General features: G+C 40.5%; 1 protein-coding gene across 2 annotated transcripts; it reads right to left on the reverse strand.

Annotated features, from left to right (window-relative positions):
• Positions 1–5557: 5557 nt before the first annotated feature.
• Positions 5558–56643, reverse strand: LOC122639879 (protein SEEDLING PLASTID DEVELOPMENT 1-like). Of its 2 annotated transcripts, XM_043832896.1 has the most exons (9): positions 56120–56643; positions 54301–54515; positions 52383–52533; positions 16158–16349; positions 8819–8981; positions 8466–8710; positions 7013–7189; positions 6803–6925; positions 5558–5986 (listed from the first exon to the last, which is right to left on the reverse strand). In XM_043832896.1, the coding sequence occupies exons 1-9, from the start codon at positions 56555–56557 to the stop codon at positions 5678–5680; spliced, it is 2013 nt and encodes a 670-aa protein (XP_043688831.1). In that variant the 5' UTR covers positions 56558–56643; the 3' UTR covers positions 5558–5677. The 2 variants fall into 2 exon arrangements, with proteins under 2 accessions (XP_043688831.1, XP_043688832.1); XM_043832897.1 differs by lacking the exons at positions 6803–6925; positions 7013–7189.
• Positions 56644–63941: the final 7298 nt, after the last annotated feature.

The following is a 63941-nucleotide window of genomic DNA, read 5'->3' on the forward strand; positions in this document are numbered from 1 at the left end:
TATAAATTCATTGACATATATATTTTTTCGAATACACATAAAATGATACTATTACCCTTGTAAGAAAAAAATTTATGTCATCAAAAAAAAATAAAAGCCAAAACAGTGTCAATAAAAATATCCCAATTATAATAGAGTATTGCACTAATCACCACATCATTGTCATCTTGACCAGTCAGAAGAACTATATAAAGCCCCCACCTTGACTAGTCAGAACTATACGAAGGATAACTATTACAGGTCTGATATAGTTGATAACACGGAGGAAAAGAAAAAAATTACTGCTTTAGATGCTTTAGAATTGAATAAGAAAAAAAGTTAATTGGCTTTGAACCTCATTATCAGATACCGACCACTCTTATCTACTATTTGAATATTGCATTTAATGGATTTGGTTACGTCGACCTGATCTCATAAAGGATCAACCAAAGCTATAAAAGTCAAGTTGCCAGATAAGCATAGCGTTGCCGCTATGTAACAATTGTACTATCCATCATTACCATTATTAACTATTGTCAACCTAAACAATCATTACGAATGGCCCTCTTTCTCTCTCTCTCTCTCTCTTTCACTATTCTGATAAGGTTCTCACTCACACTCACACTACCGGTTTCACTGTTCTGATAGGCGCAGTTATAGATTGGCATCTTTAGCAGGAGAAGGAGAAGCTTTCAAATTAAGTTTAAAAGAAATCCTGAGAAAGATTCATATATATCTATCTTGAAGATCTCTGAATGTGATTATCGTTGTATGTCATAGTCAGTAGTAGTAAGTTTTCCCTTTTCGCCGCAACCACAATAATCTTTATTCTTTAAAATAAATAATATAGGTAAAAGTCCAGTACCGCAAGTAATGCTAAAAGCTAACTGCCTATAACTGCAACGCTGCCAATTTCAAAGTAATAAATTAAATCAGAATCAGGAAGAAAAAACCAAAGATTTTATAAAAATAATATTTAAAATTTGAAGAAAAAATTTTCAATGGTGAAATGTACCTTTTACGTCTAACATGGTTTTGATATCGATACTTGGCCAATATCGTATCAGTGGAATGGTATGAACAAGAGGTAAAATAGTTAAGAAAATACCAACAATTGTCTAGTGCAGTTGGTAAGTTGTAGTGCAGTTCATGCTCATGCTCATGCTCACCAAGAGGTCTCGAGTTCGAGTCTCTTGGCTGGTACCTTCCCCCCCCTCTCTATTTCCCCCTTAAAAAAATAAGATATATATATATATATATAAAAGCTCCCAATTCCCAAAAAAAATAGTTAAGAAAATCCATTTTTAAGGAAACCTAAGGGTAAACTTATCTGATAAAAGTGATCCATGTCGATACCATATCAGTATCATATCAGTTCTGAAGATGACCAATACCTGATCCAATAACCGCTCCCACCCCAATGAAAGGCAAAAATCTCGCTCCCCATGATGTCAACGACCACGCTCCCTACAGAGAATGCCAACCTTTAAAATTACTATTTTTTTTGGTAGAAAAAGGATAATTATGGATGAATATTCAAAAAAGTAGATAAGGTACGGTCGGGAAAAAGCGAGAAAGGTTTAGAAATAAAGGATAACTGAAATAAGGGTTGGCCAATTTTAAATTTCAATCAAATATGTTAAACCATACTTCCATGTTACTAAACCGGTAGGTTAACTGTTTCTTGTCCAATAAGAATTTTTAAATGGGCGCTAGCACAAGCAACTAGGGGTGGAAATATTAGGCCGACCAAGCAGACCACCCAAACCTTTTTATTCTTCTGCGTTTCACCTTTTATTTTTTTCTTTGGGGGGACAACTGTCAGTTTGGGTTGTTGTGTCTCAAATTTAATAAATAATCAAAGTGGGTTTGGTTTCAATCCTAGAATTATCACCAACCCTTGGCATGGTTTTAGGTATAGGTATCCGTATCGGTATCGGGATCGATATTCGAATGATACATATCGCTATTGGTATTGAATGTTGATACCAAATGATATGTGCATTGATATTGGTATCGGTTCATATCTGTATCGACCGTACAAACGGTTTTGGCCTCAAAGATATTGATATTGTATTGTATTTTGACAATTATACCCTCTATCTGTATCATGTCTATACGATTCAATGCTCTAGTATCGGTTAGGTATCGGTGTCGACCAATAACGATACGAATCAATACCTAAAACCCTGCCCTTTAGGGCTTAGACCTCTTACATGGATTTGGATCCTTTCTAGTGTACGTGGGGTGGTTGTGGATCTCCCAATGAGGTCTTTCCATCTGACTGGTGTCCTAGAGAGGACTCTCTCTCTCTCTCTCTCTCTCTCTCTCTCTCTCTCTCTCTCTCTTGTATCTGCAAAAAATCGATATCGATAGAGGATCGTGCCATATTGCTATGATAACCACATCACATCACTGATCACGTCTTGTTGCGGGATCATGATATGGTGTGATCTGCGACATGGTACAATACACAATATGACATGATCAATATAGCGATATCGTGTATGGTATAGTATCAATATTGATACGATATGGATCGGTCTCGTATTGAATCAATAATGAGTGATCTCAAATCGATATTAAAATTAGATTCGGTTGCACGAAGAGGAAGAAAAGAATGGGTGACAAAATATCAATATCACAGTGAGATCACACCATATTGCAATCAGTTTATGCCATATCATGGGATTGCATTATATCACGATCCCATGCACGATGTGACATGATCATCATAGCGATATATAACGTATGGTATCATCAATATTGATACACTATGAATCGGTCTTGTATCGGATTGATATACGAAAAGGAAGAAAATAATAGAAGTTTGAATGAAACTTAAAAAAAAAAAAACAAAAAAAAAGGAAAAAGACTGAGAATATAAAAAGAGAATAAAATTGATAGCTTTTGAATAAAAAATAGAATGAAGATAGAAAGGGAGAAAGAGAGAAAATGGGAGAGCACATGGGAGGATCCAAATCCCTCTTACTTTTTTTTTTGATAACCAAAAAAATCCCTCTTACGTAAGACTCTCCTCTAGTACTAAAGTCAGTCTTCTTCCATGATTTTCAACAGAGGAGATGATGAAGACTCTTGTAAGATTTTTATCCATTTATCCATAACGGTGACATTGGATCCACTAAGAGGGCAGCCTAGCTATGCCCCATTGAACCATTATCCTCTGTCTAATTTCTGTTTATGCCATTAATGAAACTTGTTTATCTTAAGTAGTTAGTGCCTTCGACCTTGGAATTAACTAGGTAAGCATTATCACAAAGATCTTTGGTCCGCTTAGTGGGAAAACGGCATGAATTCATGGGGAAATGAAAAAATAATAAAGCAAACATTAATGGGTTTTAGGACTTTTACTTTGAATCAATCTTTTCAGCCTTGGCGTGAAATATTGTGGTCCATAAATGGCCTTTCACACTAATTTGTTCTTCAATAATGAAAATCTTATTTTATTTATGATGGCTTTGTTGTCTATCTCTTTTACCAATGTTAAGTTTTTTAAGTGTTTTGAAATTAAAGGCTGATTCAGATTGAATCAGGATCATCAGCATATCATATAATTAGATTCTTGAACAAAAACATCAAAACTTTGATTCACCTACCTAGCTCCCATTGTTTGGCTCTCCCATTAATCTTTGAGGAAACACAAAACGTCCACTTCCACTTATGAATCAAAGAAATTGAACTAAAAGTTTTGACCAAAATCATTGTTTGGACTGTACAGTTAGGAAAGAATTCAGTGAGGTGTGGAACATTAGTATCAAGAGCCTAACATACTTTGAACTTCCCTCTTTGTTTCTTCCAATATTTCCCTCAGATGAAGTATGGGTTCAATCTATATAGCAAGTTAACTTGGAATCCTTGATCCATGTGGAATTGCAAAATTTGGGGAATTAGACTATTGGTTAATTAGAGGGAGGATCTCGACGAATGTTAAGCTAGGTTGCTCCATTGGGATCTGGTGGTCACAGGTTTGAGTTAAGAAACAGTCTCTCCGTGAAGTGGGGTAAGGGTACGTACAGTTTGACCCTCGCTAGATCCCGCAGTGGTATGAGTCTTGTTCACTGGGTATATCCTTTTTAGACTATTGATTAATTAGAGGGTGGACCTCGGTGCAATGATAAGGTTGCTCCATTGCAACCTTAGTGACTATAGGTTTGTGTTGGAAAACAGCCTTTCTACAAAGCAGGAGAAAGGTTGTGTACATTATGACCTTTACCTTTTTCTTTCCAAGTGCATGATTAGAGGTAAGGCTGTGTACATTATAACCTTCCATAGACTCCATAGTGGCAGAAGTCCCGTGCACTTTTTTGATTTTTTTTATGAAAAAAGTTTATAACCCCGTACACTCTGGGTATGCCTTTTTCAGACTATTGGTTAATTACAGTATCAACTGGATTATCCTTACTTTTTTTTTTCGGGTACAGGATTATCCTCTCCAGGTTCCACAGTTCTTGACAATATTTGATTCTTTAGAATTTGAAAGAGGGAAATCAAAAAAATAAAGTACAAAAATATAAAAAATGGAAAAGAAAGGAATCAAGTGACTAGGCTTCTACTTCGATAGCACGGAAAGGAGAGAATTTTTTGTTTAAAGGTTGACCTTTCCAGCTTTGCCAATAGATAGAATTAAATTAAAAAGTTGACCTCTTTTTGTGGCCCAACCAACTTTCATTGATCTGCCATTGTGGTTAGCATCTTTCCATTTTGAAACGAATAACGTACAGACAGTTTTTGTGGCACTTCGTGAAAATTTTTTATATTCAACAATTTCCGGTCCAACCAAACGTAGGCTTTGTGATTATCGTACCATTGTACAACATTCTCCAGCTCGTCCAAAGTTAAATGGATTTCATATAGTTTTGAATTTTGAAACCCTTTCTGCCAACTCTTTACGTACTCTCCCAAGCTTAAATTTATACCAAAAAGAAGAAACCTTATCTTGATCCTCGACATGGTTTCATATTAACTGGCTTTAGCATAAACTAATGCAATGGACCCATTATGTTCCTAATGGAACTAGATCTAGTGTATGAATGGAAGATTGGACCAATTTAGTATAAAATAAGTTAAAGGGTTTGATTTAACAGGTTTCATCAGTTTTGAAGCTTTTGACGTATCGATCTAGTACCTAACATTTGGTATTAGAGTCGAGTACCACATCACGGGTTCAAGTCACGAAAAAAAACAACCTTGGAAAGGACTACCGGCTATCAAGTAGAAACCCTAGATTGGGTCACCCTAGTATAGGATAGGTTAAATGCAACAATAAAAAGATTCAAAAACCAACTTTGAGGTATTTGATGTTTTAGCCCTTCAAAGCAACCCATCTATCGAGTATTTTTATCTGCTTTATTTCCTGCCCGCACCCTTTCCCCAAGTTCCTCTAATAGAGGGAGATGGACCCCACCTGGGTAATGTGTTTGGGCAGGGGTAGGGTGGTCTTTTCTACCCCCTCTATTAGAGGAAATTGGGGAAATGGATCTGCCTAGGAAATGGAGCAGATAAAGGTTCATCTGTCGAACCCCATTGTACAAATCATCATCAAACATAATATTTCCTGTTTTCCATAATATCCATTTCTATCAAATTCATCAATGCTTGTCTCAATATATGTATGTACATATGCACACCAATGTATTGATTTACATAGAAAAAATCATTTTATTATTTGTGCCTTGGGTTAATCAGGGAGGAGAGGTAATCTGTCTACACTGTAGAAAGAACCGTTCATTTCACCGACTCTGCTGCTACAATCACCATCTTCATCTTCTGTCTCAATCTTGTCATGAACATGCATACTCTCGTCCATCTTAATCTGAAACGGAAGGATTCTCAGTCGTACATCTGGCTCCTTGCCGACTTTCTCCAATTGTAACTGGTACTTTTGAATGAGATCCATCTGAAGGGACATAATGTGGGATGACCTTGCCAGTAGCTCTACAGGTTCCCCTTTTGGGATTACAACTTGCTCGATGGCTAACCGAGCCTCCTGCCAATGAAAGATAAAACTCTTATCAGGCTAAATGGATGCAAATTATAAGATTGTATTTAACCATGTTACAGAAGTATGTTTACAAAAAAAAAAAACCAAAGTGCCAGATGCAGCAGTAAGGGTTATCATCTGTGTTGGCAAATGTGAAAGAACAGCATCATTAATGCAACAAAGTAACATTTTTGGGTAAGAAAATGACCCTTATCTACCTATCTACTAACCATGCCCTTGATGCATCTTAATAAAATATTGAGGATGCTTGAGATATGGTGCATAGGCACTAGCGGGGAAAAATAAATGTCGAGACAATGAACCAAAGGTACTACAAGCAAAAACTCAACAGTTAGGGTTAAATTACAACCAAGAAGAATAGGATAACTAGACAGCTTCCGGTCAGGGAAAGGAAAGGAGTGACTGTTCTCCCTCCCTTACCATTGGCATGTCTTTCCATTTGCTGTCCAAATCATGACATCGTGGACCATCTTCCATCAGATGGAAAAAGTTTCAAGGAAGATCTCTCTGCAATCACTGATTGCCAGAAGTGATCAAAGAGCAGAAAGCCTCATTCTTATTCCCACTTATTGATTTCATTTATATGCCATTACTCAGGATCAAATGGCTATCAAGAGGAAAGCAAGGAGTTGTAGCTTCCGTATCTGTAGCATAGGGAAAAAAAGGATCTCTCTTCCAAGTGTCATGATTTGACACAGGAAGATTGAAAATTTCATTCTCTCATGCAATGCCATATAATGACTTAATCTGCTGCCCAAATGCTATTTAATCCAAATATTGTTAAAAAGTTATCTAATTCACCTCTAGTGCGTCAATCTTATCAGATGAACCCATCTTTTCATCAGCTTTTAAACCCTTTAACCCAACTGCATGTTCATTCAGGAATGCTTGCATTGCCTTCATTATCTGCACCATCGAGGTTGTCTACAACAGAAAAAAAAAAAAACTTGGTATTCAGATTAAGATATTCAATTCGTATTTGACAGTAGAAAACCAAGTGAGGACAATTACCTTTGTCACATAAATGGGAATGCCATGGGATCTAACAGCAGCTTGAATTCGTGAGTTCTTCTTTAACTTGGACTGCAAGGCAAGCAGGGCATCTGCTGCACTGATATTATTGGTTAATCCAATCACATGATCCACTTTCATCTGTTTGATCCCTTGTATAACGCTTGTCTCTGGGATCTGAATAACTGCTCAGCCTATAAGTTCCAAACTGACAGTTTTCCTTTTATATTATGCATCAACTACAGCAAGAATTAAGTAGGAAAATTACTTTTTACTGGAATTATGGTCAAGAACCTATGTTTACTCAATCAGTGCAGGTGTGTAGCACACAGTTGGGTATAACCGTATAAATCCAACAAGACCAGGGATTTGTGTCTGAAATCAGTAGAGATTTACCCATTAGATAATCATGATTGTCAGAACCAGCCTTCCAAGCAGCTAGGCAAGCATTAGAAAAAAATGTCCATATTAGTCCGACTCCAAAGTCCAGACAGCCATTACAAGACCTTTTCTCATATGCACCGGCACATCAATCAATCAACAACCACAGAAGCTTATCGGAACTTTTAGATGGTGCATATACTGTCCCTCCATGCAACTCTATCAATATTAATATCTGTAATGCAATACCATGAGCCTGACACAACAATTTGGATCTCATGTCTAAATGGTGTGGACAGTGCAGCAGACCATTTTGTATGTGTGCATATAGAGCAAAATGTCTTTTTCAGTTCACGGCCACCATTTTGAGCCACATGGATATCTAAGTTGGCCAAACTAACCATTGAATGTGTAGCATATCCAATGGATTAGCCACACATCAAGTTTCAGGTCCACCTCAACCATCTGGCCCAGCATGTATTAAACTTCTACCATTGTATTTTAAGCCAGTGAACCAAAATTGCAAATGTTTACTTTTCTAACCGTTTCTCAAAGATTTTCAGTTCCATTTGGGAAAAACATATTTGAGCCAAAACTTACCAGATGGACGGATGGAGACACGGACATGTTCACAAAACTTAAGTATGAATTAAGCAGTTGCGACGAGGCAGATATTTAGGAGTTTTTAAGAAACGTCACCTTAAAACCCAAAAAAAAACAGCATCAACTTAACGAGCCATGACGGAAAGATTAGTGATTATCCCAGTACACAACTCTCAGTTACACATTGCACAATTAGTCAGTTTAAAGATGCAGTTAATAGGGGCACAATCATAAATGCAGGAAGTAATAAACAGACATTAGGATTGTCCAAAGTAGCATGAATTTTAGATGCATCCGGCTATTAAGAGCTTTATTTATGCCAAGTAAGAAAAGCATTATAGAGTAGTAAGCCTTTCAGATTAAAATTAGCAAAAGATTTAGGCCATGGTTCACAAAGTTTGGAGGACAAAGACAAGCTTAATTGAATAATATCCATTTTATCAAGATATTTCAAGGTCATATATCTTACCCCATAGACATATAAATGACGGGGCAAATCATCGTTGTAAGAACTCTCATCCATGTTTGCTGGAAACTCATTAGTGAACTCATTGTTGCTACTTTTTTCTTCATTCATCTCTGGAATGTCATTGATCATGACTTCATTATGCTCCAGGGAGGAAACGTCAATGAGTTGTTCCTTCTGAACAGTTAGTGTTCCATGTTCCAATTCCTTGGAATTTATTTTGCGAACTTCAAAATTTGGAGACCAACCTTCATTGAATCATCAAAAGAACAATAACATATCTCAGAATATAGAAACAACCAATGAATTCAAGTTATTTTATAGAAGAAGACGACATTAGAGGAGTAAAAAAATGCCTGAAAGGATAGCATCCACAGTTGCTTCAAGACTACGGTGAACTCGCAACTCAGATTTGGACATAATCTCTACACCACAAGTAAATGTTGAAGGTCCTTTCCGCTCCAGCACAGTCTTTTGGACGCCCCTCCTGCTAGCCTCTTCATCACCTAGTGTCACACTCTTGAATACATGCACAAAATTAGCAGAACGAGGTGAAAGAAATCTATTGTTTTACCTAAATCCACTTCATTCAATTAAAAAATAGAATCACTTACTATAATCGGAGGAAAGAATCTACATATCTCAAAAATATTTTCCAAGTGACAGAAGAATGGACAAACTTTGGTGGGGTGGCACTAAAGATTTCCTGTTAGCCACACCATCTCCAGAGTTATTATGAAGGGATTTGGAGGTTAGCTTCCTTAAAAATTATAGGGTAAATTACACGTCACCCCCTGGTTTTCAAACGAAAGTCAAATCACCCCCTGGTTTTTGAAAATACTCATCCGTCCCCCTCTACAGTAATGGTGTTAGTCTGCTGTTAGTTATTGGTGTGAAAGGACTCTTACCCTTGTACTAAAACATTAGAATTAAATTTACAATACTACCCTTCAAAATCTATGTTTGGATGTCAAGGGTGGTTTAAGGATTTAAATTTATTTAACTGGCTGACATCATCACTTAACAGCATAAAACTAAAGGTAGGGACTAATTTTTCATATTGGGGTCTAATACAGGGGGTGATTTGAGTATTTTCAAAAACCAGGGGGTGACGTGTAATTTACTCAAAATTAAATTTATAAAGTCATGAATGCCCTATTTAATTTAATTAAAAAGGGGTGAAAATAGAAATGCTGGTGGAAAATATGTTTAGCACGCATTTGTATAGCTCTATATTATGATTAATAAAAACTGAAAATTTCATAATGGGGACCCACTATTTTACACCAAGATACAATGTTATATTCTCAAATCAGGAATAAAATGATTCTGCTGGAAAATTTAGCTCTTTACAGGTTTGTGAAAGAGATTCGCTGACTGACTAATTTCTGACCACTATCTACAAGTCTGGTAACAGTACACACTGAATCTCTGACTGATCAGCATGGTCCATACCACAGTTTCCAATAGTCCAGATTCCACAGTCTCTCAGTTTCCAACAATCCAGATTACACAGTCCAACTCTTCTGGCAACAGCAGCATGTGCTCTCTGATCAAGCTTAGCATGTGAAAGCACTCTCGCTTGAAGGATTCAAAAAGGTCTAGTATCTTCATAGAATCAACCTCTGACCAAGGTTAAGCAGATGATATCACTCTCACTTGGAAGATTCAGAGAGGTCTCCTTCCTTCGTTGGGTCAAACTGTTTGTCTCAGGATCTTCCTTCTCAATCTACTTTCTAATTTTCTTGGATAAGTTAGATGATGGAAGTTGAAACCGCCAGTTCAAGATTGTCAATTAATGATTTAAGATGAGGCTTAACATGAGATGCTCAATTGAACTTCCATCACCTAAGGGAATTATCATGCCTCATTAGAATTCCAACTCCATACCTGTAGATGGAGCTCTGAACTCCTATTGATCATGGGAATTAAATCAGCAAGATAACACAACAAATTCCCATGATTCCCAATTTACACCACCTGATCCAATGTTGTTCAGGTCTGGACGGCAGTTAGGATTCTCAAAGAACTATAAAGACACTTCTTTTCCATCTGATTCCAATATCTGTAGTCGCATCTATTCTCAAAATTCCACTTTTTAAAATAAAGGATGCTCTTGATCTGGATTTGGCAGTGTTTTAGTTAGAACGATTTTTTTTTTCTTTCAAGTAATGCAGTCTAACCACTTTCCCTCTTTTTTCGTTCTATTATGAAGATATAAATTTCAGGGTTTCCAATATAATTGCAACCTAAAAGCTTTAAACTGACAAATTTTCAGTCCAAGAGGAACTCCACATTCCTTCATTGGGATAACAGAGAGCTTTTGTTCCAACAGCATATCAAAAATTTTCACATGGAAAATTTAGATACAAATAAACATATGCAGATTTTTCAGTCCCTTTTTTATGGTATTCCAACAGACTATGTGAATTTTTAGGTAGTAAAACTTTGCAAAACTTCTATTGGGAATTTTGCACTCTTTATTTACCAAGAAACAAACACAGGGCCAAAGTGAGAAGTATAAGAAAAGGAAGTAAACATAAATATAACAAAGTCAAAAGAGACAGAAATATTTGAAGCTATTTTCTTTGTAATAATGAAATCAACAGTAAGTCACCATCCACACTGTCTGGTTGCATTTAATAATTAAATGGGACTCTAATTAATGAGTTGGTTACAAGCAATGTTAGGAGGACAATGGAGATACTTCCACTTAATTGGGAAAGCTGGATCTTTATGTTCAGAAAAAGAATTCTTTATTTTGTATGGAAGATGCGATCAGCTAAATCACTAGTGGATGAGCTGCCCAAGTTAGGGGTCACTAGGGAGTCACTGGATCTGGACCCCTAACCCGTTGTGTGGTCCCCCTTGTGTGATCTCAGCCCTATAGGGCTGTTGGTGGTGGTGTTGTATTATAGCATATTATTTGTCTTACTTCATCTTCAATAAAATTCTATTTATCTATTAAAAAAACGTAAAGTATATAAGAAGCCTGCTTAGTTATTCAGCCCCATACTCCCCCAAACCCTCCCCCAAGCCCGAAAAAGAAATCACTTACTTTAATTGTTGACTTTTTACCAAGTGTTGGTCCCAATGCATCACTGAGAGGAGGGTAAATCAGTGACCCTCAAAAATTCAATATCCACTCGATCGTCAGCATCACAATTACTCAACCACAGAGGCACATATACTTATTCACACACACACAATCGTGGGACACACCTTGCCTCTCAACCGCAGGCACATACACAAACATGTGGCAAAGTCTACCCAGTGTGCACACTCATCCTACAGACAAGGCACTCCAATATATCCATTCACCCACATAACACCAGATGTAACGTGGTTCAACAGTGTGCCTACGTCCATAGAGCAATGCCCAAAACAGGGCTTCATATTTTTCTCAATTACTCTACTAAAATTTAAATCGCCATAACGATCCAGGAGCACCACCCCTGCTTCCATTCTTGCTACAACAAAGGCTAGGTCTACAATCCAATTTACACAGCCACAATTGTGAAGGTGCTACAACACCTCTCTGTCCAGCCCCCACTAGACACCCAAAAAACAAAGAACAATGGGCTTATAATGTTTCCCTAATTACGAGCTCAATCAAATTCAAATCCCACCCAAATACATCAATAGTATTCACACAGGTATTTTCACAAACATCTAGCCTACTATGAAATACAATAAAATATGGATTTGCCAAATTGGTTACCTATGTTACTGTGTACCCTCCGGAGATGCAGTAGTCAGTACTCAGTAGATCGTACGCCTCCAATCACCGTTGCACTCCTCTCCTTTCTTCCTTTTCTTTACAAATCATTGTGCTGCCTCTTCAAGGCGTTTCACCAAAGCTTCACAAGAAAGCATGAAGCCATTGAAGGAACATGAAGTGGAACATCAAGGTTTCCACCTCTTGAATCTCTCTCCTCCTCGTTTCTCCTCTCCTCTCCTTGAGGTGGCTCTCTCCTCACGTTTTCTCTTTGTGCACTTGGAAGAGTTAGGGACTAAAGCCCTAATAGCATATTAAATAGTAAGAAACCGAGTTCAAAATTAGTCATTGGTTGAACCACCCAGTTCGGCCATCTCTACGCGTTAGTCGGAAAAATAGTCGTATCTCCTTCATCCGATGTCAGAATGACTTGAGACTTAAGCCAACTGAAAGAGGACTTGAAGCTCTACATCTTTATGTTTTGAGCTACTCCAGAATCTGTCATTAAGCCACCTCAAAATGCTCTTAAAATCACGCCATATTCAAAATAGGAATTTTGGAAATTCTGCTCAACAAATAATGTTCAAGTCATATCTCCCTCATACAAATTACGATTGACCTGATTTCAAAGTTCATGGAAGGAGGACTTGAAGGGCTACAATATCTGTGTGTTGAGATTCAACAGATTTGGCCTTTAACAAAAACTACACGAAGTTGATGTCAGTGCGAAAACCAGTGTTCTAAAATTGTTTTACCTACACTGTCAAGGGCCTCTAGGCCACTTAACTTTGATCTTTTCCACTCTCTAATATGCTCAGCTCTTCCACACATGTCATCTTCCAATGAACTTCCACAGCAACACCAAAACCACTCTGTGAATGTGTTGACTCTTTGACCATGTTAACAATGACAACACCAATGGCCAAAGCTCCAACACTCAGGAATAACAGCAAAGGTCATTGGTTTTCTCAAAGTTCAGGGAAATTCAATGTACAACTCCTTTCTTTCTTCTTCTTTCTTTTTTTTTTTTTCTGTTATTTATTCTGCAACTTGTAGGATTACTTTCTTCCCCTCCCTACCCCCCCAAATTTTCTGAGTACTCTCATGGGTTGTAATACATGTATTGATTTTCTGAGATATGAGCTTCGATACAATCATAGATCGAGACCTCGCGAGATCTCGGTTTTCTAAGGGGTCAAGATGAGATGGCATACGAGTTGAAAAAGTGCAACTCTCGCGAGATCTTGAGAATCTCGACCCAAAGTCCTTTATATGAGTGCCAAATCTCGAGATCTCGGTGGGAAATCTTGGTATACAGACACCTATCTATGCAAACCTTGGTATACAAACACTTATTTATGCCGAAAACCAGGGCAGACACTTATTTATGCCTAGTACCATTTAAGTAAATGTTTTTGTAATTGTATTTCATTTACTTAAGTAAATGTTTTTGTATTTGTATTTCATTTACTTAAGATATTATTCATAAATAAGCAAATACCCCCTATTTGAATCCAATAAAAATAGTTAAAAAATCAAATTCCAAAAGGAAAAAAAAAATCAACCCCCCAATTCAAGAACAAAAACTGGATTTTCAGCAGTAGGTGCAATTTTCAACTTTCTAATGCTGGGGTTTTTCTCAAAATCCAAAAATTCCATAAATCTTAATATGGTAAAACATTGCTAAAAACCAAAAGAGTTGTATAATATTCATTTGTTTTGATGTCCAAAAAACTATTTTCATTCAGAGCGATTTTGACAGCATTCGCGCACAGCAAATTAAGTTTGACTGGTACATAATTCCTTCAATATAAATCAAATTTAAGCAATCTTGGACTTGTTGGAAAGCTTTGTCAAGATAATCTAGAAAATTAAAATAAAAAAAAGAAGAGAAATAATAGGGCGAGAAAGAAAGAAAATAGGAAAAAAAAATAGAAAAATAAGGGTGGAGATAAGAAATATGGGAGAAAATAGAGGGGTTTTACTGACGAAGCTGGACGTCTAGCTTGTTGGGAGCTAGTCAGCCTCTCTCAAGATAAACTCAAGAATATTTTAAGATTTCCAAAGGTAAATATTCCATCACTTTCTTTCATTAAATAGGGATTTACAAATAACTAACTCCACAACCCACGTATTCCATTCACATAGCAAGTTAACGTAACTAATAGTAACTCCTACACACTAACCCACTAATAAGGATTAATAACTAAATAATACTAACAATCCCACGATAACTACTATTTTTTAGTTACACACGTAGCACATAACAATCTATCCCCCTTAAATTTGGTCTTGTCCTCAAGAACATTTTCTAGGAATTGAATTTTTGGAGTATCCAAATAACAAATAAAAATTACAATTATTCCACCCGGATCCCAAATCTAGGCAGAGTAATTTTCGAGGACGATCCAACACAACTTGCGGTTTTGGATGGAGAGTTTCTTCATCATCTTGCATGGTTGGAAGGTCAAGGAGAGCCTCTTCTTCATCTTACACAATTGGAAGGTCACCTTGTTGTTGCCGTTGAAGGAGTTATGTACCGGTCAAACTTAATTTGGTGTACGCGAATGCTGTCAAAATCGCTCTGAATGAAATTTTTTTTTGACATCAAAACAAATGAATATTTTACCGCACTTTGGGTTTTTAACAATGTTTTACCATATTAAGATTTATGGAATTTTTAGATTTAAGAAAAACCCCAGCATTAGAAAGTTGAAAATTACATCTACCGCCGAAAATCCAGTTTTTGTTCTTGAACTGGAAGGTTGACTTTTTTCCTTTTGGAATTTGATTTTTTAACTATTTTTATTGGATTCAAATAGGGGATATTTGCTTATTTATGAATAATATCTTAAGTAAATGAAATATAAGTACAAAAGCATTTACTTCAATGATATTAGGCTTAAATAAGTGTTTGTCCTGTGTCTGTCCTGGTTTCCCACTAAGTGAAACTCCTATTTGGGCTTTGTTTTTGCAAAATCTGATAGTGTCATTATGTTTAAATGGCCTAAAATAGGCTGAGTATCAAGTTTCAGACCCAAACTAGGTCTAAAACCCACCGAAACCGGGTTTCGAGTTGAAAAAAAAAAAATTTCACTAACTCGACTGAGATCTTGGTTTTTCCCAAGGTCGAGTTCGAGTTTTAGTACCTTGGATATAATATACATGAACTAGTATTTATAAAGTATGGGAAAAAGAACTCTGTCCGGGAGTGTGGCCTACGCCAGCACTCCCTTGAGTCTATCTCTCTCCTCCCCATTTGAAAAGATACCTCTGCCCCCTTGTTTTGAGGAGAGAGACAGACACATGGGAGTGCTGGCATATGCCACAATCCCGGACGTAAAACTGCTTCCCATAAAATATTTATCAGAGTTACAGGAAGGAAAATTGCACTACAACCCATTATACTCGAAATGTTAGAAAATAACTAGTGCATTTTGGAACCGGCAAATATTTCAGCAGCTTGGTCAAAACAGTCAGGGAAAAAAATTTTAAAAAGACAATGTAAAGCTGTCCATCAAAGCCCATTTATTTCCTTCCATGTGCTACTTTAGGCCATGGAATGATAAAAATAAGAAATTTTATCCTCCCTCCAGTCACAATATCGTCAACAAATTGCAGGAATTGGCATGCAAGACAGTAATATGTGTATTCTTTTTCCAATTCATATTTGGCCAAGAATAATCTTATTCACTGTTGTATAAATTTTGTGTCATATCATCTGTAGAATAACTCTTAAAAACTTGTGTTCAAATTCAGTTTCAACAACAGCATATTGCTGAATTCCCCCCCCCCCCCAATATAAATTGTACATCTAGGTTTACAAAGCTTTAAGAAGTCCATTTTTAACATCTGAAATTCATTTAATAATGAAACATGAAAATTGTAATAATCTACAAACATATCAATTTCATAAGTGTTCCTATCTGCAGTTGAAAGATTATATACATGCATCAAAGTTGTTATATTTGTTTTACCTGTACCCCTCCTACGAGCATCTCCAAAGAAGGATTCACAATTAGATTCTCTATTGTTACTCCATGAGCAGTGGCAACTAACTGTATCCCACGCTGTGCAATCGTGCTTGCAGCTATTGCTTCAAGTTTCGTACCAATTTCATCAATGACAATTACTTGGGGCATATGATTTTCTACCGCCTCAATCAACACCTGGATAGTAATAATATAAAAAAAATATATGTTACAAAAGTGGCTCAAAATTAGAAGACACTGTAAATTCAGAAAATTTTAAATAGGATGAATGGACATTTCATCAATACATGTTCAGGCATTGTTTGTGAGCAGGGATCCCAAAGAAAGAAAGCATATAGAGATTAGGGATCATCTATGCTGTATTTATATATTCACAGTTACCATTTAACTTTAACATCCGTGGTAAAACCAACACACTGTGTTACCAAATTAACTTATGATAAAATAACTAAAACAGAAAAGAAATTGAAGTGTCCTGATACATTAGGGGGGGAAAAAAACAGAGCATCCCAGTGCAAGAGGCTCCCGCTATTGCAGGGTCTGGGAGGGGCAAATGTACGCAGCCTTACCCCCACCTTGCGGAGAGGTTGTTTCCATGTTTCGAACCCGCAACCCAATGGTTGCAATAGCCCAACTTAACTGTTGTCCTGACACATTAGAGCAATAAAAATTTAAACTTAGCCAATCATTTCTTAAGTAAAGAAATCAAGTATTTGGACCTGGCTCCTGTCCAGCCGTGGCGGGAGCTGGACGGTCCAGCGCTCAGAAACCACCCCAAAAACAGTGGGGGTGGTCATTTCACATGTGGAGCCCACCTGTGAAATGACCACCCCACCCCTGTTTTTGCCGTTGTTTAGCGGGACTGGACACTCCAGCTCCCGCCACGGCTGGACAGAATCCTTTTCCCAAGTACTCTGCCCAAAAAAGAATGCAAGTGTGCATTAGTATTTAATATCATAATATGATCCCCTGCTTACAGTTAATCTTGCCCGTAAATTGCTCTAAGATAACAGATGGCACACTCAAATAATCTAGGGATACAAATTAGGAAAATTTCATTTTTAGGGTTAAAATGTTGGGGGTTACATGATATTTTTACTGATAGAAGAAAGCATTACAACCTAAAGTGGAGAATATGTTTTACCACAAAGAATTGCAAAAAAAAAAAAAAACAAAAACACAAACACACACATTGACAAACCTTTTACATGGTTGAAATATGTTGGTAGGTCTCACCATGTGTGGACAGTCACCCACCAATATTAACATTTCCTCTGGAATTTCATGGGCTTCGTTTTTTAAGTAGGTGACACGCTTAGTTGACATTCATGGTTACATTTATAGTGTGGCTTCGTGTTTGAATTTTGTGACACGTCCGGTTGACATTCATAGTTGCATTTATGCTGTGCCTGTGTTTTTTGGCTATTTGTGCCCTGCCGACCGAAAAAAAACACCTCATGGAACCACGTGGAGGCGACAAGACAAAGACGATACAGTGTAAAAGTAGCGCAGAAATTAATTCATATGGAAACAGGTACAAGGAGGTATGGCACAGCCATGGAAAAGTGGAAAATATGAGATACCAGAAGTCAACTTTGACGGCAAGTGGACACCTCCTAGCACCTCTTATATAAAGGGAGGGAGAGTACAGTTTAGAGAGAGTACAAACTCTTGCCCTCTCGTTTGGTTATTTCTGTGAGCAGAAATTAGAGAGACATTTTGTAAAGAGAGTAGTGAGAGTATTTATTTGGGTGTAATTGGACTTAGGGTATTTAGAGAGTAGCTACTCATTTTCTCTTCATCTCATAACTCCAACTATCGATCCTGTCATAACAAACTAACCAGAGTTTATCAGAGTTTTGGTTAGAGTTTCAAAGATATCGATGAAATACGAAATCGAGGAATTTGATGGTAAAATCAGTTTCAGTTTATGGCACATTAAGATCCGCAATCTATTGGTTCAACTGGAATTACAGAAGGCACTTAAGGGAAAGGAAAATAAGCCTGCAAATACAAAGAAAAGATTAATGAAAGGTACACAATGAGATTCACCTAAGTCTAGCCAATGAGGTGTTGTGTGAAGCCGTAGAGGAAGAAACTCACAATGGTTGAAGCTCAAAAGCCTGTACAGTATGAAGTCTTCCCACAATAGGTTGTACTTGAAATAGAGTCACTACACCCTTCAGATGAAGGCATGCCCATTAAGGAGCATATTGATGATTCAATAGAATCATTATGGATATTAGGAATATCGATGTTAGAATTGAAGATGAGGACCAAGCCCTTATTTTATTGTGTTCTTCACTCCCTTTGTATGAACATTTTGTTACTATAATGCTCAACGGAAAAGATACCATCAGTATAGAAGATGTTAAATCTTCATCAAACTCTCAGGAGTTGAGAAAAACAAAAGTGTCTAGGAATAATGGAGATGAAAAAGTGAAGATAAGGGTTTTGAAAATGAGCCAATTCAGATCTAATCACGATATTGAATGTTATTATTGTCACAAGAAGGGGGCACATTAAGTGGAATTTGTCCAAAACTTCAAAATAAGCAAAAGAATGAATCTACCAATAATTCTTCTGCTGTTGATGGAGTTGTGGAGGAAAATTCCTCACATGCCGAAAAACATCCGTTTGGTAGCCGTTGGTGATTTGCGCTCAAGTAATGAATGGATATTTGATTCAAGGCTTCTATATGGATTGAAACAGTCTCCCAGGGCCTGGTTTGGCTGATTTCACAAGGCCATGGTGTCCATTGGTGTTATAAACAAAGTAATGCAGATCACAATTTTATTAAGAAGAAGGACAGCCATATTACAATCTTGATTGTCTACGTGGACGACATCGTGTTACTGGGAGCAGCATTCATGAAATATACCATCTAAAGAATTTTCTGGGAACAGACTTTGAAATTAAAGACCTAGGAATATTGAGATACTTCCTTGGTATAGAAGTGGCTCATTCCAAGGCTCGAGAACTCGGGTCTCGGTGGCATCTCGGCCAGGCCAGAAACCGAGTTGCTGCAATTTTTTTTTTTTGGACTCAGACCCCCAACTCGGTGGGTTGTACACATATTTTGGGTCTGAAACTTGGTATCCAGTATATTTCAGGCCATTTAAACACAATGACATGCCTAGATTTGCCAAAAAAACAAGTCTAAATATGAGTTTCACTTTGGACCATAGGTTGGTAGGCGACGAGTCGTACTAAAACAACCTAATCTACATATAATTTAGTAAAACATATCAAATTAGCAATCAAAACATTCTAATTAGTACACATCAATCAAAACATTGAAATAAAATGTACATTACATCAATGTTCACTTAATTTGTTATATAAAATGAGATTGAACAAGAAATTCATCCCCATATCGATCCACATAGAATTCCCATGACATGGAATTGCTATAGTGTTGCAAATAGTGTGACACAGTTTCCATATAAGTCTTCTGATCAACATATACCAATTTCCCTATCTTAGGGTACATGGGAAGCTGTTGGTATGAGGTGTAAGATCCACTGCTACTGTCATATTGAGTTTGAGGCATGTATGGCTGGTTTGGGACTAGGAATGTGTACCCAACACCTAACGCAGAGCTTTGACTGTCATACTCAACTGCTGACGGCCCATACTGACCATAGGCACTACAATCAGAACCGGTGCTCTGCTGGCCATAGTCATAACCATGATGATGCTGAGATGATTGCCATGACTGATGCTCACTAGTAGTATCTATGCTCATGCTTCCGAAACTTGTAAGCATGGTGTTCATACTGCTGTTGTCCTCCTCCTGAGCATATGACTGATGTGAGTGTTTGCGACCCTTCTTTCTGTTGTATGTTTTAAGGTGGCCACCATGGTCTTGATCTTGAGTGGCATGCGTAAACTGAGACTCACCGGTGAAACGCATAGGGTCCTCCTGCGTTCCAACTTCTTGCTCGTACTGCTCGCGCATCCCCTCATGACGATCATCATAATAACCGCCACTCCACATGCCACTAGCAGCAGCAGCTTCACCACCACCACCACCACCACCAGCATTACCATCACCATCACCATCACCATCACCATCACTAGCATCACCAGTGTCATCACCACCACCATCATCATCATCAGCAAGACTTCCTACAGCAGGCTCAAAAGGTTTCGGTGACTCTGCATGTGCACGCCCCTCTTGCGTCGACATATATTCATCAACATCAGTGCCGGTTACAGACGCAATGGTGGGGTCGGGCCTACCCCCAGGCTGATCCATATCAGGTGTACCACGATCCCTCACCCACTAGAATAGGGGATCCTCATCGTCATCAGAGTCCTCTTGAAAAATGTTGGACAGTTCAATGGGTTCTTTATCATTGGCCTCAATTCCTTCACGTATGTGCCTCATCCTTAATCTCATATTGTAGTGCGAGATACCTGCTGCTCCAGGGTTCGCTACCCAACCTATTCCGCCTCTTTGAATGTATCAATGAGAATGTACTCCAGTTGCGCTCACATCCGGAGGATGAACAAGTTTGTGAGAGCACTCTCACTGCTACCTTCCTCAGGTTGAGTGAACTTGTACCATAAAGCACCCACCAGTCGGCTGCATTACAAATATAGAATAGTAAGACTATGTACAATCTAAAGAGATAAAATTATAATTCATAAATGTAATATCATGCCACCTACCAGTCCGACTTTTGTCTACCCTCCCTGACTAGTCGACCGAAACTTCCGAGGCCCTCTCAAGTATTTGATCTATTTTCAATTTGAGGCATTAGTATTTCCTATTTAGTAATTACATTCATAAACTAACAACCAAAGTGCCAAAGTCCCATACTCTCACCTCATCATTGCACGACTTATGTCTTTGGATGGGGCTCCAACACGAGTAACAGCTTGAACGCCTCTAACAATTCTATGTCTAGCCCAAGATCATGGGAGTAGTGATACTTTGGATTCAAATAGTATCTTTGGTAAAGTAAACACCACAAATATGATTTGTTAGTGACTTAATGGCTTTAATGCCTTTAGGGTTTTGAATATGTAAATGTAAAAAAGTTATAACATTTAAAGTATAAAGTATGTTGAACTCACCTGACCTTATGCAATGGATGACTCAAGTGCTTCTCCCACCGCTCATCAATGATGTTAGTGTAGGACTTTGCACTTCGAGGTATAGCAGCTCTAACCATTTCCTTCATTTTTTAGATGGCAGCATAAATGTGGCCCAAAGTAGGCTTCTTCTCTGTATCAACCATCCTCGATCGCCACCACTGGCTCTAATATGCCAACCACTTTCCCAAGTCCTTCCAAAATCCATCATTTGCAATGGTCTGTTATGCTACCTTTGCTTCTTCTGACTTAGAACCTTGCCAACCAAACCATTCATGACTTGCAAACATACACCTTAGACCTATCGCCTTACTCTGAAAGCTTTTCAATGCAATGTAATTGGTGGCAAATCGAGTGACACCAGGCCTCACTAAATCTCCATTGCATTTCTCCCTCATCAAGGCTAAAGCATAAGAATGGTTGTACACAAAAGTTGTCACTTGTCTTGCCCTATTTACCACACCTGCCACCAAAGTCTTTTTCCCCATGTCCTTCAGCATTAAATCAATAGAATGGGCTGCACATGGGGTCCAAAAGAGCCGGATCCTCTTACTCTTCTTATTCATCAACTTCTCTCCAGCCTTTTTATAGTTGGAACCGTTATCCGTCACAATTTGGATAACGTTCCTTGGTCCTGCCTCCTCCACCACTTACTTCAACTCCTTATACAAGTATGATGCATCCTTTATATGCTTTGATGCATCGATAGACTTCAAGAATATAGTCTTTCCATTACAACTCACCATGAAATTTATGATGGATAGCCTAGTAGGTCCAATCCAACCATCAGCCAAAAGAGTAACCCTATATGTCTCCCACATTGGCTTCAAACCATCAATGTATTCTTTTAGCTCCTCTACCTCCTGAGGCAAATATACATTGTATAATTCAAATGGTGAAGGTCCCTTCCATCCTGCACCAGCCCTCCCTGCATCATCAAGGAATACATTATAGTATGTTCCTTGTGCTACATTGGCTGAAATGCCATGAAAAAGCATGAACTTGCTGAAGGCTTTTCATGCTTCCTCTTGTTTACCACCAAATACTTGTGGGATGGTTTGCTGGTAGGCATCTTGTTGCCTAAAAGTGGTGGGATCCTGCTCAAAAATGGGTTCTGGACCTTGTACTCGTGGTCGGGTTTGGGGTCGTGGTATATTTCTTGTCCCAGTGCTTCTCCTCCTCTCATCTTCTTACACTGGTGCAGCTGAGCCAAATCCACCAGCTCCTCTTACTTGCTCATATGCTCTTATATTATCAAAATGAAAACTTTGTCTACTCTCAGCCAAAGTCTGCTGGTAAATTCTCCATTCAGCCTTTGATTGAAACTCACCAGGTGGAGGCCCAATGTCAGTATCATCTCCGCCACAGACCTCTACACCAACCCTCTCTAGTATTGCCTCATTAAACTCTTGTTGCATTCTTTCCCTCTCAGATTTTTTTAATCTTCCTCCTTTCAAATGTTGTGCCATTGCCACTTTCACTTGGATAGGAACATTTGGGCATGATGAAACATCCTTGCCTGTACCAAACAAGTGTTGCTTTAACCTGATGGCTCCTCCAGATAGCAACTTCCCACAATAATTGCATTTGGACTTCTTTTTGTCTGCGGACATGGGAACTCCATGTTGCCATGCTATATCAAACATTTTATACAAAATGTCTTATGTTTTACACTGTTACATAAAAAAGCATGTATTAATAACCATGGATCACTTAAAGTAAGGTATTCAAGACTTAAAGTATGCTATTCATAACTCTTAAACGTAATGTCAAGCTACTAGAACTATGAAATAACTATCTCTTATTTATCCCCCAACCCTAGTATTTATTTGTTAATTAAAAATAATATTTTGATTTTTTTTTAAAACTATTTATACCTTAAAGTATAAGAAAAATATAATGTAATAATGAATTTGCCACCATTTGAAGTTGAATATTATGTACATATGTTGTACATAATTTTCCATAAGCAATAAGTATTTTTCCTTAATATTATATATATTTTTTTAACTTTTATAATATATTTATTAAATCTGAAAAATAAAATAATTTTTTTAATGGGTGAAAATAAAAAATTAATCCATGGGGCTGTAGAGCATCCCAATTAGTTTAACATATATCAAAATCATTTTCAAACAATCACTATTCATTCTATTTTTTTCATTTTCTTTTTTCAAATAAATCATTTATTTTTCCAGAAATTATAATAAATAATTTATTAACTGAAAAAAAAAATCCAACTTCATCAAGTGATAGATCGGGCAAAGATGTTCAACATATATTAAAATCACATGAATCTAACAAGGATTACAAAAAAAAATTTTGGAAAAAATAGATTTGGGGAAGAAATAGAAAACACCTTTGAAATCTTGCAAATAGGTGATGATGCTCCAAATTGGCACTTGAACCTTCACTTTGGCACTTCAATCTAACTCCAAACAGTGCATTCCAGCCAACAATCGAAAGAAAGAAGAAGAAATTTGAAGGAGAGGTGTTTTTCCCCTTGGTTTAGAGCCTATCGAGTTCTGTCCCTGCTCTCTCTTATGTTGGAAATGGGTTTTTGGGTGAAAATTGGGCTGAATACAAGTAAATAGCACTTTTGGGCCCAACCGAGATATCGCCGAGATATTGGTTTTTTTGCATTGAAAATATCTTGTTTTTGAGCTTCGAGATCTCGCCGAGAAATTGCACTCCTAGGAACCAACTAGTAACTCGACTCGGTATTGCCCAAAACCGAGAAACTCGGCGAGATCTCGCGAGTTCTCGAACCTTGGCTCATTCAGCTCAAGGGATTTTCCTCTCTCAACGGAAATACACCCTTGACCTCTTAACAGATACAGGAATGTTGGGTTGTAAGCCAGCAGACACCCTTGACCTCTTTACCCAAACATTTCAGCATACGTGCTGGCAGAATGTTGACAGCGGCTCCATTATCAATCAAGAATCTTGATACCGGTTTCCCATCCATGCGGGCCTGGATATACAGTGGCTTGATGTGTTGAACCATCTCCCATGTCGGCCGCTCGAATATGGCCTCTAATCGATTTTTCGTCATTGTGCCTTGCTCATACCTGTGCAGGTCAATCGACCGAATATCCTCCACTAGATTTTCGGTTTCCTACCCGGTCCCCATTATTTCTGGATCATTTGGCTCTTCCTCTACTCCTGCATCTAACTCACAAGCCTCCTATGGTACAGCTTGAAACATCGATGGGAGCACAAATACCATATTAACTGGGGAGCTTGGCATACTTACCAGGACTAAACCAATAAGCATTTGCACATATTGGTTGAACTCAGTATCATCGGTATACTACTGTTGGGAGTAATTCGACGTCCCTTTTAATGACGAAGATGCTGATGATATTACTTTCTCAGGAGTTGTCTTGGGGGTAAGTTTCTGTTCGACCTCAAAACTTGTCTCGGACCCAACTTCTTTGCGATTGGTGCTTTCCTTATCACAACTTTCTCTCAAAACAATGCCTTTGCTTACAGCCCGTTTGGGGGCCGCTTGCGCTTTCTCCATTTCTTCTTTGGCTATGCCCTTTCCTTTCTGTTGGGCCTGCTCTTCTCTTTAACGACGGGCGGCAGCCTACTGCCTCTACCATCTCCTCTTCTATGTCTTTGTCATGGTTGCCCCGCCCCAATCAAATGGGAACTTAGGATAACGGGCTATATTCCAAAATTTCTCTCTGCGTTCAACAGACCTAGGTTGAACCATCCGGCGCCGGTCCTGCTGCCCTGATGATTCAGGAAGTCCTCTGACTAAATCCACTTCAGGGGCAACAATGACCGATCTCAATCAGCCTGAGGTAAAGACCGAAGGCCTTGCCATACAGTCCTTGACCGATGGCCTTGCTGCAGCTCTCCAGTCCTCCCTCTCGCAGGATCATAGGAATGCCTGTCTTCTCTGGCCTCGTAACATAAGCCATATCGTTCTGGCTCTCTTGGGGATACTCGTCCTGAATACCTTCTTCCTCGGTCTCGTGACCGATCCAACTTTCAGGACTGCCAATATGTATTCTCCCAGCTCTCAGAATCATGGGATTTCTTCCCCGCGCTCTTTGGCTCTGGGGATCTTTCGCACATTGAACGTTCTTCGTCTCGGTCTTCGCTCCCTCTTGTGACTGCTGACTTACGTAAAGTTTCTTGCAGTGGGGACACACATTCCCCAAAAATCGCTGGCTAGGTTCTGACGACGTCTCATCCAACGTCACCTTTCCTTCAGAATGCTGCTGCAAATGCTTGAGGGTAACCAGCGGCTCTCCCCTCTTCAGTAACCGCAACTCAAATGGATCAACGTCGACCTTATTGACCAACGGGAAAGGGTCTTTATCTACAGTCATCACGGCCTTCCCTTTGTCAGGAAATTTCAAACGGCCGTCATTGATCACCCTCTGTAGAGATACGCACAACACAACACAACTATTAGTATGATGGGTGTAAGAATTATGCCACTTACAATAACGTTTATCTTTGATCTCTTCTGCTGAGGGGATGCGATGCCCTTCGGATGGTTTGATTTGCTTATCTCTGAGCAGATGATCAAAAATTAGTTCAGCCTTGGTTGTGTCATAGGAATACTTATTCCTTGCGTCCCTATCCCGTAACGACTTAGCTGGCACACTCGCTGATTGCTCAGCCATTGGGGTCAATGCCTTGCATACATAATGTGAAAACTACTGTAAATTTGAACTTTTGGAACTTGTGTGATTTCAAGTTCCAGTTCAATGTCTATGGTTGCTTCGATGCTGTGGGCTGCATCAGTAGAAGATGCAGATCAACTCCTCGACTCACCTATGGAGGATTCCAGGGAGTCATCACAGCTTGCTATTCTTGAGTCTGAGAATCCTGCTGGTACCTTGCACCAGAGCTAATTGTGTCAGATCTACTGGCTCGAGTGTATGTAGAATCTCTCCATTTCCTAATCCAATTATAAGTTATAAACTATCCTTATGTATATATATATATAATATTGATTAATTAGTATATAGGGGCAGAATGGTAACTGTTGTCTGTGGGACCCATGTCTCCAGTGTAGAATCCAGATTCCTGTAGTTTACCCCAGTTGGATTCCCCCTGATTTCACATGACATCACTCTAATGATTAATTATAGTTAATTAAATAACTAATTTATATAAAAATCAGATTTGGAAAAATACTTCTTAAAAACTAATTCTATGATGGACTAAGGCAAACATACCTTAGTTAGCATCTAATATAAATACAGAACTTAGTTTACTATTCATTCATTATCAAAAACTATGACAAATCGATTCAACTTAGAACCTTGGAGAAAGAAGAGGAAGGAAGGAGAAAAGAGAAGAAGAAGGGAAAGGAAGACTTACCTTGGAGATTTGATCTTAGAATTGAAGACTAGCATTAGAGAGACCTTGGAGCTTATAATCAAGGCTGCCATCTTCAATACCATCAGCTGTATTAGGTAGGCAATGAATACCCTGCTGTACTCTTCTTCTTCCTCTCAATTCTCTTATCTTCAATTAGGTCTTAAACCCAATTCAGCCCCCAAACCATAGATTAGGTTAAATTAACCAAACCCTCTATTTTATCCTTGAATTTAGACCAAATATGATTCAGGTTGAGAAATGACCTGAATATTACTTCTTACCCTTCACCTATAAATGAATCTAATGATATATTAAACCCTAGAATGGTAAGTTAGGTAAAATTAACCAAATCCCCAAATTGAATTGTGAATTTGAATTTAATTACCTCAATTCTACTAACGCACTTTAAATAAGGTCTAAACCATGAAATTGGATGCTTGCATGTCAAGATCCATGGACTACAAAGAAAAACCCCAATTCTGACTTTTGGACCGGATGGAGTTCCAGGCCAGCAACCGGTCGACCGTAGGGTTTTGGCTATGACTCTGGTCCATGATTTTAACCCTATTTTAAACCTTGATGCTTGGATTTTGACCTAGGACTCTTCCTATGTCTAATTTGTGATGTTTTGTGGCTATTTAGGACTATATAATCCTGTCTTTATGTGGATTATCTGGAGTATTGGAATTCTATCGGGCTAGACTAATCAGTTATCTCAGGTAAGGAAAATTTGAACTTAATTTGGTGTGTTTGTGGACTTAATTGTTATTTGTTAAGTATGTCATACCATGCATCATCAATACAACTCAGATCATGTAGTTTGTTAGCTTTTACTTCTTTGCATTAGATGCATGTGAATTAGGATGCATTTGCATATTGCATTGTACTTGATACTGTACTTGGAACTGTAAGATTTATGATGATGTACTGGTCAACTTATTGTTACTCTTATTGATACATATGCCATCATGTTAGGTTGCATATGGTTAGGATTGACATAGCCCAGTATTACGTCTCTTACCAACAAGGTAGAGGTGTTGGATAACCCGTGGTAGGTCCGGAGGGATGATTCCAGAATGCCATTCACTGTTCCATTTCCGAAGAACATTACAAGTGTGGGAACAAACAGTAGGGTTAGTCACTGGGGGTCCGTTAGCGTCAAATGTATGATACCTGAGCTGCCGGGTCTCCACCGTAGTAGAATGGTTTCGCTCGGGTGACCGACGTCTGGTTATGCGTTTCCGGGACCGAGACTATCATTCTATTACAGTAGTACTTATACCTCATGAGACCTAGTATCCATGTTAGGACCATGTTTATTTTAGATCATTCATTATGGACTATCTGTATATGCTTGCATGTTTTTCCTTACTAGGCTCAGTGGAGCTCACCCCTGTGGATCCTCATGTTTTTTAGATGATATTGCTGCTGTTGCTGGTGTTTCTGTAGGAGTTTCTTCTGCTCAGGACACTCCTTCAGCTCATAGAGTTGATACTCCTCTTTTGGTCTCGTGTGACGACTGCGCTTTCTATTGAACTGCCTGACAGACTAGGCTGTCTCCTCCCTTTTTGTTATAAACACTTTTGTATACAAAGTCTATTATAGATATGTCTTTTGGTTTTGAGTTACTGTATGAGATTGCCCTTGTAACTCAACTTCACTTATATAAATACAACTGCTTTATTACCTAGACTTCTTTATTACTGCCTTTATCTCTATATTTAAATTGCTTCCGCTGCGTTTAAATTCTGTATTGTGATACTGCACTTGCGATCCTGGTTGATTGGTTGGATGCCAGAGACATCTAGTCACACTCGGCCCTTATGAACCGGGCCGGGGTGCAACACATAAGGTTTGCCAGAAATGATTTTGGCAATGCTAATCTCATATTCTTCATCATCCCCTTCGTAATCTATGAAGTTGGCTGTTTTAGTGCCCCTTGATCCCATAATAGCCGGCACTGGCGGCTTATAAAAGGTCCCTAAAGAGGAAGCCTTTCGGTCTTCTTCCTCTCTGAGGAGAATTTCATAGCTGGTTGCTTAGGCTACTAATTGACTAAGGTCTCCTGGCCGGTGAATCACTTTCTTAATTCAAAATGCAATCTGCCTAAGGCCATCTTTGTATCCTCATTCTCCTGCAGTGTCATCGAGCACTTATATTGTGCTATCTTGAATCGGTTTACGAATTTTTCTACCAACTCATCAGGCAATTGGCACACTCTAGCTAAGTCAGCCACTGAGACCGCGGGTTCGGTCTAATAAAACTGGGCATGGAAACGGTCTTCCATCTCTCTCCAATTATGGATTGAGTTGGCAGGTAAACTAATGTACCAAGAAAAGGCCGACCCAGTCAAGGAATTAGGGAAAAGCCTCAACTTCATCACTTCATTAGCTCCCAGGTTTCCACATTGGACCGTGAAACTGGCGATCTGTTCTATGGTCGACATGTTATCCTCTCCTGAGAATTTCGCAAACTCAGGGATTTTTTGGTTCCTGCCGAATTCCATAAGGTCCAAGTGTTCAGGGTAAGGTTCCTTGTACACCGGCCTGGTAATCGGCCTGAACAAAGGATTAATTTGTCAAGGTTTCTTGTACACCGGCCTGGTAATCGGCCTGAACAAAGGATTAATTTGTTCCTGTATTAAACAAGTTCCCCAGGATCAAGAAACACCTGATTAGCCTGGTTCGCTGGCATCATCACAGGATTCCTCTCGCATACTTTAGTCGGTACTCCTTAGGGAATGTTCTGGTCCACGTATGACCAATCCGGTTCTGGGAGATTCGGCCTAGGGATACTGAATCACTATGCCCCTCGCAAGCCCACTCCCACTGCTAGAAGCACTTGCCTTGCCGGCTAAGCTTCCTCCTGCGGCTGAACTGGAAGCACCAAGGTGCATCTGCCCCCATTGTGGCGGTTGGTTCTGAGTGACCATTGCCGACAAAATTTGTTCGAAAAGGGCCTGTTGCCCGTTATAAGCCTGAGTTATTGCGGCAGCACATTGCCGCATCTCTTCTGTTGAAGAACACGATTACTCCTTCATTGTTGTCATAAACTGTTGAGCAAGACCATTTCCTGCTTCAGGAGCGGCCAGCGTTGGCATATTCTCTGGCTGGGCACCATCTTCTGGCGCAAGGGGGTCATCACTGCTTCCTCTGTTACGATTCATTGATCTTGTGACCACTCTGCTCATTGGGAGTGTCCCACCGGGTATGCCAAAACTGTTTCCACGAAATTCTGGTCTATTGACCAAGAACCACTCAGATGCTAAAGGTAGGGATCGTCCCCACCCTTCCTCAGGCAACAGATGGGTTCTATCTCTGCCTCGATTGCTCCAAGGACTTTTAAATGCTCACAAAGGCAGGGAAAGCAACAGAATGACTCAATCTTTGGTTGAAAACCGAGTATTCTATTGAAATCGTTGTAGAGAACGATGAACAATACATCAACAACCCTTGCAATAAGGAAAAGAACTCTACTAAACTGCGCTAAGTTACTCCTACTCCTAGATAAAAATTAAATGCGAGATTTGGATAATCAGTTTAAGGTCCTTTCTATTTCTTCTCGCCTCTTATTTATAGCATTTGAACTCCCTACGTCTCCCTCAACGCAGTCAGTGACGGCTCTCTATCTTGTCATGTCTACTTCCCTAATCATGCTACCACTAGTTCCAACTGCCAACTTGTGGGTAACCGCCATAGGAGTCATGTTTGCTCTAAACTTCCTGGGCCAGTCTCTTTGTGGCCGTGACGGCTCTTCCTGGGCCAACTTGTTATTTAACTCGAACTGGTCACCTTCTGGGCTATTGGGCCCAATCTCTAGACCGAACAAATTTAGGGTGTAGACAGTTATTAGTCAGTTTATGCAAACACTAAAGAAGATTCATTGGGATGTTGCTTGCCGTGTATTACGGTATCTCAAAGGTGCTCCTAACAAAGGTCTCATTTATCGACCTAATCGAAATATTAATTTAGTTGGATGTTCTGATGCTGATTAGGCTAGTGCTGATAGTTATAGGCGCTCCATGACTGGTTATTGCACCTTTGTGGGAGGTAACTTAGTCACTTGGAAAAGCAAGAAACAGACCATTGTTGCTAGATCAAGTTTTGAAGTTGAGTATCGAGCCATGGCACATACTACTGCTGAGTTTTTTTTTTGGATGAATAATAATTTAATTGCAAAGAAAAAGGGGGGAAGGGATATACAAGCCCGAAGGCCAAGAAGCCGGAAGCTAAGTAGGGTGCAAAATAGTGGAAGGGAGACCCCAGGAGACAACAATAAGTCTGTTCCTTGGGGTATCTATCACACTAGTAAGGGGGAGGGAGTTAGCTTTAGATGAAACATCAAAGAAGATGGCCTTCCAAATCTTGTCTAAAGAGCGGGAGTTGGACGTCCATCTTCTAAGGTTTTGCTCCATCCAAATGTGGGAAATAGTAGCACAAAAGGCAAGCTTTCCAACCGTGTCACAAATCGAGTTTCCACCAAAAGTCATATGAATCCAAACCCATTCCCGAGAAAGCGGAAATGGTCTTCTACGAGCAGGCCAGCAATGGCGGAGAACCCGATTCCAGATGGAGGCAGCAAAGGGGCAAGTGAAGAAAAGATGATCTATATCCTCATGGCCATTCCAACAAAGACAGCATCTAGGAGAGACTTGCATGTGGCGGTAGATGAGGAAGGCCTGAGTTGGGAGACAGTTTGCTAGGGCTCGCCAAGCAGTGAAGCTCTGCCTAGGGATGTGGCCTTTGTACCAAACCACTTTTTGCCAAGGACTGGGGGTCCCTCTATATCTAACCATATCCTAAGCGGAGTGGGAGCTGAATGTGCCCGTGGTGGAGGGAAGCCATAAGATGGTGTCCCCTCTGCCTCTATGCCTAGGGGGAATAGGGGGGAGGGAACTCTAGAGGTCGGCAAGGGGCGGGGGAGAGGTGGGAGGGGACCAAGAGCCAGTGGTGATGATGGAGGCTACACGGGTGAGTCTGTCCAAGCCAGAATCATAGATGGCACAGGGGCTGACTATAGATGCCAGGACACCTGAAGGATGCCAATTGTCAAGCCAAAGATAGGTCTGCAGCCCATCTATCCTGCAAGAAATAGCAGCCTTGGCAATGTGCCTCACTTGAAGAATTCTGCGCCAAATCCAGGAAGAGTCAGGGCTAGAGCTGACACTCCAAATAGAGTCTCTACGAAGAGGCCCCGCATACACCCAGGAAGTCCAAATACTAGACTTGTTGGAGAGAAGCTTCCAAACCAACTTGATGGAACCAGCTAGATTGACATCTTTAATCCTTCTGAGACCCAGACCTCCTTTGGCTCTGGGAAGACAAATAGAGGACCAACTCTTGGGGTGGAGGAACCTGGCAGAGTCCACCCTTTTCCAAAGGAAAGCATGCATAATGGACTCGGCAGCCTTGATAGTGGCCTTGGGGAGGCCAAAAACACCACTCCAATAGATATAGCAAGACTGGAGAACCAATCTGATGAGCTCGAGGCGACCTGCATAGGATAAAAGCTTGGCTTACCAAAGCTGAAGTCTCTTGCGGAGAAGGTCAAGGATGGGGTTACAGTGATGGGCAGTAAGTCTGGCTGGTATGAGGGGCTGGCCAAGGTAACGGACAGGTAAGGTGGCAATGGGGAAGCAAGTGATGGAGGAGAGGGCTGCTTTGGTCAGGTCAGAAACCCTAGTAACGTTGGGATTTGAGAAGGTTAATGCGAAGACCAGAGAGATCCTGAAAAAGGTGAAGGGAGGACATAATGTGCTCGATGGAGGAGGGACTAGCCTTGGAGAAGATCATTAGGTCATCCGCAAAAGCAAGATGGGTCAAGTTGGTGGGTCTGCACTTAGGGATGGGGGAGATGAGGTGGAGGTCCGTTTTGGACTGAAGACTACGAGAGAGGACCTCCAGGGAAAGACAGAAGAGGAAGGGGGAGAGGGGGCATCCCTGGCGGATGCCAGTGGAGGAGGGGAAGAACCCGCAGGGCTGCCGTTGAGGAGAACAGAGAAACGAGGGGTGGAAATGCAGAAGTGGATCCATCTGACAAAGGAGGGGGGAAAGGACATCTTAAGAAGGACTTGGGTGATGAAGTCCCAGCGAATGGAGTCGAAGGCCTTGGGAATGTCAATCTTCAACAGGGCAGAAGGGGAAGTGGATTTCCAGTGAAAGCCTCGAACAATTTCCTGACACAAGATGATGTTGTCCAAGATGCTTCTCCTAGAGATGAAGGCGGACTGGCTGGGACTGACAAGGGAGTTAATGACAAGTTAAAGGCGGTTGGCAAGAATTTTGGCAATGAACTTATAGAGAAGGTTGCAAAGGGAGATGGGTCTAAAGTCAGCCATGGAGGAGGCACCAGAGGATTTTGGGATGAGGCAAAGAAAGGTGTGGTTGATGTTAAGGATCTGATGGGGGTTGAAGAAGAAGCTCTTGATGGCACAGATAAGATCGGTTCCTATGATGTCCCAACAAGTGGAGAAAAATCCCATACTAAAACCATCAGGGCAGGGCGCTTTGCTGAACTTATGGGAATGAACAGCAGAGACAATCTCAGAGTCAGAGGGGATAGAACAGAGGGAGTTGAAGAGGTTGGCAGGAACGAATTCGTTGATCAGGCCCTCAGGAATGATGGGATGGGAGGAGGGGGGGAGGGCAAAAGATACCAGTGAAGTAGGACACAGCTTCTGATTTGATGGCATCGACGGAGGAGAGAACCAAGCCATCGGAGGAGGTGAGGGAAAGAATGGAATTGGAGTTGGATCTAGCTTTGAGGGAACGGTGAAAGAAAGCAGAGTTGGAGTCACCAAGCTCAAGCCATTTTATCCGGGATTTTTGCTTCAAGAAGCTCTCCTTCAGAGAGAGAGAGGAGGCGAGCTCAGAGGCAGCAAAGGAATCCTCCTCAGCGAGAGAGGGGTTAAGGGGATCAGACTGAAGACGGTACTGGATGGAGGAAAGGGTGTCACGACAGGAGGAGACACGAGAAGCAATATTTCCAAAGGTGGAAGAGTTCCAAGATTTGAGGGCAGATTTGACATTTTTGAGCTTTTTTGAGAAGGCAAGGAGAGGGGAGGAGAAGGATTGAACTGGGATATCCCAAGCAGTCTGAACCAGAGGAAGGAAATCAGCATGGGAAGACCACATGTCGAAGAACTTAAAGGGCTTTGGACCAAAGGAGAGGTAAGGAAGGACAAAGAGGGAGATGGGGGAATGATAAGAGAGGCCTGGAAGGTCAAAAACAGCGTGGGAAGCTGGAAGGGATGAGAGCCAAGAGTCGTTAACGAGAACACGGTCAAGCTTGCAAGCTACTCTGTCAGCGCCAGAGCGCTTATTGTGCCAAGAAAAATTAGCACCGGACCAACGGAGGTCGTTAAGACCGACATCCTCAAGACAAGAATTGAAGGCATCAACCGCTTGGTGGTCAATGAGGGAACCACCTAGCTTTTCATGGCTATAACGAACGACATTGAAGTCGCCTCCCATGCCCCAAGGGGCAAAACCAACGGAGTGGGAGATGGTATGGATGTCGTCCCAGAGTAGGAGCCGATCCGGAGGCCTATTGAAAGCATACACGAAGGTGAAAAAGAAAAGATGGCTATGAAGGTGATCGGAGATGCTGAGGTGGAGATATTGTGGGGAGGCAGAGGAAACCAGCAGGTGGAATTTGGAGGGGTCCCAGAGAACCCAGATACGGCCATTTGGAGAGTGGGTGTAGTTGGAAAGGAGGGACCAGGAGGGGGCTATAGAATGAGCAATGCCTGAGGAGTTGGACTCGAGAACCTTCGTTTCAAGGAGGCAGCAAAGAGAGGATTTGGAGGATTTGATGTGGGCACGAATTTCAGCCTGTTTAGCAGGGGCATTAAGGCCACAGACATTCCAAATGGTCCAAGGGATCATGAGCAAAGGTGGGGAGGGGGCAACCAACCATTGGTGGTACTGACCCGAGAATCCGGGGGGACACTGCGGGGCCTCAAGCGGTATTCACGCAGAGGGGGGAAACAAACCAAGGGAGAAGAAGTGGGGGGAGGGATCAAAGTGGTTGGGAAACCACGAGTAGGGGAGGATCCAACCACGGGTTCGGATCTGAAAAGATTTGGAATAGGTGCAACACTAAAATGTTTCGGCCTAGGGTCTTTAGTTAGGTGTACGGGTGAATGGGCTGGGTCCAAGGGAGAATGGGCTAGATGTACTGGTGAATGGGCTGGGTGAGTGATTTGAGGTTGGTGGGTTGAGGGGACAGGTTGGTGGGTCGGCCCAGAAGGGACAAAAGGGGTGTTCTCTTTAGTAGGGACAAACGGTGGAATATGGAGGTTAAGAGGGGCTAAAGGGAAGTAGTCACGGGGTGGTGGCTTGGTGGAAAGGTGATCTTTAAAGGGGACAGGGGGATTAGAGAGAAATGGTGAAAGGCAGTGGGTGGCAGTGGGAAAAGCCTTGTTTGGGTTGCCAAAAGAGGGAGGAGAGCTGGGCGAAGGCAAAAGAGGGGGTGCAAGGGAAAGCTGCAAGCCGGACTCGCAAAGCTCAGGAGGAGCAATCGAGGCTGTAACGTCACCTTCAGCGTCGGGATCCAGGGACAATAGTACGGCAAACCTGTTATGGTCAACCCCTGTTGAATCGCGAGGTTGGTGGACATCGGAAACAACACCATGGTTGGGAACCTCGTCAGATTCAGGGCATCTTCTCCAGCGACGGTTCCTAATCTTTTTCCGGCCACAAGAAGGTTGCAGAGACGATTCGGTCTGCAGGACAGGCTTCGCAAGCGCTTGAAGCGAGGTCAGAGACAAGGCGACATCCTCGCCTCCAGTTGGGGTTGTAGTCGAGTCTTCAGCATCTTCAGTCATACACTCTTTCATCTCCGACACTGGTTGCGAGGGAGCAGTGATGACAGTAGAAGCATGAAGACGCTGGCAGTGATCCACTATTACTGTTTCAGTGAGAGGGCCAGCAGCGGTTGACGATGGAGACGGAGCTGGGGTGCTGAGAGGCAGGCACTGCTTCGAAGGATGGCCGAAGGATTTGCATACAGAGCAATAAAGTGGCAGCCATTCATATGAGACTCGCTGTGTGAAAGCATAACCGTCTTCTTCCTGGATGGTGACGAACTCCGGAGGGGGCACTTCAGCAGAGACTTTAACGCAAATGTGTGCAAATGAGAGTCGGTCCATCTTCTTGGTTCGCTCATCTGAGAAGAGAGGATTGCCGATTGTTGAACCCACAATACTGAGGCCTGAAGCGCACTAGTAGTGGAGAGGGAGGCCTGGCAAGTTGACCTAGATGGGGATGGACTTAAGATCGATCTTGCAGAGGGCAGAGCGATGGTCCCATTGTCGGAGGAATATCGGCTTCTTGCCAATCAACCAAGGACCGCCCTCCAAGGCACGAGATCTGTCGGCATCGTCAGAGAACCTAAATATGAAAATGCCACTGGCGAGGAGATAAGTGAATACAGCCCCAACAGCTCGCCACTGCTTTAGTAGGGAGGCTTTAACAACATGGAAAGGAGGTCGTGCGCCAAGGAAGTGCCCAACGAGACAGCTTTGCCATTTGGTGATTTCGACATCGAGCAGGCCCGTAGGACAGAAGCCAATTTTGGTGTTGTCGACGATGGAGGGAGGGACAAAATGGAGGGAGTGCCTGTCAATGGGGTTGGAAAAACTGCTGGATAAAAGAGAACTCCAGGAAGGGGGATTTGAAGCAGGGTTAATGGTTTTTGCAGTGGGTGAAGCAGAGGATAGAGCGTCATAGTTTGGTGAAGTATTTAGAGGAGGGGTACAGCTGTGAGGGGGGGGGGAAATTGCGGTGGGTAGGGTATCAGTGTTTGCAGGGCAAACGGGGACGACAGACAGGGCTACTGGAGGAGGGGGAGGCATCGTCGGAGATGCAACTCAGGCTACCGGAGCATCTCGTTTCTTCATCGTCCCTTCTTTTTTCTTTAGTTAGGGTGTTTAAGGTAATTTCATAGAGAAGCCATGTTGATTGCAGAACAAACAGAGGCCAAAGAAGCGAAGTGTTGATTCCTACTGCTGAGTTGATGTGGGTAAAATCGTTACTTCAGGAAATAAGGTTTCCTGTCACTCAGCCTACACAGATGTTTAGTGACAATCAAGCCACCATTTATATTGCCAGTAATCCAGTGTTTCATTAGAGGACAAAGCACATTGAAGTTGACTGTCATTTTGTTCAGGACGCTGTTATGAAGAAGTTGATTCTACACCATTTGTTTCCACTACCAATCAACTGGGTGATGTGTTTACCAAACCGCTGTTTGGTACTGCTTTCCGTAGTATTTGTTCCAAGCTGGGTCTTGGTGATCTGTATGCTCCAGCTTGAGGGGGAGTGTTAAAGTGTATCGGGTGACTAGGGCTGGAGTTAATCTCGATTAGGATATAAGAATATCCTAGTCGAGAATCCTCTTTAAGTCATTCCTATTTCTATTGTGATTACATCTAGGTTTAGTTCTAGATTTAGTTTACTTTCTATTTCCTGTTTATGGATCCTAATATGATTAGGAGTCCTCATTTGTAATCTAGTTCTCTGATTATAAATAAGACAATGAAGGGGGGGGGGGGCAGTTAGTTCGATACAGTCCCCTTTCCTCCTCTCCATCACTTCTCCACCTTCTCTTCTCTTATCACTCTCAGTCTTGGTGCTTTAGTGTTCTGATCTGCTACAAATCTGAATCAAATCACTCCTCTATACTGGAGCATCCAAAAGCCTCCGTTGAACATGGCCATGCCGCCTCAAACCACTTTCTCGTAGCTTATCATGTATCAAAACTACTCCCAAATCAGATCTAATATGATCATTCCTTACTTTATCCTTCCTAGTTTAGCCAGACATCCATCTCAACATGCTCATCTCTGCTAGACTGAGTTTATCTATATGATGCTTCTTAACTGCCCAACATTCTGCATCATGCATCATACATCATAGCCGATCATATGACTATCCTATAAAATTTTCTTTTAAGTTTTAAAGGAATACGTCGATCACACAACACTCCGGATGCACCTCTCCACTTTGTCCATCCTATATTTATTCTCTGTGAAACATCATCCTCTATATCAAGATAGTACTCATGTAGGAGCTGTTGTAGGAGCTGTCCGGTCATCATTGCAATTTTATTTAATTTTCCAATATCCCTTTTTTCTAGGGGTTTTTCTTTCGAATATATTTCTTATTTTTCAAAAAAAATCTTTCTTCCATAATTCCCATTTAAAGTGTTTCTAGTGTACTACAACACTCTTTTAGGAACATTACAACCAATTTTTCAATTTCTTTGAGAATCTTATCACAACACCTTTGACCACAAGGAGTGTTGCTAATATGATTTTAACCTGTTTTTAAGCTTTAAAATCTAGAGAGTGATCTGCTATAGTTCATAGGACAAAGCTAATGTTACATCCTAAAGTATCCTATTTATCTATTCTCTCTAGAAAAACAGACTAATTTTTTATGCATAATTCAAAACAAATGAATATTCTACCGCACTTTTGGTTTTTAGCAATGTTTTACTATATTAAGATTTATGGAATTTTTAGATTTGAGAAAAACCCCAGCATTAGAAAGTTGAATATTGCACCTACCGCCGAAAATCCAGTTTTTGTTCTTGAATTGGGGGGTTGACTTTTTATCCTTCTGGAATTTGATTTTTAACTATTTTTATTAGATTCAAATAGGGGGTATTTGTTTATTTATGAATAATATCTTAAGTAATGTTAGGCATAAATAAATGTTTGTCCTGGTTTCTGGCATAAATAAGTGTTCGTATACCAAGGTTTGCATAAATAGGTGTTTGTATACCAAGATTTCCCACCAAGATGACAAAAACCATCGAGATCTCGAGGCTGAGACATTGTAACTTTCCATTTCGACCTTCATCTCATTTCGAGAAAATGAAAAAGCGAGATTTTCATTGAGATCTCGCGAGTTTTAGTTCGATGGGCAGTAAACGTCGAACCCTTATGTAATTGTTAGCTGAACCGAAAAAATGGTAGAATGGTTTAATTGAGTTGTGCCTCTACTCAGCCCTCTATATAGATTTCATCAATAGGAACAGAATTACAAGTATACCCTCTATAGCCTACTATGATAGGTAAGGAGAGAAATAAAGACACAAACAAAGGAAAATGCCCCAAGTACCCTTATCAGGTTACATAACTTAACACTCCCCCTCAAGTCGGTGCATATATATCATGCATGCCCAACTTAACTAAACTAGGATGAAACCGCTTTCCATTTAGCCCTTTGGTGAAGACCTTTGCAAGTTGATCTCCTGACTTCACAAAGGGTATACAGATCAGCCCACTTTCTAATTTTTCCTTGATGAAGTGTCCGTCGATCTCCACATGGTTAGTACGATCATGTTGCACTGGATTGTGAGCAATGTTGATTGCCGCTTTGTTGTCACAGTACAACATCATTGGATGATGAACAAAACCACCAATATCCTGGAGCAAACTCTGAAGCCATATTAGTTCACATATGCCCTGGGCCATGGCACGGAATTCTGCTTCAGCACTGGACCTAGCCACCACATTTTGCTTTTTTACTTCGCCATGTGACAAGGTTACCTCTGACAAAGGTACAATAGCCTGAAGTGGATTTTCTGTCTGGGTTACCACCCCAGTCAGCATCTGTGTAAACCTCAATTCGGAGATGATCATGTGGAGATAAGAGAATCCCTTTCCCTAGATCTGCCTTTAAGTAGTGGAGAATACGAAGAACAGCAGCCATATGAGTGGAGTAGGAATCATGCATGAACTGACTAACTAAACTAACAACAAACGCAATGTCTGGTCTCGTGTGGGAGAGATAGATCAGTTTTCCCACCAACCTTTGATAGCGGCCCTTATCAACAGGATCACCATCCTTCTCTAGTAGATGAGTAGTAGCCTCTAGAGGGGTGTCACCCTAACAAACCAGTCTCTGAGAGTAAGTCTAGAACATATTTCCTTTAGGAGAGAAAGATGCCTTTGGGAGAACGGACAACTTCAATCCCAAGAAAATATTTGAGCTGTCCTAGGTCTTTGATCTCAAATTCTCGGCCCATGTCTTTAGGTGAGAGACTTCCTCTGCATCATTGCCAGTCACCACTATATCATCGACATAGACTATGAGAAGAGTAACCTTATCTCCATTCAGCTTGATGAACAATGTGTAATCAGCATTGCTCTGTTTGTATCCTACAGAGATCATTGCTTTATGGAACCTGCCAAACCAAGCTCGAGGAGATTGTTTCAGCCCATATAATGCCCTCTTCAGTCTGCAAACCTTCCCATAAATCTTGTCACAAGCAAACCCTAGAGGAACCTCTATATAAACTTCCTCCTCCAGTTCTCCATGAAGGAATGCATTTTTCACATCCAATTGCTGCAAATCCCAGCAAAGATTGACAGCATATGATAGTAACACCCGAACGCTGTTCAACTTTGCCACTGGGGCAAATATCTCCTGATAATCAATGCCATAGGTTTGGGTAAAGCCCTTGGCCACCAGCCTGGCCTTATACCTGTCCACTGTTCCATCAGACTTCTGCTTGACAACAAACACCCATTTGCAACCCATTGTTTTCTTGCTCGAAGGAAGAGCCACCAGCTTCCATGTTTCATTTTTAGATAAGGCCGTCATCTCTTCCAACATTGTTGTCTTCCACTTTGGATCTGCTATTGCCTCCTACCATTTTTTAGGAATAGAAACAGAGGAAAGAGAGGACACAAATGCATAATAGGAAGGGGACAAAGCATCAAATGAAACAAAATTGGTCATGGGATGTTGGGTGCAAGATCTAATACCTTTAAGGGTAACAATAGGTAAATCAAGAGAGGGATCCTTACCAAGCAACTCAGCGGAATCTGGATTTGGATCAGGTTCTAACGGTTGGAGAAGTGGACAGTAGTGGTGATCTCAACTTGCTCTTTGTTTTTTCAGCTGAAGACTTGATCCACAGAAATTTGACTCACAGGTCTTCGTTTCCCCTGAGCAGGAGGCAACCTAGAGACTGAAAGTGGAACTTTTGGAGAAGGAGGAGGCTCCCCCTAAATAGGAGCCGAAAGGGTAGAAGATCAGGCACATCTTCAAATACTGGATCATGCTCCCCCTAAAGAGGTGGCTAAGAATAGTATGCCAAGGATTCATGGAAGACAATGTCCATGGTAACAAATGTATGCCGAGAAGGGGGATGATAACATTTGTATCCTTTCTGGGTGGCGGAGTAGCCCAAAAAAATACAACGGATGCTCCGAGGATCAAGCTTACCATGAAGGTGATGATTGCGAGCATAGCAAACACAACCAAAGATTTTTGGGGGGACCACAAAGGAGAAAGAACCTTGAAGGAGGTCAACAGAAGTACACCCATCAAGGACAAGGGTAGGCATACAGTTAATGAGGTAGGCAGCAGTAAGTATGGCATCACTCCAATATTGAGGAGGAACCTGCCGTGCAAACACAATGGCCCGAGCCACTACCAAAAGGTGTCGATTTTTCCTTTCGGCGACTCCATTCTGGGTAGGGGTGTCTACACAGCTGGTCTGATGGATGATGCCATTCTCAGCCAAATAGGTTTGGAATTGACCTTCCATGTATTCTCCGCCATTGTTGCTCCGCAGAATTTTTAATTTGGCATTGAATTGGGTCTGAATCATACAATGAAATAGCTGAAAACATCGAAAAACCTCACTTTTGTGCTGCATCATATACACCCAAGTGGTCCGAGTAAAGTTGTTAATGAAGGAAACAAACCATCTATAGCCAGAAATGGAAACACAACGGGCAGGGCCCCACACATCAGTATGAACTAAAGCAAAAGGAAAAGTACTTTTATTGATTGAAGAGTAAGTAGAACGAGTCTGCTTAGCCAAGACACAGGCTTCACATAAAAACTCATTGTTACAATCTTTAACTAACTGAGGAAACACAAAAGCTAAAGTTCTCAGAGGAGGGTGACCAAACCGACAATGCCATAGATGGAGATCCGAAGAAGTTGCTGAATGTAACTGATGAGCCAAAGAGGAAACTGTTGGTGGACAAGTCTGACCTGTGTCGAGTAGGTAGAGAGCTCCCAAAAATACAATACTATGATTGTAGACAAATCTTCCACAGTAAGCAGCAATTGATCTTTTCGTAGTGATGTGGCAACCCCTAATAGTGTATCCTAGTAGTATTGAGTGATGATGTGGCAAAAAATCAAGAACCAAGGTTTTTCCCCCTTCCCTGCCAAGTTTACTTCGAAATTTCGAAGGCTGCCTCGAGTTTGTGTTTTTTAATAAGGCATTTTGTACCATTGCGGCGAGACAGTACAAAAGTACAGAAATCTCGCCGAAATTTCGGTCGAGATTTTCAAGTTAATGCATGTTTGAGATTTCACACACTAACTCGTCTCGAGGAGCTTGAGTTTCTCGAGTTTTTCGAGATCTCGCCGAGATCTCAGCGAGATTTAGAACTATGACTCTCTCTGTGCCATTCTATGCACTACAGAGCATTCTTTGTGCTCCTATCACATCTATCTCACAGAGTACCATCTCTATGGTCTTCTCCGCTCACGCTCGTGGCACCAAGATAAGAGGAAATCACACACATCCACCCACCACCTCGCTCTTCCCTTTTATATATAAAGATTACTTGATTTGAGGGGAGAGTGAGTTAGTTTCCAAGTGGGCACGTCCACAATCAAGTGCAAGTCCCCCTCCTTCACTTTCATGAGGAGAAAACCAACAAGTAAAATATTTGTTGAAATATGCATTTATAGGGGCAAATTTGTCTTTGTACTCTGTTTTATTTTTCTTTCACTTCTACTCTTTGCTATGTCGTTTTATGTAAGGGCATATTTGTCCTTTATTATTTTGGATTCTAATATAAACATATTAGGGGCAGACCTGCGGCAGATTATTCAATTCTGTCCGTAGTTTCTCTCCCCTCTTGGAACTTGCGTGGTCTTCTTCCTCCTCTCTTCTTCTCTCTTCTCTTCCTCTATTCCTCTATGCTCTGATCTGATTACTAAGTTCTGGTTTACTAACATGGTATCAGAGATCTTTTAATCAGATTAGAGTGCTGCTCACGATTCTCCTCTGACCTCTCTTTTGCGATTTCCCTTTGTGGTGTACAGCCACCTATAGCTGTCCTTCTTATGGATTAAATCCACTCCTTTGAAGATTGATGGAGTGATCTCTGAATTATCTGCATACTGTTAATGGCTGTTTGAGCTCTACATCAACAACCTTGAAGTTTGTTGAAGTCGATGTCAGAATAATACCCTGATAAATCTCGATTTTTTCCTGGGAAGATTTCTTTTTGGAGTTCTGCGATTCAGGTCTTCTCTTTATTAATTTTTTTACTTTGTATGGTCATTGCGATATGGATTGACTGGCTAGGCTGCATATTCGAAGGTTTTTAATTTCTTCCCAGAAATTCCTGATATTGATTTTCCCCAAAATTCTGAAATCGATTTTTGGGTGTGGTCCTTCTGCTGTTTGGTGCTACCTCTCATACTGGAGAGTATATATATATTTTTTTTTTAACTGTCAGTTGCTGGTATTACTAGTTGCTGCTGTTCTCTTTCTTACTTCAAGAATCGATTGCTGCCCTGTGTGCCTGATCCTATCGGTTATTGAGGTATATCTACTATGGCTGATTCGAAGAACTCTCATGACAATGTCAATGTTCAAATTACTTCCATCAAGTTGAAGGGAAATTCCAACTACTTATTGTGAGCACAAGCTGTCGGAGTTTACATTATAGCTAAGGACAAGCTTAGCTTCATTACCTCTCCTCCTCCAGAACGATTCCAAGGATTACAGTACCTGGATGAAGGAGGATGCTATTATTCTTATTTGGTTATGGAATAGCATGGAGCCGGATATTGCTGCCAATGTCATGTTCCACACCACGGCCAAGGGAGTGTGGGATGACCACAAGGAAACATACTCTCAAAAGAAGAGTATGACCCGTATTTTTGAGCTCTATGAGAAGTTATTTCAGTTTCAGCAGTCGGACAAGTCTCTCCAGGATTATTACAGTGCCTTTAAGGGCATGGTTGAAGAATTAAATGTTTCCCAGCCCCTTACCACTGATATTGAGAAGTTGAAGGCCCAACGGAATGAGTTTTTTGTCTCTAAATTTCTGACTGGCTTGAATCCTAGTCTCAAAGCTGTCAAGTGGCATCTACTTGCTGGTGAATCTGTCCCTACCTTGAATGATACCTTTTCTTGACTCCAACGCATCGTCTCTCCTAGTTCCAAGCCTAAAACCAGCACTAAGGAGAATTCTGCTTTCACTACTACTACTAGAGGCCGTGGTTCAGGTGGAGGAAGTTGTTCTGGTGGTCGAAATTCTGGTGGACAGCATGTTGATAAAGCTGCCCGGTAATGTCGTCCTAGCAAGATATTAGATCTACTAGGAACTAGGTCAAACAAAATTCTGCTAAGCTACTGGTTTGGAGGGGCTGATTTGGGGAAATTTCTCAAGACTAAGGTTAGGATTGGGGAATTGGGGGTTGATTTTTATGTAGTAAAGCAGGGCAGGTGCAGGGGAGGCTAATAAACCATATTTGGAATGATTTGGATAAGAAATTAAAAATCAGAAAATTAGGGTTTTGGATTTTAGGTTTTGAGGAAGAACATGAAGATTTTAGGGCTTTTAATGGAGGGTTTGATGCAAGGATTGGATCAAATTTCCCAAAGGCTGAGAACAACACTCGGCCAAGGTTGGGTGATGTTTGGGTGGTTGGAAATGGCTGAGTGGAAATCTAGGGTTTTGGGGTTGGAGAAGGTGATGATTTTTGGGGAAGGAAATGGGACAGAACTTAGGATCGAGTGGAAGGGTTGATAAGAAGGAGCTGTGGTTGAGAGATGAAAGGATTCTGATGGCTGGAAGTGATGGACAGAAGTTAAATCTTAAGAAAGAAATTGCAGAAAAACTGTAAACACTCACTGATTTGTAAAGAGTGCAAGACAGCAGCTTGAAGATGAGCTTGAACAAGACCTCCCGATTTGAACAGATGTAAAGAGTCAATCGGAGTCCACCGATTCCTTCACCTTGATATCCACAAGGCCTTCTTGACGTAACTCTCAAGGAGCACTCACAAAGGGAGCATGGCAGCAACCACAACAGCAAAAGCTGATTCAGTTTTTTAACAAATCAAAAGTGGCCTCCCATGATTCTCTTAGTTATTAATAAGATGACCAAAGGCCCAAACCCTAATACAAGCTAAGTAGATCCTCTAAGGACCGATAGCAATACAAGATCCTCTAAGGACCAATAAAAATAGAAAACATAACTTAAACTGAACCAAAACTGAACCAAAGGTTGAACCAGTTTGGTTCAACTTAAAACATAAAAAAAAACACTTAGCTAAAAAACTAAGTATGGAAAACAGAAAATAAACTAAGATTAAAATAACTAAGGCCTAATCTTAGGGCTATTTTATTTGCGGATGCTTGGATCTGCATCAGCTCTCCCCAACTTAAAAACATTCATCTCCGATGAATGGGTGAAGTCCATGAAACACTCCCGCAACTCGGGGATAAGCTTCTTGACGTCATCAGTATGACTCCAAGTACTGTGTTGACTTGAAGAAACTCGACCTCGAATTTTGCAGTGATGAGGAGGAAACAGCATGTGAGCAACAGCTTTAACACTTCCCAAACAAAATTCTGGTAAGGCTGGAGCATTTGGAATAAAGTCTTCAAGTCGTGGAGCCTTCTCTTTAAAGAACCAAGGTGGCATCACAAACTCTATATGATCAATCACTATAGGGTCTTCAATGTTAATAGCCATCTCATCAAGCTCCAACTCTTCAAGAACAGCATCTTGAATGCCATTGCCTTCTTGTGGAATGCACTCAACCACTTCTTCATCTTCTACCACTTCATCCATCAATGCTTGAGTAATAACATGAACACCTCGAGCATCATCACCCAAGTCTTCATAGTAACCAGCTAAGGCATCATCATCATTATCATCAAGGGTTTCTTCTGCCTTTGCAGCCACAGTGACAGGTTTATGCTTTTGTGGGCAATCACTTGCATAGTATCCAATCTCATTGCAGTGGAAACACTTGTGGGGTTCATTGCTGTCCATGGAAGCTTTACCCTTATGATCAACACGTGGAGGAGCTGTAGGGCTGGAAGAACTACCAACAGAGAACCAGCAGCAGAATTTTCAGCTTGAGTGTAACCATTGGTAGTAGACTTGAATGCTGGAAAAGCTTTGTTGGTGTCGACAATAGAGGAATCAAACTTTCTATTGGCAGCCAATAATTCTTCAGCCTTCAATGCTTTCTCAAAACAGTCCCGGACATCTTTGACATCAACTAATCCAGTGGTCTTGGTAATATCAGCCCTAAAATGCTTGGGTAGATATTTCTTCTTCAGCTCATGCTTCATTTCAGCCCATGTAGTAGGTGCAATATCATCATATTCCATGTCACCCTCAATGGTTCTCCACCATTGATTAGTACGAGCTAACCTTATCTTCCTAAACTCAGGTAGATCATACCAATCAAAATAGGCATCTAAAGCAATCAGCCAATCACAAAATACATGTGGACCTGATCTGCCATCAAAGTCTACCAACTCATATGCCTCTGGAGGTCTATGATGTTTCCTGTAGCCTCTGTATCTTCTGTTCCTGTCTTCAATGTGATCTCTGTACCTCTCTCTGTATTTTTCATTTCTACCCAGGGTTCTATGTACTTCAGAATGGGATTGAAATCTGTCTTCTAATAGAGGACTGTTGCTGTCCATATTAGGTGCAAGCTGTCTTTCTCTTTGTACCACCGAATTGACTTGAAATTTGTCCTCTTCAAGAGGATGGTTGCTGTCCCTTCTAGGAGTAACCCTCGGCTCTTCTAATCGTGTCAACTTTTCACTCAAATGTTGGAGTATCTCCATTATAATAGTCATAGGATCAGGTGGGGGTGGTAGTGTTGGATCCACAATCGGGTTGCCATGCTCAGCCGTGGCTCTGATACCAATTAATGTCATCCTAGCTAGATATTAGATCTACTAGGAACCAGCTAAAACAAAATTCTGCTAAGCTACTGGTTTGGAGGGGCTGATTTGGGGAAATTTGTCAAGACTAGGGTTATGATTGGGGAATTGGGGGTTGATTTTTATGTAGTAAAGCAGGGCAGGTGTAGGGGAGGCTAATAAACCATATTTGGAATGACTTGGATAAGAAATTAAAAATCAGAAAATTAGGGTTTCGGATTTTAGGTTTTGAGGAAGAACATGAAGATTTTAGGGCTTTTAATGGAGGGTTTGATGCAAGGTTTGGATCGAGTTTCCCAAAGGCTGAGAACAGCACTTGGCCAAGGTTGGGTGATGTTTGGGTGGTTAAAAATGGCTGAGTGGAAATCTAGGGTTTTGGGGTTGGAGAAGGTGGTGATTTTGGGGAAGGAGAAGGTGGTGATTTTTGGGGAAGGAAATGGGACAGAACTTAGGATTGAGTGGAAGGGTTGATAAGAAGGAGCTCTGGTTGAGAGATGAAAGGATTCTGATGGCTGGAAGTGATGGACAGATGTTAAATCTTAAGAAAGAAATTGCAGACAAACTGTAAACACTTACTGATTTGCAAAGAGTGCAAGACAGCAGCTTGAAGATGAGCTGAACAAGACCTCCCGATCTGAACAGATGTAAAGAGTCAATCGGAGTCCACCGATTCCTTCACCTTAAGATCCACAAGGCCTTCTTGAAGTAACTCTCAAGGAACACTCACAAAGGGAGCATGGCAACAGCCACAACAGCAAAAGCTGATTCAGTTTTTTAACAAATCAAAAGTGGGCAGCCTCCCATGATTCTCTTAGTTATTAATAAGATGGCCAAAGGCCCAAACCCTAATACAAGCTAAGTAGATCCTCTAAGGACCGATAGCAATACAAGATCCTCAAAGGACCAATAAAAATAGAAAACATAACTTAAACTGAACCAAAGGTTGAACCAGTTTGGTTCAACTTAAAACATTAAAAAAAACACTTAGCTAAAAAACTAAGTATGGAAAACAGAAAATAAACTAAGATTAAAATAACTAAGGCCTAATCTTAGGGCTGTTTTATTTGCTGATGCTTGGATCTGCATCACCCGGTTATGCTCTTATTATGGGAAGACAAATCACACTGTTGATACCTGCTGGTCCAAGCATGGAAAACTTGAATGGGCTCAAAACTTGGCCAATCATGTAGCTCCGGAAGATGGTTCTGATTTTGTTACACCTAATGATTCTAAGGCTGGTTCAACCATGGGAGATTCTTCTACTAACCTCCGTGATGAAATGCACCACCTCATGCGTCGTATCAAGAGTCTTGAGACATCCACTTCCACTACTGGGGCATCCACTACCGCTACTACATTAGCTCATGCAGGTACCCCTGCTGCCTTCTTTTCCAATACTTCCACACCCTGGATCATTGATTCGGGGGCTTCCGCTCATATGACTGGTAAGTCATCCATTTTTAGTCCTATTGTGTCTCACGCCCATACCCCTCCTGTTATTATGGTTGACGGTTCCTCTACACCTGTTACCGATTATGGTACTGTTTGTCTTAATTCTAATATTTCCCTTTCTTCTGTTTTACATGTTCCCCAATTTCCCTTAAGCCTTCTTTTTGTTAGTAAACTTACAAAAATCTGAATTGCTCTATGACATTTTTTCCTTTGTATTGTGTTTTTCAAGATCTTCACACGAGGAAGACGATTGGTGGAGGGTGTGAAAAAGATGGGCTATATTATCCGAGTGGTGCTACCCCTTCTGCTTCTGCTACTGCTACGGTTACTACCGTTGGTGGAGAGTCCCCTTTTTGATGTCATTGTAGGCTAGGCCATTTGTCTTTGTCTAGGTTAAAGATTGTGTTTCCTCAATAAATTAGAGTGTGAGGGTTGCGAGTTGGGTAAGCATCATCATGCCACTTATCCCTCTCATCCTTTGCCTAGAAGCACTTCTTTATTTTCATTAGTGCATTCAAATATGTGGGGTCCTTGTCGGGCAAGTAATAGACATGGTTTTCGGTATTTTGTCACGTTTTTGGATGATTATTCTAGAACTACTTAGTTGTACCTTTTAAAGGATAAGCTGCCCTAGTCCCTGGATGATATTGAGCTGAGTCAATCACGAGAATGAACGCCGAGCGCCGAAAAAGACCAATCCTGAGTTGTTAGATCAGAATTTTTAACTGTGTTTCCAAATTTTTGCAAGGAAATAAAGACTCAGTTTAATACTTCTGTAAAAGTTTTTCGTTCTGATAATGCTTTAGAGTTTGTTCAATCTGAAATATCCTCTTTTTGTGTTACTAATGGAATAATCCATCAAACTAGTTGCTCCTATACCCCTCAACAAAATGGGGTAGCGGAGCGGAAAAATAGGCACGTACTTGAAATTGCCCGGGCTCTCATGTTGCATATGCATGTGCCCAAACATTTTTTGTGTGATGCAGTTCTTACTGCTTGTTTTTTTATTAACCAAATGCCTTTGTCTATTTTGGGTAACAAGTCTCCTTTTTCTATTTTGTTTCCGGATGTTTCGAGTTTTAACTTGCCTCCTCGTGTTTTTGGCTGCGTTTGCTTTGATCATAATCACCATCTCCATGGTGATAAATTGGACCATCGGTCAACCAAGTGTGTCTTCTTGGGTTACTCTAGGACCCAGAAGGGATATAGGTGTTATGACCCTCTTACTAGACGCCAATTTGTCAGTGCGGATGTCACCTTCTTCGAAGGTACATCCTATTTTTCTGATCAGCCTACCGTGTCCAGTGATCCATTAGTTGTGTCTACTCCTCCTCCCATTCCCGCCATTGTTCCTTTGTCTCCTCCACTACAGGTGTACCGGTGCAGGAGGCACTTTGGGCAAATCCATTCAGATCAGACTGGCCCCTCAGCATCGCTTCTTGTACCTTCCTCAACCTCTGGTGGAGATCCGCTCTTACCTGCTCCTCCTGATGACTTACCAGCTGATCCGCATCCTACTGAACTACCCATTGCCACTCAGAAAGGTAAACGTTCCTGTACACAAAAGTCTTTACTTGTCTATCCCATTGAGAAATTTGTCTCCTTGTCCCATCTTCCGTCCTGTCCTCGTAGTTTTGCTACTACTTTGTCTTCTTACACTGTTCCTCGCACTCACACTGAGGCTCTTACTATCCCTGCTTGGAAGACTGCCATGGATGTGGAAATGGATGCCTTGCTGACTCGACATACATGGGAGTTAGTAGATTTACCTCCTGGTAAAGACCTAGTCAATTGTTGATGGGTGTATACTATTAAGTACCATTCTGATGGGTCTGTTGAGCGGCTCAAAGCCTGTCTGGTTGCTAAGGGGTACACCCAAACTTATGGGGTTGACTATTTTGAGACCTTCTCTCCTATGGCTAGGCTGAATTCGATTCGCCTCATTATTTCTCTTGCTGTGAAATTTGATTGGCCTTTGTACCAGTTGGACATCAAAAATGCTTTTCTTTATGGTGACCTGCTTGAAGAGGTCTATATGGAGGAACCTTCGGGGTATGTTGCTCAGGGGAAGAATAGTAGACATGTGTGTAGGCTGCACAAGGCCATTTATGGGCTGAAACAGTCTTCTCGAGGATGGTTTGAGAAGTATAGTTCTGTTGTGTCTGATTTTGGTTTTATCTAGTGCTTCTCAGACCATTCTGTGTTTGTTCGTCACCAAGGAGAGAAATTAGTTGTTCTGGTTGTTTATGTTGATGACATCATTGTGTCAGGAAATGATGAGAGTGGGATCAAGGAGGTGAAAAGTCACTTGTAGCAACATTGTCAATCTAAAGACTTGGGCCAGCTTCACTACTTCCTTGGGATTGAGGTTATCCGAAGTAGAAAGGGAATCAGCTTGTCCCAAAGGAAATATGTATTAGACCTTTTGACCGAAACCGGTATGCTTGCTGCAAAACCAGTAGATACTCCTATGGATCCTAATCACAAGTTTGGCTCTAATGATGGTGATGGTCTTAAGGATGTTCATACTTACAGAAGCTTGGTAAGAAAATTGCTGTATTTGACTGTCACTAGACCAGACATATCCTATGCTATTGGGGTTCTTAGCCAGTTTATGCAGCCCCTTTGTAAGTCTCACTGGGATGCAGCAATTCGGGCTCTTCGGTATTTGAAGGGAGCCCCTGGAAAGGCACTGATTTATCGTCCAAATAAACATATGGAACTTGCTGCCTATTTGATGCAAATTGGGCAGGTTCAGCTAGTGACCGTCGATTTACTACAGGGTATTGTACATTTTTTGGAGGAAATCTGGTTGTGTGACGAAGTAAGAAATAGACCACTGTTGCCAGGTCAAGTGCTGAACCAGAGTATAGAGCCATGGCTCATACTACTGCAGAGTTGATGTGGATTAGATCTCTCCTACTTGAAATGGGTTTTCCTGTTCCAATTCCTATGAAGATGTTTTGTGACAACCAGGCAGCCATCAATATTGCTAGTAATCCAGTCTTTCATGAGAGGACTAAGCATATAGAGGTGGATTGTCACTTTGTTCGCTGCGCCGTCTTGAAGAAGCTAGTTGAGACTCCATTTGTCTCTTCATCTGATCAGATAACTGATGTGTTCACAAAGTCCTTGTTTGCCCCTGGGTTTCGGTCGTGTTGTAACAAGCTGAGCATGAGTGATATATATGCTCCAGCTTGAGGGGGAGTGTTGAAATATGTATTTATAGGGGCAAAATTGTCTTTGTACTCTGATTTATTTTTCTTTCACTTCTACTCTCTGCTATGTCGTTTTATGTAAGGGCATATTTTTTCCTTTATTATTTTGGATTCTAATATAAATATATTAGGGGAAAACCTGCGGCAGATTATTCAATTCTGTCCGCAGGTTCTCTCCCCTCTTGGAACTTGAGTGGTCTTCTTCCTCCTCTCTTCTTCTCTCTTCTCTTCCTCTATTCCTCTATGCTCTGATCTGATTACTAAGTTCTGGTTTACTAACAATATTGAATATTCCAAACTTAATGAGCAGGAAACTTCACATAAGTTGCTGCTATCAATCACAAATTGAATTTAGTTTTTAACCTCAATGTTGATGAAGATACCTTCTCTAATGCTAATCCCTGGCACTTGAGAAACATTATTGCTTAAGTCAGAAATTTTAAGAGAATAAAGGGTATATCCGGTGGACGAGGCTTCCGCCACTGCGGGGTCTGGGGAGGGTCATAACGTATGCAGCCTTAACCCTGCTTCACAGAGAGGCTGTTTCCCAATTCGACCACAACCACTAGGTCGCAATGGAGCAACTTTAATGTTGTGTCGAGGTCCGCCCTAGAAATTTTAAGAGAATGACATGCACAATTACATGTATTAGTGTTTTCTCCACAGTAGGAAAATCATTAATACATATGCTAACAGGATATAATCATGAATCATGATTATAAAGTATTGGATCTTCGGCACCTGTTGAGATCCTCCACACCTATTTTAACTAAAAGTGGTTAAGGTATCAATGTCATATACAGCAAAGCTGCCACATTACATCACGGAGTTGAGAAATATCTAAAAGTAAAATGTGGTGAAAAACCAAATCAACTACATGTATATTCATGTCCAAAAGTGCTTGAATTTGGCAATAAAGCAAACACCAGAACTCATACCCAAACATGAAACCTACACCCATACAAGGCATCTGATATAAGTATTTACTATTACTATATTAGTGATAAGAAAAACAATACAAGGCACAAGAGCTTTTGTCATTTTCATATTTCTATTGAGCTTAAAATCACAGAATAGAAGGACAAGCATCCAATAGAACTTAAACATTCCACACCTTATGCTGCATATCAGAGTTGGGGACTTGCATCCTGCGAGCATTACCAATACCTGCATGAGGAATATCACCATCACCACCTATCTCATTTGAGGTGTCAACAATCATCACACGTCTCTTGTAGTCATCGGCAAGCATCCGAGCTATTTCCCTGAAAAATTTAAAAGTACAGATTCTTGGTACAGTCAATAAGTTTTATATACCTCAGAACCACGTATTGCATACTTCAGAAACCCACATGTTAACTCCCATATACAATGACGTACTAAAACCATCTTTTATCTAGGTTTGCAAAGAAAATGTACTATACCCAAAGATACCTACCCTCTGGTTTAACACTATAATTAGTAAATAAACCCAAAAAAAAAACCTCCACTTAAAGAGATACAATACAGGAAGCTTATAATACAAAAGCATCATACTAGTGATGAAAGCTTCAAGACAAATATTTATCCATAGTGCTGTTGATGTAGATAAGCTGGAGGATCTCAAGTACACCCGCAGGAAGAAGAGGGTGGCAGATTAATGGTTCAGCTCACCATCCAGCTCGTGGGAGCTTCTATTAGCTATTTAGTTGCTTTAGTTTATTCCTAGTTCAAGTAGGAATAGTTTATTTAAGTCCTGTTTTATTTCATCTAAGTTGCAATAGCTACTTAGTACTCCTAATCAGCATAGGAGCTTGTTTTTAGTTGTCATAGTCAGAATAGGAATTTAATTTAGTTGCAATAAATACATTATAAGGCTCATTAGCCAACACGATTTGATTATTGATTGAAGCTATGTTGCTTTTGGTCTAAGATCTGTGAGAAACAGTGTGGATGAGATACACAACACTTGAGATATTTGTTTGATTTAGTTTTCTTCTTCCCTACTCTGTTTCTAATGGATTGGTATGCTACTGCTGAATTGTTTTCTATTGGATTCTAACTAATTCAATCATTCTTCCATCCACTAATATATTCCATTGATCTGTCCTTGTCAAAATAAGCTGATATTATAACCTCCGATTACTCTGTTTACATTCAGTGTTCAGGTTATATTATTTTTGCACCAGAACCTATTTGGCTAATCAGATCAATACCACCAGGCTTTGGGATATTATAGTAGCATCCAAGAGTGCCACTTGACCTTAGTACTGAGCTGATGATATGATCTCCAGATCTGGTTCTGCTTAAAAGTCCCCTAAATTCTGCTATTTTGGGCTTCAGGTTTGATGTTTGTTAAAATACTATATATCCAGCCATCTGATTTGTCTTAAATTTGGGAGTTAGATTGTTCATACCAATGGTAGAGTTCAAAACAAGTTTGGGCTCAATCCAACTCTTGGATTTAAATTAATTTTAGATTTATTATCTGCTGGTTCTTTATTTCAGAATTGAAATACTTTAATTACTCCCAATGTGTCTATTTCTCTCCTATCTTCTGAAGGTTATCTATTTTCAATATGTGAATGTTTATTGAAGTTTGACCTTCATCTGAGAAGGTTGACTTTTTGTTGACTTTAAGTGATTTTACTGTTTTCTTGAGATCCTGTTGTGGGATTGGGTCTGGTTGACTACTATAGATCCGATTTTGCATTAGGTTTTATATGGTAGAGTAATCTTACTTTTAGCATGTGCACAGTCCCAGAAAATGAGCATGGATAGGATAGGGATCACAATCTGAAAAGGCTAATCTGGATGAAACTACCTATGAGAGGAGGGAAGAAGAAAGTTATAAAAATCTGATAGATGGAACGGAGAAGGGATCTGAGGATCGGAACTGGTCATGTTCACTAATGTTAAGCATCGAAGAAAAATTCCAGTTATGGTGAGCGAAGTTTTTTATTAGTTAAGTAGTTATATGCTCAAAATACTTCAAATCTGAAACTGATGTATTTCAAAGCAAGTAAATCCTCTGATATACATAAATTACATACCTAATTATCGTAGTCTTTCCAACTCCTGGAGGCCCAATAAGCAGCAAAGAAGCCCCATCCTTCACTAAGTCCTGCAATAAATTAGCGCTTCCCGATATTGCCCGACCAACACGACAGGTTAAACCTATAATTGAACCTTTGCGATTCCTAATGGCACTGATGCGGTGCAAGGTTCTACTGATGCCTGCACGGTTGTCAATAGCAAAGTCACCAACCTGCAATAAGAAGTTCTAGTAAGTCAATTGGGTTTTCTTTCCCTTTTTTTTTTTTAATTTACCTTTTCTGCCCCCTCTTTATTACTAGAAAGCACCTCATCTAAAATTGTCTAGACTCCCAGTGAGAAATATATCCATACATAGTGGTTATGATGTTTAAGGCGATACTTAAATAAAAACTATTCCCAAACACAATTCACTAAATTCACAGCTTCACACCACCATCCACCATAACTAATTTAAGTAAGAAAAAATATTTTCAAACACCAAAAGCTTATGGCATAGATTCGTGGAATCCAAAACTAATGCGATTCAAGTGTTAATCTCAGAATCACCAAAGTCTGGAAGTGCAACTCCTTTGACGAACTCAAAATTGACAAGTAGACTTAGACTAACTTCCCCATAACACTTGAGAAAATTCTCACTTCTGTGCCCACTGGATTTGTACAAGTTCCAAATCTTATACTGATGAACAAAAAGAAAAGAAAAGAACAAGAAGTGATTGGCACTTTCAGGTTGTTCATAGCCTGAAAAGACTGTTGGGGGTACGATGTCTTGTATTTCCGTTGCTTGCATTTGTGGGTTGATTCCGAAGGGCTGTTAAGAGGCTGAAGGGCCCCAGGCCTCAAGGCCCAGAAAATTTTCCTCGATACCTGAGGAAAACATTTTAGGTCTACATGGGTATTTTGGAAATATGTGTCTATATAGGTTTTCGCTATATATTTGTAGTGAGATGGTTTTCTCTATACTCTGAGAGAGGTGTGAGGACGAGCAGGAGCATATATGTCAATCATGCCCAGCTTGTTACAAATATAATCAATCCGCCCACTACCCAAAGGCTTAGGGCCTTTTTGGTACCATTTTTCATTTTCATTTTCTGACATATAAATGTTTTTACAAGTGTTTGGTATAATGTATGGACCCTATTTCTATTTACAAAACATCAAAATAATAGAAAAACCATAATAGAGTTCAGACCTTATTATGGATTTTGGCCAAAAATCGTTTTAACACAATTTTTCGGAACTTTAATGAGCATGGGCTTATAAAGTCCCAAATTCGAGGGTAGAGGAGCCTTCCCCACCCCATGCGTTCTTCTTCTTCTTCCTCCTCCTCCACCCGCCTCTCTGCTTCTTCTTGTTCTAGAAACCCCACCCGCCCCCCTCCAACCCCGTGCTGCAACCCAAATCACCCCAGCCGCCCCCCGCCCATCCCTTCCCTGCTACCCTACCCCGCCCCACCGTTCTCTGTTGTCCAAGGTAATAATATGATTTTATCCTTACTCTGGCTTTTAAGCATGTTGCTGAAAGTCCTTCAAGGTTCGAACAGATAGTAATTTCCCACCCTTCCATTCCAATGATGAAATAGTTCCTTGTGACATGCTATGTGCCTTCATTAGGTTACATACTTGATGAATGCAGATCCTACTCTGCCAGCAAATAAGGATTCCAGTGACTAGGTCTGAGTATCTGTGATGGTGATTTAGTGAATATGAAGTAATAAATCCATATAAAAGGACAAGTTGAGGTTTATGATCAAAAGCTAGATATGTGATTATTACCAAATGGTGATTCAAAATTTAAATGGGTTTTACTTCTAACTACCTGGGATGTGGCGTGTTGGAGATCGTGGAACATGATAGGGTGATCGGAGAGGAAGAAGTCGCCGGAGGGGAAGCGAGCCAAAGGCCTGCGACCCAAATCCATGACAACCTCAATCAGGTGGTGGAATTCCGGGTGCTCACGCACTCTCCGCCGCATCCCCTCCGGCAACAGCGCCAACAACCGTCCCAATTCCACCTTAAGCTCATCGTTCTCCTCCGTTGAAGAATCCGTACCACAACAGAAGCAGACTCGCACTCCCAGGGATTTGGAGATGGATTTGAAGAGAAACGGACGACCAAGCAGAGGAGGACAACGAGGAAAAAAAGTTGATGAGTAACAACGGGGGGGAGGGAGAAGCTGTGGTGACGGAGTCGGAGGCCAAGAGGGGAGATGACTCAGAGCAGGAGAGATCATATGTTTTAGCGGGAAAGTTAACATGCGCAGACAGAATTGGGCAAGTCTAGTCTAAGGCTCTAAGCTTCACGGGAATGCCAAAGCTTGTCGGAAAGCCGGATATCCATTGTCACACTCTATTTCTCCGTGGCATAAAATCCTATCTACCTCTGATCAAAAAAAAAACAAAAAAAATCCTATCTACCTCTGGGAAAAAGGATGGACACGCCGCCAGCATGTGTCATCCTCTCTTTTCCCCTTTGAGAAGGACCTCTTCCTCTTTTGAAAATGACCCTATTTCCCTCTTGTATCCAGTCTTGTGATTGGTGCATACCACAAAGCGGGCAGCGTACCCAACTCTCTCCCCTTCTGAAAGCTCAACCTTCTCCCCTATCTGTATTTCATGTCTCAGGAATCATTTTACTTTTCAATTAGGGAGGATGTTTCCTATCCTATTGTGGAGGCAAAAAACACCCAATGAGTACCCCCATGGATGTGAAAAACTCCTTGCTCAGTTGGTTGGTGGCTTCTCAATAGAGTTTATGTCCCGAGGTGATCACGGGATTGCCTGCCTTTAGACATAGGGCCACGCAAAATGATTGTTGCGTCTCCCTATGTTGTGGCACAAGAGTTATACGCCACACGGGACCATGTAGCATTCTTTTCCCCATTTTTTATTTTTTTTCTCTAACCTAAAAATAAATAAATAAATAATTAGTTTGTGATAAGTCACAAGGAATGTTGTAGGTTTAGAAAATACAACAATAAAAATAACAACTTAGACTTATCCCAACTAAATGGGGCCGGCTACATGGATCTTTACCCTCCAATCAGCTCTATTCAAAGTCATACATGATACAAGGCCTAAGCTATGCATGTCTTTCCCCACCACTTTTCTGAAAGTCATTTTAGGTCTACCCCTGGCTCTTTTAGCTCATTAAATCTGGATCAAATTACTCCTCCGTACTAGAGCATATGAAGGATTCCTTTATACATGGTCATGCCACCTTAAACGACTTTCTCATAGCTTATCATGTATAATAGCTAGTCCCAAATCAGCTTTAATCTGATCACTCCTTAGTTTAACCTTCCTGGTTTTACCACACTTCTATCTCAACATTTTCATCTCAGCTACACTGAGTTTATCCATAATGTTTTTAATTGCCCAACATTTTGTGCCATACATTTATAGGTACAGGGTGGTTTTCTTTCATACCTCTGTCCTTTGTTCAGGTCCGACGACCTCATGTTGGTAGAGAGGGATAAAGATTCTCACATTTGGGAGTCGTCAACTCAATAAGGGTCTATGACCCATAAATGTCTCTCCCTTTATGGAGAGAGAATTGACTCACGATGGATAAGGCATGGGTCTTTCCAGATCTCTGAGCAGGTGTAAAGTTATGTTTTGTGAAGCTTTTACTCACCCAAATCCTCTCTTTCTATTAGACCATTTACACTTATACTATTCTTACTAACTAGCTTGCATAATAAAATAGTAAATCTAGTCTAATAAAAAAAAAAAAAGTTGCTAAGTCGAGAATATATATAGAAATACGCAAAAAGGGAGAAAAGAAAGGGAGTTGAGGGAACCGAACCGGGAGATAGAAGTATGACTGCCTATGTATCCTTCCTAGGGATGAGGTCTAACATAGTTCAAGAACATTTGGAAAAATGGTTAGATGTTATACTATGTATGAGGGGTCGGCTAAATGGATCCAAACAAAACAAAATAGAGAAATCCAGAGTTAAACTAAAAAGACAAAAGGTGAAAAAAAGATAGGAGAAAAGGGATGGGATAAGAGATGAGAAATGACAAAGGAAAAGGACAAATGGAAGATGAGAAATAAAAGACAAATGAAAGGTAGTAAGAGGAAAAAGGCACAGCCCATCATGCAGGATAATCTCAGCTAGATGGGGTCTGCGACATAGATCCTTGCCCTCCAATAGGTTATGTCTGAGGCCATACTTGGGAACAAACCTAGACTATGCATGTCCTTCCTCACCACTTCTCCTATGGTCATTTTAGGTCTGCCCTAGCTCTTTTAACTTCTTCAATCGGAATCATATCATTCCTCCTTACTGGGGCGTCCTTAAGTCTCCGTTGAATATGGTCATGCCAACGTAAGCGATTCTCTCGGAGCTTGTCATTGATCGGGGCAACTCCCAAGTCCGCTCTTATATGTTCATTATGTATTTTATCCTTCCTTGTTTTTTCGCACATCCATCGTAACATCCTCATCTCTACTACACAAAGCTTATCAATATGATACTTCTTAACTGCCCAACATTCCCCATACATCATGGCCGAGGCGAACATCAGTCTTATAAAACTTTCCTTTAAGCTTTAGAGGAATGCGTTGGTCACACAACACTCTGGACGCACCTCTCCACTTCATCCATCCCACTTTAATTCTCTGTGACACATCATCCTCTATGTCACCTTCTTTATTTATGTATGACAAGGTACTAAAAGTAAATAACATAAACCTACATACTTTGTCAATAGTTCAGAAATGTAAAATACCTTGATCATGAACCTGTGGCAAAAGATTCATTTTTTGTTTCCTTGTTGGTAAAGCGAAGCAGGCCAGATATTGGGCAAGACCTCGGATATATCAAGAGTTACCTTAGTTAATTTGGTGATTGGGGAGGAGTCCATTGACGATACCATGTGTCGAATGAGATTCCCCAAAAAATATTCCTTTTGGATTCAGGATTAGTGATAAAGACCAACAATTTCATTTAGGCAGTATAACAGCATATGTAAGGCAATTACTTAAATATTTTAAAAATTGTTTGAGCAGCCTTTCAGCGTAAAAAGTTATTTTACTATTTTGAAAACCCTAAATTGGCATTATAACAACACACATAAGGGACTTCAGGAAATTTTCTATTTATGGCAATTTCAGCATTATAATGGCATAAATAGGGGGATTTTAAGAAAAACTAGAAAATATATCTATATTATGACATTAAAAATAATTAAACAAAGGAAGGAGATGGAGACCTACTTGTTTGTCCCAAAGGGCCTAGCCTAACTGGTTGAGTGGAGTTTTGGTGTTTCTGGCAGAATTCTGGCTTCCAAGGGTATTTTGGGGATCTAGGTGAATTTCCCCATAATTTTCCTTTCTTTTCTTTCCACTTTTCCGTTCTTATTTTTTCCTTTTTTTTCTTGGTTCCTCTCTTTTTTCTTCCTCTTTTCCTCTTTTCTTGGATTGCTATTTATAGGCAGAGGTATAGAGGAATTCGTTGGCGAATGGGAATTTTTGCTGGCAAAAATCAATGGATTTCATTAGTGAAATCCAAATTCGTTGGTGAATATCCCCCAATTCATCATTTTTATGATTTTTTGTGATTTTTGGTGTTTTGTTCTCACAAGAATCTTCCAAGAGTGACATCTCTCAATCGGACCATCGGATTTTGACGATCTAGGTATCGTCAAAAAGGTTTTCACGAGTACTATCCGATGATGTAAATATTAGATGTAAATTATGTTAAAATTTAGGTAAAAAATGTCATGGAAGTTGGAGACCTGTAAATTAATTTTGGGAATAGAAAGGTATTTTTTGGCGTTATGCTTTAAGGATACTATTGGTCTGGTTTAAGGGTGGCAAAATTCAGTGTCTACAACATCATAACTATAGGTTCAAAGAATCATCTCCTTAAAAAAATGGAAAAAGTGTGTACTTCCTTCTCGCATTCTCTCTCCTCTATTTTTCCCCTCCCAATTGAGTATGTGGGTCCTCCTCTCTTCTCATTAGATATACTATTATGTTATCTACTATTGGCTTAGTATGCAAGATGCCAATATAAATGGATAATGTATGGATCTGTCTCCTAAAAATATTATTAATCCTTCCCACTCAAGAGGTGAGAACCAGAGTTCTATTTTGGCAATCTAAAGGTGCCTCCGACAATGCCATTAAATATATTATCGTGATTATTCCTGCTTTTATTAGTTGGGAATTGTGGAAGGAAAGGAACAATGGTAGGCATGACAGTGGTATGCGATCAGCGTCAACGGTCATTAGCAGGGTATTATGTTGAACTCAGGAAATTCCCTTTCCTCCTTTCTCTGCAAGAAATACTAATATGAAGGAGGATTTGGTGTTAAAATTCTGAACCTCAACCCCCCTTCTATTAGGCAAAGAGTTCCCCGCCCGATTTATTAGTGCCCTCCATTTAAGGGGGTTAAAATCAACGTTGATGGGGCGAGCAAAGGAAACCCAGGCTTGAGCGAAGGAGGTGGCATCATTCACGACCAGAATGGTAATTTTATTATGGCTTTTGCTAACTTCTATGGTCTCAGCTCCACTATTGAAGCTGAAATGAGAGCCCTCTTTGATGGTCTTCATCTGTGTGATTCTCTAGGTCAAACGATTTGTCATGTCAATTTCGACTCCAAGACTATTGTTCGTTTCGTATCTACAATATCTTGTCCATTGTGGAACTGTTGGTGTTGGTTTCAGGAAGTCACTCACTTGATTGACCGCCTCAAGGCAAACATTTTCTTCTCTTTTAGAGAAAGTAACCGGGTTGCAAACTTCTTGGTGAACTTGGCCTGTGATTCGATGGCTAACATTTGTTTTCAAACTTAGACAGAGCTTCCAGTTACCCTTTCTCGTATCCTTAGAGAGGATGAGGCTAGTTTACTAGTCTTCCGAATGTAATTGTATTTTTTTTTTTTGGACTTGGTTCTTTATTTTTGTTGAGTTTAGAGAGTGTCTTTTGTCTCCTTGGATCGGGGTAAGCCGGGTTATGTCCTTCACGTTGTATCCTTCCTATATTTTATTTTCTAATAAAATTTAAGGGCTGCCCTGGGTCCCAGATAATATTTGGGTTTAAAAAAAAAAGTGTGGTGACGTAATCATTACTAAGGTTGACTATGTGGAGAATTTATTTGATCCCTAATAAAGGGTTTGTCTCTTCTATATTAAGACATGTTGAGAAGATGGGTGTAAGGTTTATGGGGAATTAGTTTTGATGTATAAGTGGGGGATTCTTGGTTCATCAAATCTCGCCGTTTAAACTAAAATATTTAATTATTTAGCGCGATTTATTAATGGGCCTTTGTAGTCCTTAGGTTTTAACCTAAAATTGTTCACAACTAGGGACAAAACTGGATTGTACCCCATCCATATGGTTGTCGCGCAATGTGCACCTAGGAATACATATTCCAGGGCACAAGTACGAGTGCACATACAATGTGTACATTGAACATGATCATACGAGAATTCTGCATGTGCGATACTATGAGTTGGTTTCAAATGAAATTCTCGTTTGTAGTGTATGGTCAATCCCTTGACCTGAGGGATCCTTATCCATGCGGTCACACATTGTGAGTTTTGGCGCACCAACGGTTGTGTCTCCTTGACTATATATCGACATACTGGATTTGCGATGTTCGGCCATAATCAAAAGAGATGCCCAAAAATGGAATCCAATGCTTAGTTGGGAAAATATCAAAGCGAGGGAGTTCTGTAATTGATCGGATACAAATCCAGATCCGATGGTATTTTGGTAAATTTTTTGTATAGATTTGAAAATTGATAATTATTTTCACGAATATTTTTTGAAAATGTTTTAATTGTTCAAATGGAATGACAAAATATCTAAAATTGCATTTTTTTGATAGACTTGGGCTATGAAAACAAATTTATACATGCTCTATAGTAAATTATTTGATATTATATTGTGGAGGGACTAATGCATAATTAATTACCTACTGAATTTGGGATATTTTGACTACACCAACTTGGCATTTACCTACACCTAGCATGCTAGGTGGAATCCCAATGGAATCCTACCCCTTCTCATTAATTGACTAATTTATTATCGTAGCATAATATCTTGATTAAAAACTAATATGGGAGTTTTCATTAAGAATGAAAAAATGAGACACTACATAAAATTGCTACATCTCATATTAGGTAAGGGAGAAAGAAGCTATGTAGTGTTCTATCAAAAGAAAAAACGAGAGTAAACATCTTGTAGATCCCCTGAGGTTTGTTTGCCTGTCATGTAACCCCCAAGATTTTTGAAATTTTACTTATAGACCCATAAAATGGACAGAATACCCATTCCGTTAAAGTCAACAGGTTAAGTGATGATGTTAGCAAGTCATAAATCAGTAAACGGAAAAATACCCTTATCTCCTCCTAAATCGTTCTTCTTTCTCTTCTTCATCCTCTGTTAGGGTAGCCATATCACCGTGAAGGAGCACCACCATCATCTTCTTCATCTCTTCTTCTTTCTCGCAAGTGTTGTGCACCGCCATTGCCGTGAGGAAGGACTAGGATGTTGCCATGTCCTCTTATTTCCTTCTCTTCTTCATCCTTTGCTAGGGTAGCCATATCACCATGAAGGTGAAAAAGGGATCTTTCCGCCGTTGGGAGTGGAAATTTTGTTTACAGAGAGCCTTGCCGCCTGATTATTGGATTACGTCTCTCACCTGTGCAAGTTCTGCTATTCATCTTACTATCTCCATGCCCTCAACGGGCACTCTGCTCCGTCATCGATCTTATCTTCTTGCTCGTCTTCTTTGCCTTTGCCGTCTAGAAGCTTTGTTCGAGACTTCGCGCTCATGGCCATTCCGACTCCTCCATTGATAAATCCCTGCTCAAAAACAAGAGAAACCATCTCAGAACTACTCTATGTTCAGGCTCTCCCTGATTCTAACGGTGTTGTTAGCAATATCATTCACTGTGCTCCGCATTCTCACCTTCACCAGAAGCATCGAACCGGCATGGAAGACACCTGAAGTTGTTTTTCTAATCCAAGCCTTGACGCACTTGACTATTGCGATTTGGATTGCTCATGAGAAGAAATTTCAGGCCGCGGTTCATCCGATGTCCCTTCGAGTTTACTGGTTCATGAACTTCACTGTTGTCTGCTTATTCACTGCTTCAGCCATCATTCGGCTGAGCTCTGTCCAATGGAACCATGATTCAGAGATAACAAAGGACGATGTATTCTTCGTTATCGACATCCCTACATCAGCTTTTCTTCTAGTGAGAACTTGTCTCGCTAGTCTAATTTAAATTAGTTTCAATTTATGCCATAGGATCTCATAAGGCACGATTGAAGGATTTTCAATTGATTGCAATGGCTTAGGAAAATATGAAGGTTATCTATTGGCAATACTCCTGTTCTTTCAAACATTGTGACGTCCTGGACTGCTCCTCCATTAGGTATGGTGAAGATCAACTGTGATGCTAGTTTACCATCAAACAAATCAGGTGGTGGACTTGGCATTATATGTCATGACTACCATGGGAAACCTCTTCATGTTGTGTCTATTCCCATGGTTTTCAACGATTATGCAATTAGGGAGGCTTTGGCAATAAGATCATCACTATTAGAGGCTATTTCAGAGGGTTTCGATCGTGTGCAATTGGAGTCCAATAATAAGGGCATCATCCTACAGGGA

Source organism: Telopea speciosissima, chromosome 9, assembly GCF_018873765.1.
Source record: "Telopea speciosissima isolate NSW1024214 ecotype Mountain lineage chromosome 9, Tspe_v1, whole genome shotgun sequence".
Classification (NCBI taxonomy): Eukaryota; Viridiplantae; Streptophyta; class Magnoliopsida; order Proteales; family Proteaceae; genus Telopea; species Telopea speciosissima.

Coding starts and splice junctions, on each gene's coding strand:
- LOC122639879 (XM_043832896.1), bottom strand. CDS start 56,557: ATGTTAACTTTCCCGCTAAAACATATGATCTCTCCTGCTCTGAGTCAT. Junction 8,711..8,818: donor TGTGGATGCTATCCTTTCAG/GCATTTTTTTAC, acceptor GATTCAATGAAG/GTTGGTCTCCAAATTTTGAA. Junction 6,926..7,012: donor TTCCCATTTATGTGACAAAG/GTAATTGTCCTC, acceptor TTTCTGTTGTAG/ACAACCTCGATGGTGCAGAT.